The sequence below is a fragment of the Triticum aestivum genome, chromosome 3A, assembly GCF_018294505.1.
Source record: "Triticum aestivum cultivar Chinese Spring chromosome 3A, IWGSC CS RefSeq v2.1, whole genome shotgun sequence".
NCBI lineage: Eukaryota > Viridiplantae > Streptophyta > Magnoliopsida > Poales > Poaceae > Triticum > Triticum aestivum.
In genome coordinates, this window is record NC_057800.1 from 684,779,818 (window position 1) to 684,851,906 (window position 72,089).

The window sequence follows — 72,089 nt, forward strand, 5'->3', positions numbered from 1 at the left end:
CCCACTGCCCGGTGCCAGCCTTTTCTCTAGGGCGCAGTGCTGGCTGTGGCTAGTGCAGCGTGCAGAGTGCAGATGCAAGTCAGAGTGCAGATACAGCTATACAAGTGTACTTGCCTTTTTGAGTTTCGAGGATTCAAAAACCCCAAACCAACTGCAGCTCCGTCACTCAATGCGAGGGCACCAACTCAGAGCCAAGAGCACTTTATGAGCCATTTTTTCACCTGGTGATTTGACTCATCATATACATTCTCCACCATGGAGACATTTTGCCACAGATTGTTCTTTCTTAGAGATGTCGCAGGCACATAATACGCATTGAGGTCACCCGTGCATGCAGCACCCAGCCCAAACGCCAAAAATAGCACGACTTTTGTTAGGTGCTAGTCATATGTAGTCATCAGTATCTGTGTTTATAAAAACAGAACAAAATCAAAGCTTGTCTGATGATCATAACAAGAGACAAGACAGAGGCACCAACTTAAAAGAATCCCCTAACCTTCATGCGCGTCTTCCTATCACCGCACAATATATTCTTTGTCTCATCGTCTCTTCTCAGAAAACACGTTTAGTTGGCCTTCTCTTCTTATAAGCACCCCACCCCACCCCACACCCATCTCCAACCCCAGCTCCTCTTCTCCTCCTAGCTCATTGTTCAAACTTCAAACACATATTTTCTGTCTACTCTCTAGTCTCTACTTCCTCATTGCCCATAAGCTCCTGTGAATGGCGTGCCTGTCCTCCTCGCCGTCCGGCCGGCGCCTGTCGGAGCTGCTGGAGGAGAGGCAGGAGCCCTTCTCCCTCGACCTCCACCTCCTGGAGAAGGGCTGCTCGGGCCGGCTCCTCGATGGCTATGACACCGCCCTGTGCTGGCCAGCCGCAGCCGCCGGCAACGACGCGGCATCCGTGCTCAAGCGACTCACCAGCAAGAAGAAGAAGGCGGCAGCGAGCACCCGTGGTAAGCAGCAACCGGCGGCGGGCTCCGGGCTCCTCCGGCTGCTGCTCTCCAAGATCCTCCACGGCAAGGCGGCCAACCACAACAAGCCCGCCGCCCTGCAGTGCTCCGAGTCCTTCAAGAGGGTCGCGCCGTCGCCGTTGCCCTGCTCCAAGCATCTCGACGCCGTGAAGCTCAGGGCCGACGCAGGGGTCGCCGGCGGCCAGGAGACGGAGTATTCCGACTCCGAGTATGACGACGAGAAGCAGCAGAGCCCCGTCTCCGTTTTGGAGCACCCGTTCGAGAGCTCTCCTGTCCACGGCCAGAGCAGGTTCTCCTACGTGCAAGACTCGCCCAAGAACGCCATGGCCATCGTCCGGGAGCTCCTCATGGAGATGGAGACGGCGTACACGCCTGCGCTGCGCACCCAGTTGTTCGCCAAGTCTGAGGACCTCGTCAATGACGCCAACGATCTTGCCGACCACGACGGCGGCGACGACTACTACTATCGCACGAGCCCTAAGAATTTCCACGAGGAAGACGGGACCACGGCCGCCGGAAGCCCCGCCGCGAGCGCCGCCTACTGGGCGACGCACCGAGCGGAGCTGGCCAGGGTGTCCGAGCTAGTCTCCTCGGAGGTGCCAAGGTCGAGACTGGACGCCGCCAGCGTGCAGCCGGAGCGACGGGACGTCAGCGCCGACATAGAGACCGCTTTGCTCGATGCTTTGGTGCTGGAGCTCGTCATGGATCTCGGTGGCTGCTGATCGATGGCGCCCAATCTGCCAGTGTAGGTGCAGGACCAAGAACAGAGCGGCCACCTCTGCGTTGCTCTGTTTTTCTTGAAGTAGTTGCTCATAGGCCGGGCCCTAGTACTCAGTGCCAAGTGGAGGCTGTAGACTGATAAGCAGAAATTAAATATATTAATTAATTGATTTGTTTTTTGAACACTTAATTGATTTGTTCTTTATGGCTTATAAACAGACCGAACAAGCTCTGTATTTTTTCCCAAACAAATAAGGTCTGTATTTTTTAGATAGACTAGGACGACGCACTTGCATTGCGTTGTAACGGGATATAAATATTTTAGTATCTTAGTTCGTGATTTATCTAGCGTTATCATGTGATTGTGTAAATAAATATTTATCAAATTCTGCTCGTTATTTACTTTATAACTAGATGATGCCCCGCGCGTTGCTGCGGGAAGTTTGAACAAATAATTTGTAAGGAATAAATGCCAACTACATGATATACATGTGAAAGAAAATAAGGTAATAAAGCAGAAGCACCATGTTGTATTATCAATGCATCAAACGGTGTTTCAAAAATTGAGAATAATTCAGTTCATCCAAAAAATGTGGCTCACCCGCAAAAAAAGTGGTTAATAAAAATTGATCTTTTATGTCCATGCTTCAAGTTAGGCTAAAGGTTTCAGTTACATTACATCCTCTCAGCCATTTAGATGCATGTAGATGTTGGTGCAAAATAGATCACTTTTAGATACAACACATTCACAAATCCTAGTATTACATGACAATAAAATGAGTAAGTAACATTTGTTGATATTATGTACACGCATCAATAGATTTTGCCAGTCACTAAATGATACTCCCTCCGTCCAATAATACATATATAATTATGGAACTGAGGGAGTAATCCTGAAGCCTTCGGATGACCAACATTACCAAGTGTATCAGGTTTGTTCTCTCTCTCCAATTTAGTCTCAATACTGCGATATGGAACAAAAAAAAGCAATATACTATCAGTAAGTGTTGGGGAAAGGGGAATCGTCACCTGAAATCAAACAACTTCTACTTATATCTGCTATAACATAACTGTACTACAATAGGTAATATACTTGAGTTACTATCAGTATAAAAATAGCCATTTCATAAACCTGTTTGAACCCCTGTATGATCTAGTTGACGGAATAAGATAGAGGGAATTAACTTGGACAAATCATTGCAGACGTATAACTGGTTAGAGCAAGCAAAAATAGCTACAGCTAGGTGACAAATATTATAAATATTAATAAGGAGAGAAACTTATGTACCTTCTCAAGAATTCCAAATTTGGTTCATAGCAGACTTCTTGCCACACATCATCAGGAAACCTATAAAGCTTGAATCAACAATTTTTAAAATAGAAATGTATAGAATAAGCATCAATTAGTAAATTCTTGAGATCCAAAATCGGAGTACATTCATGTCAGCAGATGCCATGGTCCAAGTTGTAGCATGAGCAGGGAACAGAAACTGTTTTTCAGATTAATTAGAAGTCATCGGAGAGCAAACAACGGTTGTGGGATCAGGCAGGCATGCCATTGATGCCATGCTTGAAGGAGACTGTAAGTGGTGTGTGGTGTCGGCGACAGATGCGGTGATGTTAGCTCTTACACAAAGACCGGTCACAAGAATTCAAATGAACTCTGAATTTGTAGTCAAGGAAACAAATAGTAGACACGAAATGGATCTGACAACATTAGGCAAAGCCTGCACCATTATGCTCTCACGGTTTATTTGATAGTTTTGAACTTCTTTTAAACAAAATTGAGATTATTGAAATTGTACATACTACTGCTGAAAAGAAACTACACAATAATTCAAATGGTCATGCCCTCAAAGTATGCAAAGAGAGGGCATGTGAAACGGTTATAATCTTCTACAGGTGACCTGATGAAAAAGAGATGTTTCATTATCGAATTTGCCATTCATGAAAAAACAAAATTCATATAAGTAAAGCTCACACTAAAGATATCACGTATTAAGCAGGCCAATGATGTTGAAAAGATATCCGTCAGCAACCAAATGTATTGTATTCTGGTGAAATCTCTAACAACAATGACGATCTCTAGAAAGGTACCCCCAAACACACAGCACACAGGGTGCTTGTATAGAATGCAAGTTTACATATCCAATCAAAGAAATATTAATTCAGATTTGAATGAAGCAAACAAAAATGCAGAATTAGCAATGGAGAGGAAGTTCCATCTTGATTTTCGGCCGAAAAAACGGATTTCGGCCGAATTTCGGCCATCTCGGCCTGAGGCGGAAAGTATCTTTAGGCCGAAATTGGTCAAATTTAAGTCAAATTGCAGTCAAAATTTGGTCAAATTTCAGCCGAAATTTTTGAAAATGACCGAATTTCGGCCATCTCGGCCTAGGGCGAAAAAAAGCTCAAACCGAAAATCAAAACACAGGAGGAACTTGGGAAGAATATACCAGTAGGAGACAAAAATCTGCAGAGTATGCATATGCAGTGATCGGGGCGACCAAGATGACTACTTGGTTGTCGTCTAGCACACACCACCTGAGATCATGGGAAGACGAAGTGAAGCACCATCTCGGATATTATTAGGAGAGGGAGCGCCAAACATCAATTACTGAATACCTACAACAAAAGTTATAGATGAGAGAGGTTGTTGTTTCTTCAAAAGTAGCTGTTAAATATAGAAGGCAGAAGGCGTAAAGCAGTGGGTGTGTACGCCTGTACAGTTCGGCTGATCTCTTTTGAATAAGATTTTTTTTCAAGACAGAATACCAAATTCGTACTGAAGAACAGGTACTGAACCTTGCAAATCCATCGCTGATAGAAAGGAGCCAAACTTCCTGCGCAGATGCATGAGGTCAGCTTGCCCAAAACAAAAAAGGCACCATTGCTGCAGTAGAATGCCACTTGCCAGGAAGGGCCACCATTGCCGCAATCAATGTCGTCTCTGAATCAGTCGAGGCGGCACCTGCGGGAGGACGTCGATCTAGCACTCCTGCAAGTCATGGCTATCAATGGAGGCCCTACCCGATGTCACCACTACCCCAGCCCTTCGAGGCCGAAAAGAAAAATGTCCACCGGCTGGAGACCTCCCCGGCGCAACGTACACTCCATGGTTGAGTTGCCGGGAAGAGCGTCCATCCAGGCGAGAGCCCAGCGGATGCGTGGTGGGGAAGTTGAGCGGCAGCGAGAAGGGTTGGCCGCACCACGGGGAGCCTTCCTGGCCTTCTGTCAAGGCACCCGACACACGACGGCAAGGTAAACGCCGAGAGTGGTTGGGGTCGATGTCGGCGCAGTGGCATCCGCCGCGAGGCCCTCTTCTTCCAGGGCGGGGGCACCTACGTCGGGGAAGCCGGAGGCAGGGCTGGGACGACCACCTGTGGATCTCGTTGCAAGGGGGCACGCCCTCGCCATCGCTTACCTTAAGAAATCGCAAGCGCTCCGGAGAGAAATACTACCAGATTGTAAGAGCAACTGAATCGACAGAGTAAGCCCCTGTTTGGTTCATAAATCATAGGACTTTTTCTAGTCCCAACTAAAAAGTCCTAGTCACTAAAAAGTCCCTCCCTGTTTGTTTCCAGAGACTAAAAAGTCCTTAGTCCCTTCCTAGAGGTTATTAAATGACCATGTTGCCCCTAGTATATAGAAAAATAACAATCAAACAAGACCATGGGGTGGCGGGCCAATGAATGCATGGAGGGGCATTATTGGAAAAGTTCCAAAAAGGCCCAAAAAGACTTTCCTTGAGAGTCTTCTTCATTTAGTCCCAAATGTCTAGTTTAGTCCCTAAAAAGTCCCTCCCGTTTGGTAAAAAAGTCTCTAAGAGGGACTTTTTCTAGTCCCTACACAAAAAAGTCCCTGGAAACAAACACCCCCTAACTGTGTAGTGGGATTTGATGGAGATTGGAGAAGACGAAGAGGAAGGGGAATCCGCTGTCGTGGGGAACTGATGAGGCACTCTGTTGGGAAGGATGCGATGGGAATCGCCACAGACAGAGACGTGCGTGGGCAGCCTCTCTCGCAGGTCCTACCCGCATTGACTGAAGCTAACATGGCTGTTTTCTAGTGTGGTTGGTCCCACATGTAATCCTCTAACTAAATGCTGATGTGGCACTGATGATGATGCGGATAGCTTGCATGTCAAGAGAAATAGAATAGTGGGGATGAACTATTTAGGTATTATAGATATGCTGGGAAGTTTGGAAAGTAATTTAAGTTGACATTGGTGCAAGAAGTAAGTAAATTAATGTGATGGAGCGGCCTAAAGGTGTGTCAAATATGGCATCTCTACTATCTAAAAAGAACCTAAGGTTCATTTTCTTGCCAACGGACCGTGTTCTGCGCACCTTCGTACATTCACCTTATCTTTTTTCATCGATTGGCAAGTGATGATTTGATTCAATCATCATAATTACATGACCCAATGGGCGTCACACCTTTCCTTTTAAAAATTGCAATCATCATAATTATATGCCCTAGGCGTCACACCTGTAAGGGCATATTTATCCCTAAGGTGTTTTGGTGATTGATGACAACGCGTTTGCGGACTAATCGTGTGCCTTGAGTATCCCAGACATTTCATCGCTAGGCACAAGACGGTTGGGTGCCCCTCGAAGACAGTTGAAGACGGCGTCTTTTCTATGTTTCTTTTTGGTGCCGTAGTCATCATCGGTAGTGCCGTGCGGTGGCGCAGTAGTACCGCAGGTGCCCACGGTAGTACCGCTCCCCTAGAGCTGCACTACCGCTGCCCACCAGGCTAGTACCGCTCCTTAGCGGTAGTAGGGGCGGATGTAATTTTTTACATCCGCACCTGCCGCGGTAGTACCGCTTTCACTCCGCGGTAGTACCGCGCTATGCTGTCAGGCAGTAGTACAGCCCCTCGGCAGTACTACTGTGTCGGGTTTTTACTTCTTCCGTTTCTTCGCGGAAGTAGGCACGGATGCTTCCTCCCCCCTGGCTAGGGGATTTCTGCCTTGCGGTAGTACAGCATGGAGGCACAGTAGTACCGCGCGCATGGAAGTACCACCCTCAGATCCTGCGCGTCAGATCTGACCTTGCTGTCACTGGGGTTGCGGCAGTACCGCGAGCCTGTACGGTAGTACCGCATGGCCGTGCGGTAGTACCGCTTGGTAGCAAGCGGTAGTACCGCGCAACCCTACGGTAGTACCGCTAGCCTGGCGCGGTAGTACCGCTGGCCGCGGGCTGGTTGGTGGGTAACGGTTGGATCTTTGTCCTACCTATATAAGGAGTCCCCTTCTTCCCTGTTGACTTATCTCTTCCAACCCTAAGCTCCATTTTCGCCCGATCTCACTCCCTAGCCAATTAAACTTGTTGATTTGTTCGGGAGTGGTTGAGAAGGCCTCGATCCACACTTCCACAAAGAGAAATTTGATTTCCCCCACTAATCCCTTGCAGATCTTGTTACTCTTGGATGTTTGAGCATCCTAGACGGTTGAGGTCACCGCGAAGCCATAGTCCATTGTGGTGAAGCTTCGTGGTGTCGTTGGGAGCCTCCAATTGAGTTGTGGAGATTGCCTCAACCTTGTTTGTAAAGGTTCGGTCGCCGCCTCCAAGGGCACCAATAGTGGAATCACGGCATCTCGCATTGTGTGAGGGTGTGAGGAGAATACGGTGGCCCTAGTGGCTTCTTGGGGAGCGTTGTGCCTCCACACCGCTCCAACGGAGACGTACTTCCTCTCAAAGGGAAGGAACTTCGGTAACACATCCTTGTCTCCACCATCTCCACTCTTGGTTATCTCGTGCTTTTACTTGTGCAAGCTTATTTGTATCATATCACTTGCTTGCTTGTGTTCCTATCCTTGTTGCATCATATAGGTTGCTCACCTAGTTACATATCTAGACAACCTACTTTGATGCAAAGTTTAAATTGTTAAAGAAAAGCTAAATATTGTTAGTTGCCTATTCACCCCCCTCTAGTCAACCATATCGATCCTTTCAATTGGTATCTAAGCCTCGTCTCTTTATTAAGGACTTTACCATCCGAAGAGTATGGTTGATACCGTAGACGGTGTGGAGGAACACTCCGGTGCGAATCTGACCTCGTCTACGGGCGATGGGGGAACCTCGGTCTCTCGTGAGGAGTTCAGTGTGGCCTTGGAGACATTGAAAACCTCCATGACGACCGAGGTTGAAAGCATATTTACTAAATTCCTTGAGGGGCTTAAACTATCCACCGCATCATTGAAAGTGGGTGATCCCACCAACAAGGTGACGGATGCTATCTCCGACAAGGGGGAAGCTAGTAGTGAAAAGGCTCCTTCTTCTAGTAGTAAAAATGGCACCGACATCTTTGCTCATGTGGAACCACCACTTGTTTATGGTGGACCGGTTCCTTCCACCCATTTGAATCATGCTGGTCCTCCCCCTAAGATTGTGAAAAATGAGGACTTTGATTCTTGGGTTTACCGCTTTAAACGTCATTTAAATCATGTGAACACTAACCTTTGGAGAATCATTGAAGAAGGTTTCTATCTGCATGATCCAAGCAACTACACTCCTTGAAAAGCCGCGGATAATCAATTCAATGAGAATGCTCTCTTCATCATTCAAGATGCAATTTCACCCGAAGACCTACCTCATCTTCGGCCCTTCGTCTTGGCCAAAGACGCATGGCATTGTGTTGTCTCTCTCTACCGGGGAAGCGCATGCATTCAACGCTCCAACTATGAAGTGGTGCAAGATGAAGCTGATGAGTTTGCAATGAAAGAAGATGAAGAACCTCGTGAGCTTTATCGGAGAGTAACCAAACTCGCGGTCTCACTACGAGATCACGGGAGCAAGGACACGGATGACAATTGGATCAAGCGCAAATTCCTCAAGGTAATGATGCCCTACCACAAGGCCATGTCCTCCGTCATTCGTCAAAGACCGGACTTCCACAGTTTGACCTCAAGCGAAGTGTTGGATGAGTTTGTGGCCATGAACATTTTGGACAAGACCACCGACAATGCGGTGCTTCGTTCTCAAAGGGCAAAGAAGCCCAACCTTGCATTGAAGGCCAAGCTCACCGTTGAAGAAGAAGAGGAAGAAGAGGAGAGCAACCCCGAAGATACAAAGTATGCGTATCATGAACACATGGCACTCGCTTCAAGGCAATTTTGGAGCAAGAAAAACTCGAGGCCAAACTTTAGCAAAAACAACTCAAATGGCACGAAGAGCAAGAAATGTGTAAGTGCTTGCTACAATTGTGGCAACGTGAGTCATTTTGTTGCGGAGTGCCCGTATGAGAAGAGGGAAGGCAATGGTGGCAAGCTCATCCGAAAGGACAAGGCCAAGTCGTTCCCCAACAAGAGCAACTTCACCAAGAAGACTCCTCCCAAGGCATTGGTGGTACAAGAAGAGTACAATGAGGATGATGACGATGATGAAGGTGATGAGTCGGTTGCCATGGCCTCCGTTGCCATTGTGACGACTCCACGGGTGTCTCTCTTCGACTCACCCAATGAGAGCATCACTACCAAGTGCCTCATGGCTAAAGCCACCAACAAGGTAACCCCCAACATCAAAACTACCATCATTAATCATCCTTCTCCGACGGATAGCATTAATAAACTTGAGGGAGCTAATGTGGAGGCAAATGAGTTTGAGGCCTTTATGGGCAAACTTAAGGGAAAATCCAAGAAGCACTTTGTTGCTCTCTTGGAACAACTTGGTGAAGCCAATGACATGATCGAGGCTCACGAAGACACCATCACTAAGATGGAAGGGCATAGTCGTGACTATGCCGATAAGATTTCGGATCTTTCCAATGCTCTTGAGGAAGAGCGTGGTCTTCGTTTGGCTCTTGAGGAGTCACACAACATTGATCATGCTAAGTTAAAGAAAGATTATGATCATGTCCTCATTGTTTCTCATGTGCTAAACTCCGAGAAGGCCGAACTTGAGGTTGATCTTGCTAGACTCAAAGAGGAGTTTGATCTACTTGACAAGGCTCACAAGGTCTTGAAGGGTGCTCATGCTAGCCTCAAAGAGTCTCATGATCAACTTCAAGTAAAGCTAACCAAGGAAAAAGCCACTTTTCCTCGTATGATGTTAATTGATAATGCAAATGCTACTAACCCATGTTGTGAGCATGTGCATCTCGTTGAGGAGAATGCTAAGCTAAAGGGGCAACTTGAGAGAGGTCTTGCGACTTGCATACAAGGCAAGAAGAACCTCAACGACCTATTGATCAACCAAAAGGGAGTTGTGGCCAAGGAAGGGGTTGGGTACGTGCCCGACTCCAAGAACAAGAAGAAGAATGACAAGATCAAACGACCTCCTCCTCTCATGCAAACATTTGTGAAGGAGGGAGAAAGTGCCTCCGAGGAGAAGAAGAACAATGCGAAGGGTGGCATTGTCAAAAAGGGCAATGTCACTCCTCGCATCAAAGCCGGCGACTTTAATCCTTCTTATGTGTTATGCCGTGCTAGTGATGGGCATGTCTATGCCAAATTCGTTGGTTCTCCTCATGAATACATTGAATGGTCTATTTGGGTTCCAAAGACCCTTGTTACTAACATCAAAGGACCCATTACAAAATGGGTACCTAAAACCAAGCATTAATCTCTTGTAGGTGTTTGCTTCCGGTGGGGGATCATGGTTGCTCGATAGCGGAGCTACAAATCATATGACCGGAAGCAAGGACTTGGTGGTGGACGTGCACAAGATTCCATCTATGCCCACCAATGTCGAGTGGGGTGACGCCTCCTCCTCTAAGGTATTGGGACTTGGCAAGGTGGTCATCTCTCATGATCTCACGATCGAGAAGGTCATGCTTGTTGAGTCCCTTGCATACAATTTACTTTCCGTTCGTCAACTTGAAATCATGGGCTTTGCCACTTTCTTTGATATCGATACCGTGGCCCTCTTGTGGAGCAAGACTCTTAAAGTAGCCTTTGTTGGGCATGTCGAGAACGGTCTATATGTGATTAACTTTTCGGAGCGACCCACTAAGACCGCAACATGCCTAATGGCTAAAGTTGATGTGGGATGGCTTTGGCATCATCGTCTAGCCCATGTCAATATGAGATCTTTGCAAAGTTTCCTCAAGGGGGACCATGTCCGTGGACTAACGAATGTTAGTTTTGCTAAAGATTGTGCTTGCAGTGCTTGTATCGAAGGAAAGCTACATGAGAAGGCTCACCCTCCCACGACTATCTTTTACTCAAAGAGGCCTTTGGAGCTCCTTCACATGGATCTCTTTGGGCCTCCATCCTTCGATAGTCTTGAGGGTAGGAAGTATTGCTTGGTGATTGTGGATGACTACTCAAGATACACTTGGGTCTATTTCTTCAAGAGGAAGAGCGAGACCCAACAAACCGTCATTGACTTTGCAAATGAAGCACAACGTCAACACAATGCAAAGATCTTGACAATAAGAAGTGACAACGGCACCGAGTTCAAGAACTACACCTTGGATGAGTTTCTTAGTGATGAGGGGATCAAGCATCAATATTCCGCACCTTACACCCCTCAACAAAATGGTGTTGTGGAGAGGAAGAACCGGACGTTGATGGATGCGGCAAGGACCATGATGGCGGAGTTCAAGTCCCCGTACAACTTTTGGGCCAAAGCCATCAACACCGCGTGTCATGCATCCAATCGGCTCTACCTTCGCAAGGGCTTGAACAAGACTCCATATGAGATACTCACCGGTAACAAGCCCAACCTCAAGTACTTTCGGGTGTTCGCGTCTAAGTGTTTCATTCTCAAGAAAGGTGTTCGGTTGTTTAAATTTGAGGCTAGAGCTTATGAGGGCATATTTGTTGGTTATGCTACAAACTCTCATGCTTACCGTGTCATCATTAAATCCACGGGACTTATTGAGGAGACATGTAACGTGGAGTTTGATGAGAATAACGGCTCCCAAGTGGAGCAAAGTGGCACTTGTGATGTAGGTGATGAAATTCCTCCTCAAGCCATAAGAAAAATGGGTGTTGGCTTTATCCTACCCATTGAGGAACCCCTTGTGGCCGAAGGAGAAGGACAAAGCTCTACTCAAGTGGAGCCATCACCAACCCAAGGCCCACACGCTTCCGAAGAACAACATGAAGGCCCTCATCCTCAAGAACATGACCAAGGGCAAGATCATGCTCAAGACGGTGTTGACACATCAAGTGATGCCCAAGGTCAAGTTCTCTCCTCCGAGCAAGTTCAAGAAGAAGAACAAGCTCAAGACGACGCTCAAGATGATCAAGTGACCACTCCTCGTCTCACCCCCGAGGAGGAATTGGAGCGTCGTGCCGCCAAGATTGCTTCCAAGCTCTCCACCAAGGATCATCTCATGACGAATGTGCTTGGAAGCTTAAGAAAGGGGGTAAGAACTCATAGACAATTAGCAAACTATTGTGAGCATCACGCGTTTGTCTCTTGTGTCGAACCCCACAAGGTCTATGAGGCGCTAGAAGATCCGGATTGGCTCAATGCCATGCATGAAGAACTCAACAACTTCGAGCGCAACAAAGTGTGGAGATTGGTGCCAAGACCGACGGGGAACCACAATGTCATTGGAACCAAGTGGATATTTAAGAACAAGCAAGATGCCCATGGGATTATCATTCGCAACAAGGCTCGTTTGGTAGCACAAGGCTACTCCCAAGTCGAGGGTATCGACTATGGTGAAACCTTTGCTCCTGTTGCTCGCCTTGGATCTATTCGCATGTTGATTGCTTATGCTTCTCATCATAACTTTAAGTTACAACAAATGTATATGAAGAGTGCTTTTCTTAATGGTCCCATTAATGAATTGGTTTATGTCAAGCAACCCCCCGGGTTCGAGGATCCCTACTTTCCTGATCATGTGTATCAACTCGATAAGGCACTCTATGGCCTTAAACAAGCCCCACATGCGTGGTATGACCACCTTACCGAGTTGTTACAAGACCGTGGTTTTGAAGTTGGGCTAATCGACCCCACTCTTTTTACTAAGAAGGTCAAAGGGGAGTTGTTTGTGTGCCAATTATATGTTGATGATATCATCTTTGGTTCCCCTAACAAAGCTTTCAATGAGGAATTTGCCGCTCTCATGACCTCAAAGTTCAAGATGTCTTCCATGGGAGAGTTGAAGTTCTTTCTAGGGTTCGAATTGAAGCAAAGAAGAGAAGGAACCTTCATCAATCAAGCCACATATACTCAAGACATGCTCAAAAGATTCAAGCTAAGTGATGTCAAGCCGGCTTCCACTCCAATGCCCACCAAGTGCCAACTTGACATAGATCCCAATGGTAAAGCAGTGGATCAAAAGGTATATCGCTCCATGATAGGCTCCTTGCTTTACCTTTGTGCATCTAGACCGGATACCATGTTGAGTGTGGGAATTTGTGCACGGTTTCAAGCCGCACCTAAGGAAAGTCACTATGTGGCAGTCAAACGAATCTTTAGATATTTGGCACATACCCCAAACTTTGGCTTATGGTACCCAAGAGGAGCAAACTTCAAGCTTGTAGGGTATTCGGATTCCGATTGGGCGGGAGACAAAGTGGATAGGAAGTCCACTTCCGGAGGGTGCCAATTCCTTGGTTGCTCTTTGGTAAGTTGGTCTTCCAAAAAGCAAAGTTGTGTGTCTCTCTCGTCCACCGAAGCGGAGTATGTGGCGGCCGGTAGTTGTTGTGCACAACTCTTATGGATGAGGCAAACTTTAAAGGATTACGGTGTCATTTGTGACAAAGTGCCTCTTTGGTGTGACAATGAAAGTGCCATCAAGATCTCTCTTAACCCGGTGCAACACTTCAAGACGAAGCATATCGAGATCCGGTATCACTTCATCCGGGATCACATTAGGCGAGGAGAGATCGAGCTCAACTATGTCAACACTCATGATAACCTTGCAGATATTTTCACGAAGCCCTTGGATGAAGCAAGATTTCACGAGTTAAGGCATAAGCTAAATATCATTGATTCGAGCAATGTTGCTTGAACCCTTGCACACCCCACCATACTCAACGTGTTGTCTTGTTTAGATGTAGGCATGGACATAGGGGGAGTGTTGTTCTCTCAATGAACTATCCCTCCTCCCATTATGCATAAATTGATCAAGTTTTTCACATTAGCCATGTTTGATGGTACTTGTGCTTCAAAGACGAGTTTTGGTCATGGACCCAAGGATAATTCTTCGTGGTGCCATACCAATTGACTCAAACATAGGTGGCTACGGCCACCGCCCTCTCTTTGGAGAGGTGGTGTCTCGTGGTTGTTTCGTTTTGTCGTGTGCCTTTTTGCCTTTGTGTGTAGCATGGTCTTGTGGTGTCGTGTTGCCTTGGAGTGTTTGTGCAAAGACCCCATTTTTCATGTGCTTGAAACGTGCATCTTCTTGAGCCCACGGTACTACCGCGGCTTGCCGTGGTACTACCGCTTTGAGAGGCATGGTACTACCGCGCCATAGCGTGGTACTACCTCTCAGGTGCGGTACTTCGGAAGTACCGCGCCGAGTGGTACTACCGCGATGGGGCACGGTACTACCGCGCCGTCGAGGGAGCGTGGGGGTTATGACTCGGGCAGGGGAGTTCCAACTCCCCATACCCATTCACTTGTCTCTCTCCCCACGTCTCTCTCTCTTGCTCAAGAACGGCGCTGGAGGCCCTCGCCGGATCTCCGTCTCCGGCCACTCTCCTCGGATTCCGACCGGTGGGATCGTTCCCCACCACTTCCTCTTGCCATGGACCAAGGTTTTTCCCCAAATCCCTCTTTTTCTTGGTTGTTCTCTCGCTTCTAGGTTTTTGGGGAGATGCTTGTTGTTCTTGAGATTTTAGGCCAAATCTATGCAAGAGTAGGATGTAGGAGAGTCATGTTGCGTAGGAATCATACTTGATATGTTGTCTTGTGGTAGATTTGTCCAACCGTAGTACCGCCGCGGTTTCACGGGCTTTTCTCAGATTTGAACTTGTTCGGATCTGACGCGGTGCGGTACTACCGTGTCTCATGTGCGGTACTACCGCTCGTGCGGTACTACCGCCCATCAAGTGCGGTACTACCACGCTAGCTCGTGCGGTACTACCGCTCATCAGACGTGGTACTGCCGCGCTAGCTGAGGCACTAAGCTCATACTACCGCTCTTAGACCCGGTACTACTGTGACCTTACACGGTACTACGCGTCTAAGAGCGGTACTACTATCTTAGTTCCGCAGCACTTGGCAGTACTATCGTAGGGGTCAAATCTCTCTCTAGGCAATTATCTTGTGTGCTTTCTGCATGTTTCTTTTGCTTTGTTGTGGTCTTTGCATTGATCCCTCTTGTTTGTCATGGGTGTTTTGCGTTTTGTGTCTCAGGTGGTGGCTCTCGCCGTTCCAATCCCAGTCGTGACACTGGCTCCAAGAGTCTGCGCAACCCCCAAGATGAAGCCCCAGAGGGCTCCAATGCCCCCAAGCGCAATGTCAAGACCACTGCCAGCAAGCAAAAGGAACCTGCTAAGGGCATGGACGAGATTTCAGTCTCTGAGTATGTCAAACGCCGGAGGATCAATCCCTATGTGAATCCTCGGGCTATCCTTAGAGGCACCAAGTTGTTCTGGACCAAGCAACAGGCTCTCATCTATCTGGATGTGATCAAGAGCAAGCAGAATACCTTCATGGATGTCAAGTGGATAGACATGCATCACATGCAGAAGGACAAGTTTTGTGACTATTTTGGAGAGGCTCTTGACTTAGTGTAGCAGTTTGCTATTGAGCCGGTGATCTCCTTTCACCTTGACTATGACCCTGAGCTTATCTGTCAGTTCTTTGCCTCAGTGTACTTTCATCCCGGGGATGAGCGGAGGATGACCTGGATGACCAACGGCCGTCAGCTATCTGCTACATGGAAAGAGTTCATGGATCTGCTTCACATTCCTAATGACGGGCTTCACACCCCCGTTGGTGTTCGCCCCCACGCCAACTCTGAGTGTGCCAACAAGAACCTGCTTCATCCTTTCCTTGTTGAGAAGGTGCTCCCCACTGGCAAGTCAACTTGGGTGCTGAACTCCTTTCTGGATATCATGCATCGCATCTTTCGCAACACTCTATTCCCACACATTGGTGACAAGGACAAGGTCCATGACTATCTAGTGGACATGTTGCTCCTGTGTGCAAAGGCACGTTCATCTCAGACTCAGCCACTTGATGTCTCACACATCATGTGGTGTGAGCTTTGGTTTGCGGTGTTCACTCGCAAGGTACCTATCTATGGACCGTACCTGTTTCTGCTGCTCTCCACCACTTGGAAGAAGATGTACCCTGGTGATGAGTTCCTTGCCCCATACTGGATTCGCCATGATTCCATCAGCCTCCACGTCAAGCCCAACTGGGCCAACACCACTACCCGTGCTAAGGCCTCTTCTGCTAGGAGGGCTATTGGTGAGGAGGAGGCTGCTACTAAGAATATTGCTGAGGACCGTGCTGCTAGGTCCACCACACCCTCCTCGGAGCGGTCGTGGGCCAAGAAGTTAAAGGACAAGATGAAGACTCTCTTCTGCATGCAGGCAAAGGGACAGTACAGGGCTCACAGGCAGACAAGGAGAGTCGCTGCCATGACAAGAAGGTTATGAGGCTCTTTGAGAGGATGTGTCTGGCGGGTCTGAGGACGTCATCACGCCTGAGGCTGCCTAGATGTCGAAGCAGGGATACAAGTGGACCAGTTCAGAGGAAGACATCAAGGAGACCATCCCCGCCATTGAGTCTGACGAGGAGCACGAGGAGCAGTGGGACGACTTCTCTGCCTGAGCCACCCCGTGTCTGTAGGTGTCCTCTCTGCCTTTTTGGCGTCTCGATGCCAAAGGGGGAGAGAGTGTAGGGATTTGCGTTGTGTCGTGCTTGGTGTGTTTGTTTGGTTTGCTTGGTGTGCTTGTTTTCTTTGTTGTTTGGACCTCGTTTGCCTCGTTTGCTTTTGTTTGGTTTGTGCCTTCGAGACCTTTCCTACATATGGTGTAAGACATATGCACTCTATCTATCTTAGTTAACTTATGTTTGTGCTATCTTATCTAGTGATAGATATGCCTTGTCTCTATAATATAGGGGGAGCTTTGATCCTAGTATGTGTGCCGTGCAGTCCAAACCACTCATCTAGATAGCACACATCTAGGGGCAGCCCGTCTATATTCTAGAGAGGAGGGGTTTGCGGTTACTTAATATTATTTCCCTTATGCAAATCCCGTATTGTCATCAATCCACCAAAAAGGGGGAGATTGTAAGGGCATATTTATCCCTAAGGTGTTTTGGTGATTGATGACAACGCATTTGCGGACTAATCGTGTGCCTTGAGTATCCCAAACATTTCATCGCTAGGCACAAGACGGTTGGGTTCCCCTCGAAGACAGTTGAAGACGGCGTCTTTTCTACATTTCTTTTTGGTGGATTTGAGTCGTAGGAAAGCCGTACTATTAAGAGGGGGTCCATGTTGGAAAGGTTTGGGTGGAATCATCACGTACACGTCTCCTTCTTGTCCCCTCCTTTTTCCCTTGGAGCTTCTTCCTCTTTCTCACCTCCCTGGTTTTGGCTGCTGAGTTGGGTCGCGGTAGTCCTGCTCCCAGGAAAGCGGTAGTATCGTAGGCATCAGCGGTAGTACCGTGCAGTGACGCGATAGTACCGCAGGTGCCCATGGTAGTACCGCTCCCCTGGAGCTGCACTACTGCTGCCCACCAGGCTAGTACCGCTCCTTAGCGGTAGTAGGGGCGGATGTAATTTTTTACATCCGCACCTACCGCGGTAGTACCGCTTTCACTCTGCGGTAGTACCACGCTATGCTGTCAGGCAGTAGTACCGCCCCTCGGCAGTACTACTGTGTCGGGTTTTTGCTTCTTCCGTTTCTTTGCGGAAATAGGCACGGATGTTTCCTCCCCCCTGGCTAGGGGATTTCTGCCTTGCGGTAGTACCGCATGGAGACGCGATAGTACCGCGTGCACGGAAGTAACGCCCTCAGATCCTGCGCGTCAGACCTGACCTTGCTGTCGCTGGGGTTGCGGCAGTACCGCGAGCCTGTACGGTAATACCGCATGGCCGTGCGGTAGTACCGCTTGGTAGCAAGCAGTAGTACCGCGCAGCCCTGCGGTAGTACCGCTGGCCTGGCGCGGTAGTACCGCTGGCCGCGGGCTGGTTGGTGGGTAACGGTTGGATCTTTGTCCTACCTATATAAGGAGTCCCCTTCTTCCCCGTTGACTTATCTCTTCCAACCCTAAGCTCCATTATTGCTCTAAGCTCCATTTTCGCCCGATCTCACTCCCTAGCCAATCAAACTTGTTGATTTGTTCGGGAGTGGTTGAGAAGGCCTCGATCCACACTTCCACCAAGAGAAATTTGATTCCCCCACTAATCCCTTGCGGATCTTATTACTCTTGGGTGTTTGAGCATCCTAGACGGTTGAGGTCACCACGAAGCCATAGTCCATTGTGGTGAAGCTTCGTGGTGTCGTTGGGAGCCTCCAATTGAGTTGTGGAGATTGCCCCAACCTTGTTTGTAAAGGTTCGGTTGCTGCCTCCAAGGGCACCAATAGTGGAATCACGGCATCTCGCATTGTGTGAGGGCGTGAGGAGAATACGGTGGCCCTAATGGCTTCTTGGGGAGCATTGTGCCTCCACACCGCTCCAACGGAGACGTACTTCCTCTCAAAGGGAAGGAACTTCGGGAACACATCCTCGTCTCCACCGTCTCCACTCTTGGTTATCTCGTGCCTTTACTTGTGCAAGCTTATTTGTATCATATCACTTGCTTTCTTGTGTTCCTATCCTTGTTGCATCATATAGGTTGCTCACCTAGTTGCATATCTAGACAACCTACTTTGATGCAAAGTTTAAATTGTTAAAGAAAAGCTAAAAATTGTTAGTTGCCTATTCACCCCCCCCCTCTAGTCAACCATATCGATCCTTTCAACACCTTCCCTCAAAAAATCGCAATCGGCATGATTACAAGATTTGGCTCCCGTGGCAATGCACAGGCATATACCTAATTATAAAAAACAGTTGGATGAAAAAAAATAGATGGAGAAACATGGTGGGGTGGAAACTAGTTGACGAAGAGTTCGGCCTAGCACAAAAAAGAACACTATTTATTTTTGAAGTACTAGAGATTTAAGTAGTAGAGATAGAAGGCGCAAACAACGCCAAACTTTAAAATAATAAATCCAACTGACCAAAGTGCATATACAACAATACCAATAGCAACAGATAGAACATTACAACCCCTCTCAAACAAAGATAGAACAAAGCAGGGGCGGACCTACGTGAAGAGCCGTGGGGGCAGCTGCCCCTACTTGATTTTTTTCCATCGAGGTATAGTACTACCATGTGATTCATTAGTGCCCACACAAAGGTTAATTATTATTATTGAGTGAAAGTAAAAGAGACAAACGAAGAGTCCAAATGATTCACTAGATCTATTGCAATGTGGGAGACCCACTTATATACATGATGAAGGGGTGTGTTGGGGAGACATCTCTTCCCCAACAGACACCTCCCGGGAGGCATCCCTCCCATACAATTGATCACATGATTTTATTTCTCAACACTGCCCCTTGATCAATTCATCATATGTATATTGAAAACTGAAAACTCCTCCAAAAACCTTGTGAGAAAAATTAAGGAGAAACCTTATAATAACATGCCATCGGAAACTCCTTTAAAATACAGTGGAAAAATATAAGGAGAAACCAATATGGCATATATCCGCACTTGTATTTATATTGTCTCGTTAGAAACCTTATATGAGAAACCTTAAGAAAAACTCATAAAGGAAAAAAATAGTACAATATCAATGATCAGAAGATCATCGAGGAGTTATAACTTGGGATTTTACTCCCCCTGGACATTGCAAACCTCAAGGCAGTCTCATACCAATTCCACAAACTTAATCATGTAATATAATCATTGGTAGAGATAAATGAATATCACAATATTTTGTTTGCAAATTACCCTCTTACATTTCTGTAATTCATGAGTATAAATATAACCCGTAAGCAATACAAATGACATTATCTTGGTAGATAATGACAGGTGATTCCTATGAATCTCCGCATGAACTCATATGTGGCCAATCATTTTGCAAAGCCATACACATCTTGTGATGCTTCAAATAATTACTGTAGAATGATCACTGGAAGGGCCCATTTAGAGTCTATTTTGAAGATTTTCTTCTGAATACTTTTCCAGTAAATCCAGTCTTTGATATGCCACTATTGGAAGAAGAAGAAGAAGAAGGCAGCGAGCACCCGTGCTAAGCAGAAACCGGCGGCAGGCTCCGAGCTCCTCCCGTTGCTGCTCTCCACTAAACACTTTAGCTATATGTTGTTGCCTGAATTTTAAATTTGGGTAAATCAATTTTCGGACTGTTGATTCTTTTGTCAAGATTCATGTTGTCTTTTTGAAATTTTTACTTACCTCGGTTTGCTTTATATTGGGCTTGAAGCCTGTTACTGTATGCCTGTTTTATTCTTATGCACTTTGGCTTTTGTTTTCTTTCATATAATGTTTCTGTTTGCCTTTCTTTGGTATAATTTTTTTCTTTTCTTTCATCTTAAGGGGCAATATCAATGTCATTAATTCATTATTTATTAGAAAACTTCATTATTATGATTTTACTTTATTTTTTGTTTCATATTATTTCTTCTTTAAGGGTAATATCAATGTCACTAACTCATTCCTTCTTAAGAATTTTTTTTGTGAAAATTCCTCTATTATATGCTTATTCTTACATCTTACATATTATAAAAGTGCAATTTTTGTGTATGTTATGCATAAATTTTGTCATTACTTGTTTTTCATTTTCTTTCTTCCTACGGGGTAATACCAATGCCACTAATTCATTCTTCCTCAGGAAACTTCATTATTTAAAAAAATCATTTTTCTTTCTTTCTTCTTTAAGGGTAATATCAATGACATATTTCATTCATTCTTCACATAAATTCTACTATTACATGCTTATCCTTGCATATTATAAAACTCTTAATTTATATGTAAATTGTGTGCAAATGTGTTAATTTTTTATTTTCTTCCTTTTTAAAGACTAAGGAAGGGAGGGGCCTCTGCTCTGCTCTACAAAAGCCAAAAAGAAAGCCAAAACTGCTACAGAGGCAGGGAGCGTGTGGTCTATGTGTGTTGTTGCTGCTCACGTATGTCCAGTTGGACGGTTTCAGTCTTTCAGACCAGAGTGAGGAACTCACTATGTGTTGAATCAGTGCCTTGTTGGATAGTACAACTTCACTTACGGACAAGACTGGAAGAGGGAGACTGTTGGGTTTTGTCGACATGATTGATCACATAAGAAATCATGGACACACGCGATCAAAAAGTTTTAATCAATTGTATCGTGTCCTCGTTTGTTTCTCAATTTCTGCTGTTTTTACAACAACACAACTATAATGCTTGTATACATAGTTTAGAATGTAGATTCACTCATTTTGCTCTGTATGTAGTCCCCTGTTGAAATCACCAAAAAGACTTATATTTGGGAACGGATGACATGACTCAAACCACTGGGTTGGCGACATTGGCCCCAACCTTTCGCCCCAAGCACTGCATGAGTTCTTAAAGTTATGGCCCTTAATCTCCGGAAGACAGCTTGCGAATAACGTCGAGGACGTGGTGACATGGTCTTGGGAGAAGGACGGACAGTTTTCGGCTAGATCTGCCTATGCCGCAGGATTCATGGGGCGTGTGATCTCCCCATCAGCGGCGTTCACCTGGAAGTCGAATGCGCCTTTGCGTTGCCCTTTTTTCGCTTGGCTTGCCCTCAAGAATAAATGCTGGACATCGGACCGGTTGGCCCGCCGTGGACTACCTCACCGGGACTCTTGCCCACTTTGCAACCAACATGACGAAACAATTCAGCCCCTCCTAGTTGGCTGTTTATTTGCTAAGCAGGTTTGGCATTGGATGGGGCACATCACGGGCCCCAGGATGGAGAAGGCCTTGGTGATTGGTGTCTTCATCAGGATCGTTGCGCTGCCCATCGGAAGTCCACTCGCGCTAAATGCCTACTTGGGATGTGGTGTATTTGGAAGCATCGAAATGCCATCGTGTTTAATGGGGCTGTCCCATCACTCATCGCGGTCTTACTTAGGATTAGATAGGAGGGTGCTCTGTGGGTTAGGGTTGGCCTCATGAAAGGCAAGTCAGTAGGTTTCGAAGTAGACGATGTGGGCCGGATTGTGAGTAGTGACTAGGTAGCGTGGTGGTGTCGGAGAATCCCGGCATGTAATTATATGTTGTAACTATAGATTTGGAAGTCTTCTCTCTTTCTTCTTTAATGAATGATACGCACACTTGTGCGTATTCGAGAAAAAAACCACCGACCTGGACTCCTATTTTACATTCTTAAGAAGTTGCTCCCCACTACAAAGCATTCTCTCAACATGCACTAGTCCACATCAGCATGCACGCCATGTCATCAGTTCCGTTACTAGCTGGTCTTCCGTTTGGGCCGCAGGCAACACTCTTCTTCTGTTTGGGCTGAAGCACAATGATCCCATCCATTTTATTTTCTGACATCTCTGTTCCAGGCAGGTGTCCGGTCTCCTCCTCATCTTCTCCGTAACAGCGCCTCCACTTCTCCATGACAATTACTCCCCACTTATATTAATTCCTCTCTCCCTTTTCATCTTCTCCATCAAATCCCATTGGAACGGATGGGTTTCCTTCGCTGCCTCCTCACGCATGAATAACCGATGCGGTGTATCTCCTCTTTTAAGTAGATCTCTAGAACAATAACCTCCTCGGCCAAGACCCTCCCAACTATAGAATTCCATTGCCGCAAGCTCAGATTCTCGAGGAGCGCAGCCAATTCAGTTGTTGGCCTTCTCCAGCGGCCTCGGACGCTCTAGCGCGACCACCCTGCCGCGGCCCACAATCTGGATAAAGAGCACGGGTTCCAGCGGCAGGAGCTCGGGAAGGAGAAGCTCCCTGGGACGGTGGTGTTGCACGGGCGCCGCATGTTCCTCTGCTACGAGGTCCTGAGGAGTGGCCATCCCACATATACTCCACCAAGTCCGAAAGCCTTCCCCACCTCCTCGCTACTGCCATCAATGCCCGCAAGCCCAACTGGAAGAAAAGGGTGAACATCTCTTCTCCTCCTTCCTCTCCCTCAATTTGTTTTTTGATTGGCTTGATTTTGTGTTGTCAATTAGGATTCACACACTTCTCCCATGGTAGTCTTATTTGTTTATTTAGACAACAGGCACCAAGTTCCCAGGTTTTACTTAGGTATATACAGTGTAGGATAAAGCCACCAGTGCATACAGAAAGTTCCAGCAACGAAAGCACTTGGGCGAAAAAAGTTCAGCATGACAGGCATTACAAAGAAGCTGCATCAGCAAAGATAAACATGAAAGCATAGCCAGCAAACAAAAGGCTTCCAACGCCACACAACTCAGGAAGATGCTACATCCCTATTGTCGTGGAATTGTCACAGCAGATGTCCTCTCGCAAGGACTTGATCGTGGAGCCATCGCAACTAGGAAGCTTAAAGGGGTTAATCGGGACAAAGGACATGTGAGGTTTCTACTAGTTCAGCCCCTTACGGTGAAGGAAGGCCTACGTCTAGTTAGGTTGGTATTGCTTGAGGTTTCGATGGCCAGGGAGCGAGATACGCTATGCCCGGTTCTCGATTGGTTGTTTCTTACCCTAAGCCCCCAGCGGGTCGTTCCCTTATATACACGGGTCGACGCCCTACAGCTTACAGAGTCCTGGACGGCTCATAAACAGTGTCCGGCTCGGTGACTAGTTACTTCTACCTTACAATACAAGTCACGCCCTCATGGCGGTTTATCACCATGGGCTATAAATCGCCTGTGGGCCTTTAGACCCTTTACTGAACCGCCATCTTCACGTCTTGGTCTTGGGCTTCAGATGGGCTTCTTTTTGTACAACCCGGCCCCTCCTGGGCAGCTTACGTAAAGAGTTATATCCCCAACATTAGGCCCCAGATTGATTTGAACCGGTTCATGTCAATCTTTAAAAACCTTATGAACTGGCCTTCAGTCTTCTGTTTTGTGCGGAAACTTTAACCCGCCGTGACGTCATCATCTGGATCCGGGTTAAATCTCCATGACGTCATCTTCAATAAAACTCATATTTTATTCTGTCATATCCTCCAACGGATCTTTGCCTTTACTGACCATCCCGAGAATCGAGGCGTCGGGGCCGCTGGATAATGATGCTTTGGTCTCCTCGTTTCTCGTGCTGTCTTGGTCGGCCCCTCCTTATAAATAGATGTGACCTAGGCCTTCTCCATTTCCTTCATTCGTCTTCCTCCTCGCGCTTCCTTCTTTGCTGCTCAAGCTCCGCCGCCGCCGTCGAACCCCTCGTCTTCACCAACTCAGGCCGCTGCATCACCCTGATTCCGACCAGAAAACGACGGCGACCCTCCGCAGCTCTTCCGCATCTGTGAGTTCCTCTTTTCCCCTTTTCCAGATCTGCATTGAAACTATCTCGAGTTCGTCGGCGTTCATCACCGCCCGACGCAGACCTCCATTAGATTTCTCCTCCAATGCCTTGTTTAGATTATAAAAACAACTTAGAACTGCTGCGACAAATGTTTATGCTTATCCTGTATGAGAACAGATCTCATTTCCCTTGTTTTTGGAATCCCTCCGCGAGTATATGAACTTCTCTGTACTGTTTTTAGGTCTAGAAATGTTTTCTTTCTCAGAACTTCGTTTGATCCAAAATAATGATTGTAACTTGTGAAACCTGTTTGTTCCACATTTAGCCAAAAAAACTGCATCTGTTGACTCTACTTCAGCCATAACAATTCATGTGACCGGTTTAGTTGTCAGCACCGCTTGCTTATGGCGACTTAAGAAAACCTTAATCATCTTTAGTACCTGTAGTTGTTAAACATTATTACATAGTTACCTGTATGTCATTAGGCCCCTACTTAAGCCGCCATCTCAGATAACTCAATAATGCTTATTCTCTGGGTTATAATAAACCGAAAAATTTCCTTTATCTTGTTGTAGGCTTCAATTTACCCAATGGCACCCAAAGCTGTTAAACCTCCGATTACCTGCAACTAGGTCCCATCCATTGTTACAGAGAGCAAACTGTCCGAGTTTGTAAAGTCTGGCCATCTGCCCAAGAAAGACGTCATGTCTTATCGTGCTCTTGACCCGTCTGAAGAGAAACCTCAACCCAAGGAAGGGGAGGTGATCATTTTCACCGATCACATGAGCCGGGGATTTGCTCCTCCCGGTTCAAAATTCTTTAGAGATGTTTTGCACTTCTTTGACTTAAGACCTCAAGACATCGGGCCCAACTCCGTGTCAAATATCTGCAACTTTCAAGTTTTCTGTGAGGTCTACCTTGGAGAAGAACCCAACCTACTTCTGTTCAGGGAATTGTTCTATTTGAACCGGTAGAATGAACGGGCCAACGGGCCCAGTCTGGAGCTTGGTGGCATATCAATTCAAAGGCGGAGAGACTGCCTGTTCCCTTATGCTGAATTGCCGAGTCATCCAAAGGACTGGAACCAGACATGGTTCTACTGCCAAGATACTTCTCCGGCTGTATCAATCAAGTACAAAGCAGCCGTGACCTGGAAATTGACATGGTGATGCAGATAAAGCAAAAATCTGAGGTATGACTTATGCTAGCTTACTCTCAATCATACTTACTGTACTAGCCCCCAAGTCTATTGCTTATGAATAAATATGCTGTAGACTTAGAAAAATTGTTAGAGCTGCTTGCCCGGCTTAAAGAAAAATATTTGAACCGGATGTAACACAATACCGTTAACTTGCGATATACATTAGCCCCCAAGTGCCAAAAATCTTTGCTTGCAAGGTATTTGGGACTTAATATCCAGGACTGGCTTAATAATTTAGAAAGCTCCGGTATACATTAGCCCCCAAGTGTCAAGTATCTTTGCTTGCAAAGTGCTTGGGACTTAATATTATTTACCGTAATTTTGACCACTATCCGGTGCAATGCAGGCCACCATAAATAAATTTGAATTGGAGATTGCTGACTTGAAGAATCGCCTGGCAGCCCAGGAAAGTGAAATTGAAAAGGCCAACTCCAAAGTTGAATTCAGCGTCTCTGAACAAGAGAAGCTGAAGCAAAATTTTGAATCGGAGAAGAAAATTTGGGCTGATGAAAAGGCCGCACTGGTGACCCACGCCGAGACAGCAGAGGCATCGCTTGCGGAAGCAATAGCCGAACTGTCCGACTTAAAGCGCCAGATATCTCGAATGGTCTCAGCAATCTTTGGTGAGTGACTTACTCAAACCTTAAACACTGCAAAACTCCTTGAATGACCATTTCAGTTGTCTCCTCTGACTCACCTTATGCTTAATAACTTAGGCCCCAGGAGCACAAATCTCAAGCAGAACATGGTGATCAAGCTGAAGGCGGTTTATACTCTGGTGGAACAACTCTACACCGGGTCACAATGTGCTCTGGCCGTTGTGGCTTTATCAAATGATGTTCCCTATCTCCTGCAAGATGCGCTGAAGCGGCTTGCTGTGCTACCTCAGCGAATCCAAGAGTTAAGACGAGCATCTGCAAGAGCCGGAGCTATAGCCGCATTGAGCCGGGCCAAGGCGTGGCTTCCAGAACTAGACCCCGCTGATATTGCTCTTGGGTATCCAAGTTTAAAGGAAGATGGCACCGTGTTTAATGATAAGGATTTCACCGCCTGTGTGAAGGATATACGTCCGGTGGCTACTCTTATTGGGAATGATACTGACCTCACCAAGTGTCAGCCGGGTTATGACAAGGAGAATCGGAGAATACCCACGCCGCATTATGACGATGTCAGCTTGATCCCTCCAACCCGTAAGCACACCTTTGCTCCTGAAGTCGACCCAACCGGTTTAATAGATGATGAAGCTGAGTTTGAGGCCTTGAGTGGCATTGACTGGGCCTCATCATCCTTCCAGGACAAAGCAGCCGGCGGAGAGACGGAGAAGGATAACCCGGAGGCTTCAAATCAACCCCAAGAGTAGCTTGTCCGGCGCCACCTGCTTATGTCATTGTAGAAAACAATGCCGCATCATTCAGACTCGGGGAGTCTTGTAACAGAGTAAAAGATACCTTGAGTTTTGCTATGCCTTTGCGCATGCTTATGGCCCTTAATACTTGCATAAGCCGCTGCCACTATTCTCTTTGTAGTTTGTATGAATCTGCTATGTCCTTTGCAAAAATACCTTGCATTACCCTGTGATGATTACAGCTGCTTTTCCGGCTTATATAAACCAACCCCCGAGGGTAAGTTTAACTCCTGAAAATTGGCACATACAAGTTCACCTGGTACTTAACAACCTGATGTAACCAATATTAATCCTAGAAGATTGTAATGTATTGTATTTTCAAGAGGGTCACAAGATATGCAATGTTGACACTTGTAAAATATGATGAACAAAATTCAAGGGTCTCTGATTCGAATACGATCAGTGAACCGTTCCAAAGGGGTTGAGCTAAGATTCAGATATGATCTGTTAGCCCCCAGTGGCTGTGGCGATGCCGATCAAGTGGGTATCGACAGCTATGTTCTCTTTGGTTCGAATACGACCTATGTTTGAACAGGAAGCCCCCAAGTGACCATAAAAGTTGTTTAATGACGCTGATTCGAATACGATCCATGTCAGACCCAAAAGGGGTTAAGCTATGATTCAAATATGATCAAGAAGCCCCCAAGTGGGTTTGGCAGTATGCCGATCAAGTGGGTATCGACAGCTATGTTCTCTTTGGTTCGAATACGACCTATGTTTGAACAGGAAGCCCCCAAGTGATCACGGCTAGATTCAGATATGATCATAAACCAGACCAAAGGAAAGCCGAATTCAGATATCATCCGCCTTTCCTAGGTTATCTCCACCACCTAACAAAGAAAACACATAAACCTTTTTGGGAGTGGCAAAAAAGGACAGAGGTCCTGCTTTATTGATTTATGTAATATACATAGTATAAGTCTATACACATTAGAGCCGATGGCTCAAGTATAATAAGGCTGAAGATGAGCGATATTCCACGGCCGACGGGTCTCCTCCTTTGACTTACGTGAGTCTTTGTGTTCCCGAACGTCGATAAGGTAGTATGACCCGTTGTTGAGATTCTTGCTGATCACAAAGGGTCCTTCCCAAGGAGGGGATAGCTTGTGCATGTCATATTGATCCTGGATGAGTCGGAGCACTAAGTCGCCTTCCTGAAAGGTTCTGGACTTAACCCGGCGGCTGTGGTAGCGGCGCAGGTCTTGCTGGTAAATCGCCGAGCGGGCTATTGCCAAGTCTCGCTCTTCATCCAACAGGTCAAGTGCATCTTGCCGAGCTTTTTCATTGTCTTCCTCAAGATAAGCCGCCACACGGGGTGAATCATGACGGATGTCACTTGGCAGAACCGCTTCTGCTCCATACACCATAAAGAAAGGCGTGTAACCCGTAGATCTGTTAGGTGTAGTATTGATGCTCCAGAGTACAGAAGGTAACTCCTCCACCCAACAACCCGGCGTCCGCTATAAGGGGACCAAGAGTCGGGGCTTGATACCCTTCAAGATTTCTTGATTAGCTTGTTCCGCTTAACCATTTGATTGAGGGTGAGCTACAGCTGAAATGTCAAGCCAGATATGCTCTCTTGACAGAACTCTTCCATAGCTCCTTTGGAAAGGTTAGTACCATTATCAGTTATGATGCTGTGTGGAAAACCAAAGTGAAAAATCACCTTTTTCATAAACTGGACTGCTGTGGCTGCATCACACTTACTGACTGGCTCCGCCTCCACCCACTTTGTAAACTTGTCAACCGCCACCAAGAGGTGAGTCTTTTTATCCTTAGACCTTTTGAAAGGCCCGACCATATCAAGCCCCCAGACTGCAAATGGCCAGGTAATTGGAATCATCCTCAATTCTTGAGCTGGTACATGGGCTCGTCGTGAGAATTTCTGACATCCATCACATTTACTGACTAGGTCTTCCGCATCAGCATGAGCCATCAGCCAATAAAACCCATGACGGAAAGCTTTGGCCACAAGAGATTTTGAGCCGGCGTGATGACCACAATCGCCTTCATGAATCTCACGAAGGATCTCCTGACCCTCTGTAGGTGACACGCAACGTTGAATCGCTCCAGTGACGCTGTAATGATGTAACTCGCCATTGACAATTGTCATGGATTTGGACCGCCGGACGATTTGTCTTGCCAAGGTCTCATCTTCAGGCAATTCTCCCTGGGTCATGTAAGCCAAATAAGGCACTGTCCAATCCGGGATAACATGGAGAGCCGCCACCAGCTGTGCCTCCGGGTCTGGTATTGCCAGATCTTCCTCTGTAGGTAACTTAACAGAAGGATTATGCAAAATATCAAGAAAGGTGTTAGGCGGCACCGGCTTACGCTGAGACCCCAGCCGGCTTAAGGCATCAGCCGCCTCATTCTTCCTTCGATCAATGTGTTCCACTACGTAACCCTTGAAATGTCCAGCCACAGCATCGACTTCACGATGGTAAGCCGCCATGAGGGGATCTTTAGAGTCCCACTTGCCTGACACCTGTTGAGCCACAAGGTCTGAGTCTCCTAAGCATCTTACCCGACTCAAGTTCATCTCTTTGGCCATCCGGAGACCATGGAGCAGGGCCTCATACTCAGTTGCATTGTTAGTGCAAGGAAACATAAGCCGGAGCACATAACAAAATTTGTCACCTCGAGGGGAAGTTAACACAACTCCAACCCCCGAGCCTTCCAACTGTCTGGACCCATCAAAGTGAATAATCCAATAAGTGTTATTGGGCTTCTCCTCAGGTGCCTGTAGCTCTGTCCAGTCGTTGATGAAATCCACCAAAGCTTGAGACTTAATGGCAGTGCGCGGTACGTACTTCAGACCATGAGGCCCGAGCTCGATGGCCCATTTGGCGACTCGTCCTGTAGCCTCTCTGTTCTGAATAATGTCTCCCAAGGGGGCAGAACTTACCACAGTGATAGGGTGACCTTGGAAGTATTGCTTCAGCTTCCGGCTTGCCATGAATACCCCGTAAACAAGTTTCTGCCAATGAGGATATCTTTGTTTTGACTCGATGAGTACCTGATACGTCTCCAACGTATCTATAATTTTTGATTGCTCCATGCTATATTATCTACTATTTAATGTTTATGGGCTTTATTATACACTTTTATATCATTTTTGGGACTAACCTATTAACCCAGAGCCCAGTGCCAGTTTCTGTTTTTACCCTGTTTTAGGGCTTCGAAGAAAAGGAAAATCAAACGTAGTCCAATTGACCTGAAACTTCATGGAACTCATTTTTGGAAGGAAAGAAGCCCAAAAGACTTGGAGTGCACGTCGGGGGATCTGCGAGGAAGTCACGAGGCAGGGGGGCGCGCCCACCCCCCTGGGCGCGCCCTCCACCGTCGTGAGCCCCTCGTGCCCCCCTGACGTACTTCTTCTGCCTATATATCTCCATATACCCTAAGAACATCCGAGAGCACAATAGATCGGGAGTTCCGCCGCCAGAAGCCTCCGTAGCCACCGAAAACCAATCTAGACCCATTCCGGCACCCTGCCGGAGGGGGAAATCCTTAACCGATGGCCATCTTCATCATCCCGGTGCTCTCCATGATGAGGAGGGAGTAGTTCTCCCTCGGGGCTGAGGGTATGTACCAGTAGCTATGTGTTTGATCTCTTTCTCGTGTTCTTGAGATGATACGATCTTGATGTATCGCGAGTTTGCTATTATATTTGGATCCTATGATGTTTTCTCCCCCCTCTACTCTCTTGTAATGAATTGAGTTTCCCCTTTGAAGTTATCTTATCGAATTGAGTCTTTAAAGATTTGAGAACACTTGATGTATGTCTTGCCGTAGATATCTGTGGTGACAATGGGATATCACGTGATTCACTTGATGTATGTTTTGGTGACCAAATTGCGGGTTCCGCCCATGAACCTATGCATAGGGGTTGGCACACGTTTTCGTCGCGATTCTCCGGTAGAACTTTGGGGCACTCTTTGAGGTCCTTTGTGTTGGTTGAATAGATGAATCTGAGATTGTGTGATGCATATCGTATAATCATGCCCACGGATACTTGAGGTGACATTGGAGTATCTAGGTGACATTAGGGTTTTGGTTTATTTGTATCTTAAGGTGTTATTCTAGTACGAACTCTAGGGCTGTTTGTGACACTTATAGGAATAGCCCAACGGATTGATTGGAAAGAATAACTTTGAGGTGGTTTCGTACCCTACCATAATCTCTTCGTTCGTTCTCCGCTATTAGTGACTTTGGAGTGACTCTTTGTTGCATGTTGAGGGATAGTTTTATGATCCAATTATGTTAGTATTGTTGAGAGGACTTACACTAGTGAAAGTATGAACCCTAGGCCTTATTTCCTATCATTGCAATACCGTTTACGCTCACTTTTATCATTCGTTACCTTGCTGTTATTATAATTTCAGATTACAAATACCTTTATCTACTATCCATATACCACTTGTATCACCATCTCTTCGCCAAACTAGTGCACCTATACAATTTACCATTGTATTGGGTGTGTTGGGGACACAAGAGACTCTTTGTTATTTGGTTGCAGGGTTGCTTGAGAGAGACCATCTTCATCCTACGCCTCCTACGGATTGATAAACCTTAGGTCATCCACTTGAGGGAAATTTGCTACTGTCCTACAAACCTCTGCACTTGGAGGCCCAACAACGTCTACAAGAAGAAGGTTGTGTAGTAGCCATCAAGCTCTTTTCTGGCGCCGTTGTCGGGGAGGTGAGTGCTTGAAGTTATATCTTTAGATCTTGCAATCGAGTCTTTTAGTTTCTTGTTTTATCACTAGTTTAGTTTGTAAAAGAAAACTATAAAAAATGGAATTGAGTTTGTCTCATACGCTTCATCTTTTTAATATCTTTCGTGAGTATGATGGAAAGGATAATTGTGCTCAAGTGCTAGAAGAAGAGATCTCTAAAATGTTTGGCACTAAATATTTGAATGATGAGCATGATTGCAACGTTGTTAGTACGAATTCTTTGAATATCCATGATGCTAATGATGATTGCACTAGTTATGATGAAAATGCCTCCTATAAACATGTCAATTTTTGTGGAGTAGACTGGGTTTGCAAGTACACACCAAATAGGGAAGATAGATATTTCAAGAGGCATAAGTACTTAGAAACCAAATTGTTGCAAGAAGAGCTAGATGAATGTGCTAAAAATTTATCTTTTCTTAGCCCTACTTGTGAACTTTGCAATGAACGTGATCATATTAGTACCCAATGCAAATTGTTTCATGAGCGTATCGTGTCCAAAAATTGTGATGACTTGATTTCCCTTGCACATCATAATGAACTTAGTTTTCTCTTGGGTTATGAAGAAATTAAACGTAGAACTAAGGATATTCCAAAATTTGCCCTTGATAAAGTTCTTCATTTTGATCTAGAGGAAATTTATATGTATTGCGCGGTGAATTGCATTGAAAATCCTTATATTGCCAATTACATAAAGAAAAGAAAACAAATAGAAGATGAAGAGAATGCTAACGAAAGGGAAGAGACTTCCCAATATTCTCCTATTATTTCTTATGATGAATCAGGTAACGAAGAGGAGCCCTCTACTCAACCAGTCTCATGAATAAGGAGCTCCAAAAAGAGGATTGAACCCACACATGATGTGGTGAAGAAGAAGAAAAGAAAAAGGAAGAGAGGTAAAAAGGTATCTCTCCCAAATAAAGTTGCTCCTATTATTGTTGTGCCTCATGAAAATGATACACTTGATGATGATCTCGTTATGCCTATTGCTTGTTGTGATGATTATGATTGGGAAGATAATGACACTTCTTATGATCTTGAAAATCTTTTTGGCACTTGCTTGGAAGAATATTATAATTGCTATACTATTGGTGCTATCTATACTATTAATGATGAGAGTGAGTATGCTTATGATATGAAAAGGCCTAAGCTGGGGGAAGCTATGTTTGATGAGGATGACATATTTGAGAATATATTTGCTGCAATTAATGTTTGTCCCAAGCTTGGGGATGCTATGTTTAATAATGATGATATTTTTAGCCTCTCAAGTTTTGATATGCAAAGTTGCTATGATGATAGCATGCCTTCTACTTACGATGATTATATTGATGAAAGTGGGTTTGGAAGAGTCTCAACTTTAGGAAGTAATGATCCCACTATTTTGGAGTATGTTGAATCTTATAATATTTATGAAAGTGGATTTGGAGAGGTCATGACTTTATTTAGTGATGTATCCACTATCTTGGAAGAGGTTTCAATCGATTATGATGAGAACAAAGTTGCTACTTATGATGATTATTGTGATAAAACTTATGCTATAAAGAGTAGTGATGATTATATTTATAAAACTTGTCATGATTATGAGTACCCTTTCTCTGAACATTACTCCTTTAACGTGGAAACAATTTATAGTATTCAAGTCTCTTATGATACTCCCACTATTCCGAATGAGAAGAATTTTGCTTATGTGGAGAGTAGTAAATTTTCTATGCAAGTAGATCATGAAAAGAATTATTTAGGTGCTGGTTATATTGTTGAATTCATTCATGATTCTACTGAAAATTATTATGAGGGAGGAATATATGCTTGTAGGAATTGCAATAATATCAAATTTCCTCTCTATGTGCTTAAAATCTTGAAGTTATGCTTGTTTTGCCTTCCTATGCTAGTTGATTATTGTTCCCATAAGTTGCTTTCTCACAAAATCCCTATGCATAGGAAGTGGGTTAGACTTAAATGTGCTAGTCATATTCTTCATGATGCTCTCTTTATGTTTCAATTCTTATCTTTTATGTGAGCATCATTGACATCATCATGCCTAGCTAGGGGCGTTAAACGATAGCGCTTGTTGGGAGGCAACCCAACTTTATTTTTGTTCCTTACTTTTTGCTACTGTTTAGTAATAAATAATTCATCTAGTCTCTGTTTAGATGTAGTTTTATGTTTTAAATTAGTGTTTGTGCCAAATAGAACCGTTGGGAAGACTTGGGGAAAGTCTTGTTGATCATGCTGTAAAAAACAGAAACTTGAGCGCTCACGAGAATTGCTGCTAGTTTTTATTGGAGAGTGATATTTAGTTAATTCTTTTTGGAGATGATTAATATATAAATTACTCAGGTCCAGCAATTTATTTGAGAATTTTATGAGTTCCAGAAGTATACGTTTGATCCAGATTACTACAGACTGTTCTGTTCTTGACAGATTCTGTTTTTCGTGTGTTGTTTGCTTATTTTGATGAATCTATGGCTAGTAAAATAGTTTATAAACCATAGAGAAGTTAGAATACAGTATGTATAACACAAATATAAATAAATAATGAGTTCATTACAGTACATTTAAGTGGTGATTTATTTTCTTATACTAATGGAGCTTACGAGTTTTCTGTTAAGTTTTGTGTTGTGAAGTTTTCAAGTTTTGGGTAAGGATTCGATGGAATATGGAATAAGGAGTGGAAAGAGCCTAAGCTTGGGGTTGCCCAAGGCAACCCAAGGTAATATTCAAGGATAGCCAAGAGCCTAAGCTTGGGGATGCCCCGGAAGGCATCCCCTCTTTCGTCCTCGTTCATCGGTAGCTTTACTTGGAGCTATATTTTTATTTACCACATGATATGTGTTTTGCTTGGAGCGTCAATTTATTTTGTTAGGGTTTGCTTGCTGTTATTTAGAACAATGTTTTGCATCTTTTATTTCAATAAAAGTGGCATTGATAGCCTTCACTATGCCTATGTTACAAGTATACATGTCGCTGTTTGAAAACAGAAAGTTTACCGCTGTTGCAATAATTCCCTAGAAAAGTCAGAATGTGATAAAATGTTGAAACCTTTTGCATATTAAGATCTGATAAATTTACTACAGTGGGAATTTTCTTTCATAATTTTTGGAGCTAGGGAAGTATGGATGTTGCAGCATTCTTTACAGACTATCCTGTTTAGGCAGATTGTTGTTATGTTTGCATTGTTTGCATATGTTTGCTTCTTTAATGATTCTATTTGAGGATAGGTGTCGGTGTCAAAACCGGCGGATCTCGGGTAGGGGGTCCCGAACTATGCGTCTAGGCTGGATGGTAACAGGAGGCAGGGAACACAATGTTTTACCCAGGTTCGGGCCCTCTTGATGGAGGTAAAACCCTACGTCCTGCTTGATGAATATTGATGATATGGGTAGTACAAGAGTAGATCTACCACGAGATCAAGGAGGCTAAACCCTAGAAGCTAGCCTATGGTATGATTGTTGTCTATGGAGTTGATGAAGTTGTCCTACGGACTAAAACCCTCCGGTTTATATAGACACCGGATAGGGTTAGGGTTACATAGAGTCGGTTACAATGGTAGGAGATCTTGAATATCCGCATCGCCAAGCTTGCCTTCAACGCCAAGGAAAGTCCCATCCGGACACGGGACGTAGTCTTCAATCTTGTATCTTCATAATCCAGGAGTCCGGATGAAGGTATAGTCCGGCTACCCGAACACCCCCTAATCCAGGACTCCCTCAGTAGCCCCTGAACTAGGCTTCAATGACGACGAGTCCGGCGCGCAAATTGTCTTCGGCATTGCAAGGCGGGTTCCTCCTCCAAGTCCTTCATAGAAGATTGTAAACACCAAGAGTAGTGTCCGGCTCTGTAAAATAAGCTTCCACATATTGCCATAGAGAGAATAATATTAACACAAATCAAATCTGCTGACGTATTCTGCAGTGCGCCATCACACCACAACCAAGCCCTTTACTCGAATCGTTTTTACTTTTCCTCCTCAGCATGTTTTGCGAGGCGGTTTCCTTGGCACATCTTGTCAAAGCAGAGATCGTGTACCCTTTTTACGGGATTCTCATCAATACGGACGTGGGTAACCCAACCGTGCCATTTATCACGGCGCTCGGGAGGCAAGTGAGTTTTATTAGGTAGGTGGGGACGCATAACCGCATCCGCCTATATAAGGGGATAAGGATCTACCCTTTTTACCTACGCCTTCTTCCTCCCTTGCCTATCCATCCCTCGCGCACCCGAGCTCCAGCGCCCAAGCCCGCACATCCCACCTCAACCTTCTCCAGCAACGTCCGGAGCGGGAGGCAAATGGATGGTCTCCTCCGCTACGGAGGGTAAAGTAAAAAAGCTAAGGAAGGCCGGATACCTGTCCAAGGACATCGCGCACCGGCTTCCCGAAGAGGGGCAGCTTATCCCCACCCCAAGGCCCCATGAGAGGGTTGTGTTTCTCCACCACTTCCTCCGCGGACTAGGTTTTCCACTCCACCCATTTGTCCGGGGGCTCATGTTCTACTAAGGCCTGGATTTCCATGATCTGGCTCCAAACTTCATCCTCAACATCTCGGTGTTTATCGTCGTGTGCGAGGCCTTTCTCCGCGTCCGCCCCCATTTCGGCCTCTGGCTCAAGACCTTCAACGTCAAGCCCAAGGTGGTGCGCGGCAGCCAGGCGGAGTGCGGAGGCGCTATGGCGGGCAAGATGGCCAACGTCCTATGGTTCAAGGGCTCTTTCGTGGAGACTAAAGGGATGGCAAGCCGGGTGGTTTTATATCACCGAGCCACGCGATCCAGAATGGACCGCAGCCCCTGAGTTCTGATTCGGACCCCCCACGCGGCTTATGTCCTGGAAAGAGATGGGCCTGTCGTGGGGTGATGAAAAAGAGGTGACCGGATTGCAAACATGCATCCAGTCCCTGGTGAACAAGCCAGTCCGGCTTGTTAATATAATCCAGGTTATGCTCGTCCGTCGGATCCTCCCGTGCCAACAACGGGATTTTAATTTGTGGGAGTTCGACCCGGCGCAGCACCAAACTCTCAACAGGCTCTTCGACACGACGTATGAAGATGCCTGGAGGGTGCTATTCAAGGGCGCCGAGGCTCCCGCATCCACTTCCGAGGACCGCGGATACAGCTTGTAGCGTCACGCTAGCAAGGTATGCCATCTACACCCTTCACAGGATGTTAAGCCTTTTTTCATAGTTTGACACTATGCGGGATCTAAACTCCCTTTCCTCTGATAGGCTTGGCGGGTGATAGCCGAGCCGATTAACTGTCCGGCTCCGCTGCCCGAAGATCCAGCCCCAGCTTTACTGGTGAAGCTGCTGGCCCCGGCGCCTTATGTGGTGCCGGAGAAGAAGGTCAAGAAGAAGAAGACCACGGGGACTCGAAAGAGTGCCCGCAACGTGGTGGTGTCGGACTCGTCATCTGACGAGTCCGAGGCGCCCTCCTCCCGCGAGAACGAGGAAGAGGAAGAAGAAGACTCTCCCTCTCCAGTGGAGGGAGGAGAGAAGAGGAAGGTCGCCCCAATGGGGGAGGCCGAGGGGTCTAGAAAAAGGAAGACCCCTCCGCCGGACTACGCCCCTGACGCCGAAGAGGGCGAAGAGGAATGGCCGGACAGGGCCAAGCGTCCGGCGAAATCGTAAGTGTTCAGATACTAGAGTAACTCATGATATTCCTTTTGTTGCACAGCTTCCCCTAATGTCGAATATAATCATGCAGCTCGCCCCGGGCCGCACTCAACGAGTCGTCGAGCGGCTCCCTGGATTCATCGGACGTGAACTCTGTTCCGCCTGCTGTCTCCCCCCGCACTGCGGATGACGCCGAAGTGGCGTCGCACTGAGCTCCGGGGCAGGAGGAGGTGGTCCTGGAGGAGCCGCAAGGCGACCTCCCGAACCCCAGGAGTGAAGGGGACAAGACCCCCCAGGGCTCCAAGTCCGGCCTCAAGCCGGACACCGTGCCGGAATCTTCAACAATTCTGGACCGCGGCAGGCGAACTCCTTCCAAGAGGAGCAAGCCTTCTGAGCCTGCAGCCTCCGTCCAACCGGAGGCGCCGGACAATCTGCTGGAGGTGCTTGAAGGTGCCTCCATCAATGAGGAACACCATACTATTATGAGTGCGGTGATCCGGAAGGTTCAGTCCGTCAAGAGCGGGCTGAATGAAGCTTGCGCTGGCCTCCTAACAGGCTTCGAGGTAAGTAAAAATATGTAAAAATATTACCGCATAGACAGTAGCCCCTGATGCTCTGTTTGGCGTTCGGAAAGAAAAGCCGAATAGAGGATCTATGAAATTTCGTAGGAGTCTGATAAAGAAGTCAATATGCGTATGCAGGCTTCGCTGCTAGCCACCGCCACACTGACTGCGGAGGTGGATACCCTAAAACAGGGACTCGAGCGGTCCGAGCAAGAGCTCGGCCGTGCCAAGCAGCAGCTCGAGGAGAAAGAACGTAAGAAATACCTTATAAAAAGGTGCCTATAGAGAGGCGTGATTGCAAAAAATAACAGGATTGTGCTGCTTATTGTAGGGGCCATGACTGAGGTGGCGACCCTCAAGCAGGCGCTGTCCAAGGCCGAAAAGAAAACGGCCGTGGAGCGCACCGAGTGAGAGAAACTTGGGTCTCAGGTCGGCGAGGTGCAGCAAGAGCTTCAGGTTCTCATGAAGAAACATGAGAGTTTGGAGCTTGAGTCAAAGACCCAAGCATCCGAGCTCATGACGGCCCTTGAGACTGCCAAGTCTGCCAAGGCCGAAGCCCAGAAGGCTCTCCGAGAGTTGGAGGATATGAAGAAGATAGCAGCGGGTAAGACATTCTTTATGCAAAGCAGAAACATAAAAGTAAACTACTTGTTACTTACCCAAATCCGGAGTTCTCCACGGGCCTTCGCAGATCTTCCCCGCAGCGTGTCCGATGCCGCCGCATTCTACCGAGCTGAAGAGGGCAGCTCGACGGAGAAGGTATTCTGGTCTCAGTATGCTGAGGCCGGACACCCTGTGCCCTTGAGCGACCAGCTGAAACAGCTGCTCGAACTCCACAAGGCGGTCGAACAGGCCATGAAGGGCTTCATAGTTCGGCTGTGGCCCGGAGAGGCCTTGCCTGGGAGCTACTTCGGGCTGGTGCGGCGGCTGGTGGAGGCCTGTCCAAGGATCGAGGTCATTAAGCGCTCCGCCTGCATCGAAGGTGCCCGTAGGGCCCTTGCCCGTGTAAAGGTGCACTGGGGTAAGCTGGACGGTGAGTAGCTTGTGACGGACGGGCCGCCGCCGGGGAAGGAGCATCGCAAGCCGGAGAACTACTATAAGGATGTTCTTGCGGGTGCCCGCCTTGTGGCAGATGAGTGCACCAAGGATGTAATTTTTGAATGAATTCGCTCGTGTTTATCCTGTGCGCTGAAAACTTGTTCATATGCGCTAAGCAATGCTTATTGAATTTAAAATATTATTTTCTATGCGGCCGTTTATCAAAAATTGAGAGATGGCCAGTCGTCGGCTTCTGCCCCCATGCCACTAGTGCTGGGGTGTTCGGTGATAATCCTGGGCGGTCTTTTTCCCATGGTTGGGTCCTTCGAGGGAGGCGCTCAGCACGACGAACCAGGCAATCGGACTATAATGCTTGAACACTCTCACTTAGCCATAGAACTTTATAATTTTAAATTTCGGCGAAGCCCCTAGTTCGGAGGATCGAGTTCGGGGCGCTATCCACGCCTTGGCTGGGGTTATCCAGCTCCTCGCTCGAAGCGGCATAAGCCTTTAGGGACTCGAAAAACCTCTCGAACAGCGACCGGTCTCTCACCTCATCATGACAGTCAGTTTTAGCTTTCTCCACTGAGGTGCTTAACCCAACTCAACCGGGGCACAATCGCAGTGGTTCTCCTAGTGCTACCTTAGCCGATATAGCGGAACGTAAGGCACCAAAACATAGGAGCCGGGCAAACCCAACTATTGACCCAAATCATGATTCGGAGCCGATGCATATAGTGCTATAAGCTCGGGGTGCCGCACTTGTGAAAGTGTACGGACTTCTCACGTCATATTAATGGGTACTAAAGCCCCTGGCGTATTTTGCCGTACCACAGTGTACGGGTGCAACATGTCATAAACATATATATGAAAAGATGATAATGCAAAAAATAGGCAGAAAGCTATGCATTGTTTATAAAGAGGCTATTTATCAAAGCCGAACGATACAAGTGGTGCGATAAGCAAAAAGATATTGGACTATTTAGTATGTCCTGACCAGGGGCATGCCGCGGAGTTGTATTCAAAGCAGGTATACCGCTCATAACAGAGACCACCTGGGAGTTCCATAATGCGGCATGGCTTGTCTTCCTCCTGGATCTTGCGTCGTTTGTGCGGCAGTCGAATTGCCGAACAGGTCGTCCGAAGTATGGAGTCCTGAAAGTAAGAAAAAGTTGAAAAAAGAATCCGGCAGCCCCTAGTACATTTTAAGACGTATTTTGGGCATGCCGTTATTGTGCCCCTTCCCCTGTGCCCATGGTATTTCAAGGGCGTAGTTATGTACGCGAGGTACTAGTTTCGCTAGGTCGCGAAGGCTGGGGTTGGGGCCGCATTGCTACGCTTGCTTGGAGTGTGCCAGGCGGTCTTGCTGTAGGTTACTCCGGGCACGCTTGGTAGTGTCTGGCTTTTTAATGGCCGGACTGGAGAATTGCCGAAGAAGGCTACTTTGTACCTCCGCTGCGAGGGCCGCCGTATGCTCCTCCGTACGGAGGGAGCGTTCGGTGTTTCCGTTGACCGTGATTACTCCTCGAGGGCCTGGCATCTTGAGTTTGAGATATGCGTAGTGCGGCACCGCATTGAATTTTGCGAATGCGGTTCGTCCGAGCAGGGCGTGGTAGCCACTGCGAAACGGGACTATATCGAAGATTAACTCTTTGCTTCGGAAATTATCCGGGGATCCGAAGACCACGTCAAGTGTTACTGAGCCTGTACAGTTGGCTTCTACACTTGGTATGACGCCTTTAAAGGTCGTTCTTGTGGGTTTGATCCTTGAGGGGTCTATGCCCATTTTCCGCACTGTGTCCTGATAAAGCAGGTTCAGGCTACCGCCGCCGTCCATGAGGACTATTGTGAGGTGAAATCCGTCGATGATTGGGTCAAGAATCAATGTGGCGAAGCCGCCATGACGGATGCTAGTGGGATGGTCCCTCCGGTCAAAAGTGATCGGGCAGGAGGACCATGGGTTGAACTTTGGGGCGACTGGCTCCATCGCGTATACGTCCCGTAGTGCACGCTTCCGCTCCCGCTTGGGAATGTGGGTTGCGTATATCATGTTCACCGTCCGCACTTGTGGGGGAAAGCCCTTCTGTCCATTGTTGTTCGGTGGCTTGGGCTCCTCGTCATCGCTGTGCAGCCCCTTGTTGTTTTCGGCTCTTAACTTGCCTGCCTGCTTGAACACCCAACAATCCCTGTTAGTGTGATTGGCTGGCTTTTCGGGGGTGCCATGTATCTGGCACAAGCGATCGAGTATTCGGTCCAAACTGGACGGGCCCTGAGTATTCTTTTTGAATGGCTTTTTCCGCTGACCGGATTTATAGCCTCTGAATCCGGCATTGACTGCCGTGTCTTCATTGCTGTCGCTGTTAACGCGGCGTTTTTGTTTGTTCCAACGTGTCCTGCCACTTTTGTCCTTGGTGTCCGAATTACCAGGGTTCTTTGATAAGTTGTTACTGCGAGCTAGCCAGCTGTCTTCACCCGCGCAAAAGCGGGTCATGAGTATCGTGAGGGCTACCATTGATTTCGGCTTTTCCTGTCCCAGGTGCCGGGCAAGCCACTCGTCGCGGATGTTATGCTTGAAGGCTGCTAGGGCCTCTGCATCCGGACAATCAACTATTTGGTTTTTCTTTGTTAGGAACCGTGTCCAGAATTGTCTGGCCGATTCCTCTGGCTGCTGAATTATGTGGCTTAAGTCATCGGCATCCGGTGGTCGCACGTAAGTGCCCTGAAAGTTGTCGAGGAATGCGGCTTCCAGGTCCTCCCAAGAGCCAATTGAGTCTCCTGTTAAGACAATGCCGGGCCGGTCCTTTAAGTTTGAGCGGGAGGTATTTGATGGCGTGTAGATCATCGCCGCGTGCCATGTGGATGTGAAGGAGATAATCCTCGATCCATACCGCCGGATCTGTTGTGCCATCGTATGATTCGATGTTTACGGGTTTGAAACGCTCTGGGATTTTATGCTCCATTACTTCATTCGTGAAGCATAGCGGGTGTGCGGCGCCTCTGTACTGGGCTATATCACGACGTAGCTCGGAAGAGCTATGTCTGTTGTGTTTGGCCCGGCCGGATTTGTTGTATCCGGAGTAAGGATCATCGTCACGTGTCGTAGGGCGCCTGCGCAATCCGTAGATCGATCTTGTTTGTCTTGCCTTGTCCTCCAGTACGTCTCGCAGGTCTGGCGCATTTTTCCCGTGCCTTAGTTGAGTGGCGTCGGGGCATGGCTTGGGTGGAGGGTCGAGAGACCTCTCTGTCGCGGCCGCGAGGTGGCCGGTCTGCCATGTCATGCGCTGGTGATGTAGGTGCTTCCTCCTCTGATCGTGGTAGCAGCCTGCGCTTTGGGTAACTCTTGGAGGGGCGTTCGAGTTCATACTCTTCGGCCGCAAGGACTTCAGTCCATCTGTCAGCTAGCAAATCTTGGGCAGCTCTAAGCTGCTGCTGCTTTTTCTTGAGGCTGCTTGCCGTGGCTAAAAGCCTGCGTCTAAAACGCTCTTGTTCGGCGGGGTTTGATGGTATGACGAATTCGTCGTCATCGAGGCTTGCCTCGTCTTCGGAGGGAGGCATATAGTTATCATCCTCAACCTCTTAGTCTGCCGCTCTCTCATGAGGGCTAGCTTCTCCATCTTCCTGTGCCGAATCTTGCTGAGGTGGGTGTTCTTCGGCACTATCCGGGGTAGTATTATCTCCCGTGCCGGAATCACTGTTTTTGCTTTGGCGGGATTTAGAGCGGTGCCGCTGACGCGGGCGCTTTGGCTGTTTCTTGGGGGTGTCCTCCCCCACTATTCCATCGCCATCTCCATCTTTTAGAGTATCCACCATATATATGTCATATGACGAGGTGGCCTTCCAGCGCCCTATAGGTGCTGGTTCCTGTTCGCCTCCTACATCGTCGTCCATACCGTCGATGTCTTCGGAGCCGAAGTCAAGCATGTAGGTTAAATCGTCGACAGTGGCTACAAAGTGGGTGGTGGGTGGGCTTTGAATTTCTTCGTCGTCCGTATCCCATCCTCACTGACCGTAATCCGGCCAGGGCTCTCCTGATAAAGAGAGAGACTTAAGAGAATTCAGGATGACGCCAAAAGGCGAGTGCTGAAAGATGTCTGCGGCGGTGAACTCCATTATCGGCGCCCAATCGGATTCGATCGGCAGGGGCGCGGGGGGTTCGGAGTCCGGGAAGGAGTCCGGACCCTCGGAGTCACGGATCATGCAGAGTGCGGGGCTAGCGTTCAGCTCGATCGCCTTTAAGATCGCAGCCCCCGAGGTGGTGTCCAACCACTCATCCTCCATTGGTGCAATAGGCTCCGAGTTAGAGGTCGGGACCGATGCGTGTGCGGCCTCCAGGACACTACCCGGAGGCAGAGCTAGATCATGCCCCTCGAGATAGTGCGGCGCGCTTGGCCATGGCTCGAACCCATCGAAGATCAAGTCTCCACGGATGTCAGCCGTGTAGTTTAAGCTTCCAAACCTGACTTGATGGCCAGGGGCGTAGCTCTCGATCTTCTCCAAGTGGCCAAGAGAATTGGCCCGCAGAGCAAAGCCGCTGAAGACGAAGATCTGTCCGGGGAGAAAAGTCTTGTTGATGATCAAAGGAGCCATCGGACCTAACGGCGACGACACAGAGGAACTCTCAATGAAAGCACCAATGTCGGTGTCAAAACCGGCGGATCTCGGGTAGGGGGTCCCGAACTGTGCGTCTAGGCCGGATGGTAACAGGAGGCAGGGAACACGATGTTTTACCCAGGTTTGGGCCCTCTTGATGGAGGTAAAACCCTACGTCCTGCTTGATTAATATTGATGATATGGGTAGTACAAGAGTAGATCTACCACGAGATCAAGGAGGCTAAACCCTAGAAGCTAGCCTATGGTATGATTGTTGTCTATGGAGTTGATGAAGTTGTCCTACGGACTAAAACCCTCCGGTTTATATAGACACCGGATAGGGTTAGGGTTACATAGAGTCGGTTACAACGGTAGGAGATCTTGAATATCCGCATCGCCAAGCTTGCCTTCCACGCCAAGGAAAGTCCCATCCGGACACGGGACGTAGTCTTCAATCTTGTATCTTCATAATCCAGGAGTCCGGCTGAAGGTATAGTCCGGCTACCCGAACACCCCCTAATCCAGGACTCCCTCAATAGGACTATTAAATATGCATAGGAATTTAGTATGCAATATTGAATCATAATTTTAGTTATTTGCCACAGTAGAGTATGATAAGGTTTTTGCAATAGTTTATACTAACCTATCTCACGAGTCCTTGTTGAGTTTTGTGTGGATGAAGCTTTTGAGATTTAGGGAGACCGTGATATTAGAGGAATTAAGGAGACACAAAAGCTCAAGCTTGGGGATGCCCAAGGCATCCCAAGATGATATTTCAAGAAGTCTCAAGCATCTAAGCTTGGGGATGCCCCGGTTGGCATCCCACCTTTCTTCTTCAACAATTATCGGTTAGTTTCGGTTGATCCTAAGTTTTTGCTTCTTCACATGATGTTTGCTATTATTAGATGTCAATTTATTTTGTTTTACTTGCTGTTGAATAAATTATCAAGATCTGAAATTATTAAATGTTAGAGAGTCTTCACATAGTTGCATAATTATTCGACTACTCATTGATCTTCACTTATATCTTTCGGAGTAGTTTGTCATTTTCTCTAGTGCTTCACTTAGATTATTTTGAGAGTCTTAAATAGCATGGTAATTTGCTTAAAATCCTAATATGCTAGGTATTCAAGAATAATAAAATTCTCTTATGAGTGTGTTGAATACTATGATAAGTTTGATACTTGATAATTGTTTTGAGATATGGAGGTAATAATATCTAAGTCATGCTAGTTGATTAGTTGTGAAATTGAGAAATACTTGTGTTGAAGTTTGTGATTCCCGTAGCATGCACGTATGGTGAACCGTTATGTGATGAAGTCGGAGCATGATTTATTTATTGATTGTCTTCCTTATGAGTGGCGGTCGGGGACGAGCGATGGTCTTTTCCTACCAATCTATCCCCCTAGGAGCATGCGTGTAATACTTTGCTTTGATAACTAATAGATTTTTGCAATAAGTATGTGAGTTCTTTATGACTAATGTTGAGTCCATGGATTACACGCACTCTCACCCTTCCACCCTTGCAAGCCTCTCTAGTACCGCGCACCTTTCGCCGGTACCATAAAACCACAATTTACCTTCCTCAAAACAGCCACCATACCTACCAATTATGGAAATTCCATAGCCATTCCGAGATATATTGCCATGCAACTTTCCACCGTTCCGTTTATTATGACAAGCTCCATCATTGTCATATTGCTTAGCATGATCATGTAGTTGACATTGTATTTGTGGCAAAGCCACCGTTCATAATTCTTTCATACATGTCCCTCATGCATCATTGCACATCCTGGTACACCGCCGGAGGCATTCATATAGAGTCATATCTTGTTCTAAGTATCGAATTGTAATTCTTGAGTTGTAAGAAAATAAAAGTGTGATGATCATCATTATTAGAGCATTTTCCTAGTGAGGAAAGGATGATGAAGACTATGATTCCCCCACAAGTCGGGATGAGACTCCAGACGAAAATAAATAAATAAAAGAGGCCAAAGAAGCCCAAAGAAAAAAAGAGAAAAGAGGCCATAAAAAAAAGAGAAGGCCCAAATAAAAAATATAAAAAAATGAGAGAAAAAGAGAGAAGGGACAATGCTACTATCCTTTTACCACACTTGTGCTCCAAAGTAGCACCATGATCTTCACGATAGAGAGTCTCCTATGTTGTCACTTTCATATACTAGTGGGAATCTTTCATTATAGAACTTGGCTTGTATATTCCAATGATGGGCTTCCTCAAAATGCCCTAGGTCTTCGTGAGCAAGCGAGTTGGATGCACACCCACTAGTTTCTTTTGTTGAGCTTTCATATACTTATAGCTCTAGTGCATCCGTTGCATGGCAATCCCTACACACTCACATTGATATCTATTGATGGGCATCTCCATAGCCCATTGATACGCCTAGTTGATGTGAGATTATCTTCTCCTTTTTGTGTTCTCCACAACCACCATTCTATTCCACCTATAGTGCTATGTCCATGGCTGACGCTCATGTATTGCGTGAAGATTGAAAAAGTTTGAGAACATCAAAAGTATGAAACAATTGCTTGGCTTGTCATTGGGGTTGTGCATGATTTAAATATTTTGTGTGGTGAAGATGGAGCATAGCCAGACTATATGATTTTGTAGGGATAGCTTTCTTTGGCCATGTTATTCCGAGAAGACATAATTTCTTAGTTAGTATGCTTGAAGTATTATTATTTCTATGTCAATATGAACTTTTGTATTGAATCTTATGGATCTTAATATTCATACCACAACTAAGAAGAATCACATTGAAATTATGCCAAGTAGCACCCCGCATCAAAAATTCTGTTTTTATCATTTACCTACTCGAGGACGAGCATGAATTAAGCTTGGGGATGCTGATACGTCTCCAACGTATCTATAATTTTTGATTGCTCCATGCTATATTACCTACTGTTTTGAATGTTTATGGGCTTTATTATACACTTTTATATCATTTTTGGGACTAACCTATTAACCCAGAGCCCAGTGCCAGTTTCTGTTTTTACCCTATTTAGGGTTTCAAAGAAAAGGAAAATCAAACGGAGTCCAATTGACCTGAAACTTCACGGAACTCATTTTTGGAAGGAAAGAAGCCCAAAAGACTTGGAGTGCACGTCGGGGGATCTGCGAGGAAGTCACGAGGCAGGGGGGCGCGCCCACCCCCCTGGGCGCGCCCTCCACCGTCGTGAGCCCCTCGTGCCCCCCTGACGTACTTCTTCTGCCTATATATCTCCATATACCCTAAAAACATCCGAGAGCACAATAGATCGGGAGTTCCGCCGCCAGAAGCCTCCGTAGCCACCGAAAACCAATCTAGACCCATTCCGGCACCCTGCCGGAGGGGGAAATCCTTCTCCGGTGGCCATCTTCATCATCCCGGTGCTCTCCATGACAAGGAGGGGAGTAGTTCTCCCTCGGGGCTGAGGGTATGTACCAGTAGCTATGTGTTTGATCTCTCTCTTGTGTTCTTGAGATGATACGATCTTGATGTATCGTGAGCTTTGCTATTATATTTGGATCCTATGATGTTTTCTCCCCCCTCTACTCTCTTGTAATGAATTGAGTTTCCCCTTTGAAGTTATCTTATCGGATTGAGTCTTTAAAGATTTGAGAACACTTGATGTATGTCTTGCCGTAGATATCTGTGGTGACAATGGGATATCACGTGATTCACTTGATGTATGTTTTGGTGACCAACTTGCGGGTTCCGCCCATGAACCTATGCATAGGGGTTGACACACGTTTTCGTCGTGATTCTCCGGTAGAACTTTGGGGCACTCTTTGAGGTCCTTTGTGTTGGTTGAATAGATGAATCTGAGATTGTGTGATGCATATCGTATAATCATGCCCACGGATACTTGAGGTGACATTGGAGTATCTAGGTGACATTAGGGTTTTGGTTGATTTGTATCTTAAGGTGTTATTCTAGTACGAACTCTAGGGCTGTTTGTGACACTCATAGGAATAGCCCAACGGATTGATTGGAAAGAATAACTTTGAGGTGGTTTCGTACCCTACCATAATCTCTTCGTTCGTTCTCCGCTATTAGTGACTTTGGAGTGACTCTTTGTTGCATGTTGAGGGATAGTTTTATGATCCAATTATGTTAGTATTGTTGAGAGGACTTACACTAGTGAAAGTATGAACCCTTGGCCTTATTTCCTATCATTGCAATACCGTTTATGCTCACTTTTATCATTCGTTACCTTGATGTTTTTATAATTTCAGATTACAAATACCTTTATCTACTATCCATATACCACTTGTATCACCATCTCTTCGCCGAACTAGTGCACCTATACAATTTACCATTGTATTGGGTGTGTTGGGGACACAAGAGACTCTTTGTTATTTGGTTGCAGGGTTGCTTGAGAGAGACCATCTTCATCCTACGCCTCCTACGGATTGATAAACCTTATGTCATCCACTTGAGGGAAATTTGCTACTGTCCTACAAACCTCTGCACTTGGAGGCCCAACAATGTCTACAAGAAGAAGGTTGTGTAGTAGACATCAGTACCTCACTGACATAATAAACCGGATGTTCCTTACCGGCCTCCTTGCGTTCTACCACAATTGCCACACTAACGGCTCGTGAATTAGCAGCCACATATAACAGCAAAGGCTCTTTGTCAATGGGAGCCGCAAGAACTGGTGGCTCAGATAACTGCCTCTTCAAATCCTCAAAAGCAGCATTAGCAGCATCACTCCAGACAAAGGTGTCTGCCTTCTTCATCAATTGGTACAGCGGTAGGGCCTTCTCACCTAGCCGGCTTATAAACCGGCTTAAAGCGGCAACACGACCCGCCAATCGCTGAACATCATTAATACATGCCGGTTTAGCCAAAGAAGTGATTGCCTTAATCTTCTCCGGATTAGTCTCGATGCCCCTGTTTGAGACCAAGAATCCCAAAAGCTTGCCTGCAGGCACACCAAATACACACTTCTCCGGGTTAAGCATCATTTTGTAGACCCGGAGATTGTCAAAGGTCTCTCTGAGATCAGATATCAAGGTTTCCGCCTCTCTAGATTTCACCACTATATCATCCACATAAGCATGAACATTGCGCCCAATCTGATTGTGGAGACAATTCTGTACACACCGTTGATAAGTTGCCTGGGCACTCTTGAGCCCAAAAGGCATAGACACATAGCAGAAGGCTCCAAACGGGGTGATGAAAGCCGTCTTTTCCTGGTCCTTAACTGCCATCTTGATCTGATGATAACCAGAATAAGCGTCCAAAAAGCTCAAACGTGCACAACCTGCCGTAGCATCAATGATTTGATCAATATGGGGGAGAGCAAAAGGATCAGCCGGACAAGCCTTATTTAAATCCGTGTAATCCACACACATCCGCCAGGCGCCGTTTTTCTTGAGTACGAGCACCGGGTTAGCCAACCACTCCGGGTGAAAAACTTCGACAATAAACCCAGCCGCCAAGAGCCGGGCGACCTCTTCTCCTATAGCTTTTCGTCGCTCTTCATTGAATCGTCGCAGAAACTGCCTGACCGGCTTATACTTTGGATCAATATTAAGAGTGTGCTCAGCGAGTCCTCTCGGTACACCCGGCATGTCATAAGGTTTCCATGCAAAGATGTCCCGGTTCTCATGGATGAACTCGATGAGAGCGCTTTCCTATTTAGGATCCAAGTTGGCACTAATGCTGAATTGCTTAGATGAATTGCCCGGAGTAAAATCAACAAGCTTAGTCTCTGCAGCCGATTTAAACTTCATGACCGGGTCATGCTCCGTAGTCGGCTTCTTGAGAGAAGTCATATCTGCCGGGTCAACGTTCTCTTGATAAAATTTGAGCTCCTCTGCTGCACAGACAGACTCGGCGTAAGTCGCATCGCCTTCTTCACACTCCAGGGCCACCTTTTGGCTTCCATGCACAGTGATAGCACCATTGTAACCCGACATCTTGAGCTGTAGATAAACATAGCACGGCCGTGCCATGAACTTGGCATAGGCTGGCCGTCCGAACAAAGCGTGATATGGACTCTTGATTTTGACCACTTCAAAAGTTAATTTTTCCGCCCTAGAATCATGCTCGTCTCCGAAGGCCACCTCTATCTCAATCTTACCCACAGGATACGCCGACTTACCGGGCACCACTCCATGGAAGACGATGTTGGAAGTCTTTAAATTCTTGTCAGTTAAGCCCATGCGCCGAAAGGTCTCGTAATAGAGGATGTTGATGCTGCTACCTCCATCCATGAGCACCTTAGTAAATTTATAACCACCAACCTGCGGTGCCACCACTAGGGCCAGTTGACCCAGATTATCAACCCGGGGAGGGTGATCCTCCCTGCTCCAGACAATAGGCTGTTCCGACCAACTCAGGTAACGCGGGACTGCCGGTTCAACAGAATTCACAACCCTCTTATGAACTTTCTGATCCCGTTTACACAAACTTGTGGTGAACACGTGATACTGCCCACTGTTTAACTATTTTGGATGGCTCTGATAACCCGACTGCTGCTGCTGACCTCCCTGACCAGACTGCTGTTGATTATAACCACCCTGGTTTCCCTGAAAACCGGATCCTGAACCACCGCCCGGGCCATGAAAGCCGCCGGCTCCTGAGCCGCCGCCTGGGCCTTGATTGCCATCAAATGTATTAGAATTCTTGAAAGCTATCATGATTGCGCAATCCTTCCATAAATGAGTCGCTGGTCGTTTCCGGGTGCCGTGTTTCGGGCAGGGCTCATTGAGTAGTTGCTCAAGAGACGGACCTGACCCACCAAATCGGGGTGGCTTCCCTTTGCGCTTCTGGTTATTACCCTGTGCATTGGCCACAAATTCCGGGTTATCGTACGTCTTACGCTTATTGCCTCCTTGAATCGCCAGGTTATGATGCTGACCCTTTCCATTACCGTTCTTCTTTCCCTTCCCTGTCTTTTCCTCATCAGACGCGGGATCCTTGGTACTATCAGAATCGGCATACTTGACTAAAGCCGCCATCAACGTCCCCATATCGTTGCAATCACGCTTAAGGCGCCCCAGCTTCTGTCTCAGAGGCTCAAAGCGGCAATTCTTCTCCAGCATGAGAACTGTTGAGCCGGCATCCATCTTGTCAGATGAATGTATTATATCCTTGACCCGGCGCACCCAATGAGTCGTAGATTCACCTTCTTCCTCTTTACAATTTGTCAGATCCACAATTGACATAGACTGCTTGCAAGTATCCTTGAAGTTCTGGATGAAACGGGCCTTTAACTCTGCCCATGAACTAATGGAATTGGGTGGCAAACCCTTTAACCAAGAACGGGCCGTGCCGTCCAACATCATGGTGAAATATTTAGCCATCGCTTCATCACTCACCTCCAGCAGCTCCATAGCCATCTCGTAACTTTCAATCCATGCCCCAGGCTGTAAATCGGCCGTATAATTCGGCACCTTCCGAGGTCCCTTGAAATCCTTGGGCAGACGTACATTGCGTAGAGCCGGTACCAGACAAGGGACTCCTTCGGTTCTAGTAGCCACTCCTGCCTCAACGGAAGCCGTCGGGTAAGCCGGTGAGTTCTGTTGGGCTGCTAGCTGAGCCGCTAGCTGAGCCGCCCGCTCGTCCTCCTGACGTATCCGATCCTGAACCGGGTTATACCCGCCGGGCTGGTTCCGACGCTGAGCGTTACTTGACAAGGCCTCTGACTCCATGTGTCTGCTGTAACTCGGGCTCCGGTTTTGACGAGGTGGAGCTAACCGGGGTGGAGGAGTCGAGTGAATCCTATCCCGGCTGTAGGAGTAGGTTTCTTGCTGGGCCAGGGCTATTTGGACAAGTTCTCTGATCTTCCGGGTTTCCACCGCTGTCGGATCATCCCCATCTACTGGGAGAGCCGCCAAACGTGCTGACGCTGTGATTAAATTCTCCATGGGGTTGGAGAAGTGACCCTGTGGTATTGGTACGTAATTGGGCGGTGCCATATTGCCGTGAGGAGGTGCCATCCCCTTGAGGCTGGACTGGACCTCCCGCTCCGGATGTAATAAGCTGATTCGCACCTGGCGGGTTACTTGGGCCGGTCCCGGGTGTAGCAAAGAGATTTCGAGGATCATAATTCTGAGGTAAACGGGACTGAGTTTTCTGATGTCTCCTCCTCATTACCTCATTAGACGCGTTTAAGCTCAACGTGAGCTGCAAGGCCTCTGCCTGGAGTTGCTGCGCCTGTACGTCCAAAGCCGCCCGCTCTGTTGCTAATCTAGCGTCTTCAGCTGCTAAGGTTTCCTTGGCCCGGGCGATCTCGTCGCGAACCTGTGCCACCTCTGCCTCATGTTCAGATTGGTTCGCAGGGATGACTGTCACCGTTAACAAAGCCGTAAGCTTATCCATGAGATCCATCAGCACCTGAGCCGGTGAACGCACAGGGCCTCCTGCCCTGGCTGCTCCTAACCCGGACGTTATCGCCGCTGAGGCCGTAGAATTTTGGCCGGGTTGAGTACCAGCCATGAAGACTCCTGCCCAGTTTGGCGACTCTGAGGGGTCCGGAATAGTGCTGCCATCGGAACAGCCCCCAAGCACACCATCTTGAACCTGATACAGCGAATCTATTGAACCGGCGGACGAATCACCGTTAGAGAGGACGGCCGGCTCACCATCACCTTCAGATCCTTCAGGAAGTTCACCTCCGTGGATGCAACCCACAAAGGCACGCTTCAAGGGGACCCGATATCCGTCTCGACGAGGTCGGTGCAGCTGTCCGACTCAGAGCCCGGCTCACCAATCCGGCCGATGAAGACGTGAATTCCGCCGAAGGGGACCCGATATCCGTATTCAATTGAGCCGGCGTCGGGGCCCCAGCCTTCGTCGTCGATGTAGATCTTGTCGCGACGACTCTTGGTCATCCGGCCAACTGCGTATCCCTTGAGCCCTTCGAAGCTGCCCTTCAAGAACTCAAATCCACCATGCGCTGGCCCCATGGTGGGCGCCAACTGTCGTGGAATTGTCACGGCAGATGTCCTCTCGCAAGGACTTGATCATGGAGCCATCGCAACTAGGAAGCTTAAAGGGGTTAATCGGGACAAAGGACACGTGAGGTTTATACTAGTTCAGCCCCTTATGGTGGAGGAAGGCCTACGTCTAGTTAGGTTGGTATTGCTTGAGGTTTCGATGGCCAGGGAGCGAGATACGCTATGCCCGGTTCTCGATTGGTTGTTTCTTACCCTAAGCCGCCAGCGGGTCGTTCCCTTATATACACGGGTCGACGCCCTACAGCTTACAGAGTCCCGGCCGGCTCATAAACAGTGTCCGGCTCGATGACTAGTTACTTCTACCTTACAATACAAGTCACGCCCTCATGGCGGTTTATCACCATGGGCTATAAATCGCCTGTGGGCCTTTAGACCCTTTACTGAACCGCCATCTTCACGTCTTGGTCTTGGGCTTCAGATGGGCTTCTTTTTGTACAACCCGGCCCCTCCTGGGCGGCTTACGTAAATAGTTATATCCCCAACACCTATAGTCCTATCCATGTCTTGGCAGAGCTCAAGTTATATAATTGTTTGTTAGAGGTTTAAACTTGACATGATCAGGTTACTGCACGTCGTATTACATCTACATATATAGCATTATTTACTTAGTTTGATATGGCTGTAAATCTTTCCATGTAAACAAAAGAGGGAAAATTAAACTGGTAACTACGGAGATATGCCTTAGTACCTTTGTATTCCGATCAATAAAATTTGTTTAGTCATCCAATAAGTTACTAAGTTGCTGTTTTGAATTGGTTGCAAAACTGAACATATTGTGTATGCTGGATTGGAATTATATACATGCCATTTTTTGTAGTTTGCTCTTGCAATCAGTAGTAGCAACCTATTTCACAATCCCCTCTCTATACCAGGTTCTCCCAGATTTCTCCATTCCCAATCTTCATATACCATATATTTGTTTGGATTATTGATTCAAATTATTATCTTCCTTGATATGTCCATATTACTTAGAAATTCATCAACAAATCCCGCAGCAACAAGCGGGGCATCCTCTAGTTTTCTAATCTTCACGGACACGTACTAAGAAAGCTAACCATAAATCCAAATTGATCTCAACTGGTACTACCACTCCTACGTACGCTGGTACATGAAACTCGTGCCATGCATGCAAGCCAACTCGTAACACGCATCAACTAATTAGAACGAGCATATGTTTAGATTACTGTGGCAGAGACTACCAGCATCCATGCGGCACGCTGCATGCACACTTTAGCCAGTTGTAAAAAAAAATTACTGACCTACTAGTAAATTATAAATTCAGGCGCCTGGCCTCTAGTCACCCCATAGTTTTTGTGCCTCTTTTTTTTTCTGTTGTGATTTCTGGATGCGGCACCTTAATTAGCGGTGAGGTGTGTATTTTGTGGCAGAAATATAAGAGCAATAAGACAAGTGCAGGAAGGTGACATGAAGGTGACTTGGGAGACCAGGGCATTAAACAACACCGCCGACGCTGCAGAGGCTGACAAAGGAGTGCCTCTGAGGTGGCAGCGGCCATAGGTATCCAAGGAAAAGGAGGTTGATCTTCAATTTCAGTAACCTTGTTTTGCCTTGGTAATTTGATTTGGCTGTCTCTGGAAATGTTTTGATAAGTAAATGTTCAAGGCCAGGAGTGTAAAAAAAATGTACATGGCCAGTCTGATACTCCCTCCGTAAAGAATATAAGATCGTCTAGATCACTATCAGTGTAGTACTATACATTTCTCTCCCGCAATCGGATGGTCTCTATAGCTACAGCGAAAATGTTTCCGACAAATGCAGAAAAGTTAATTTTATGAAACTAAAATGTTATTGTCTCGAACTTCGAGATGATGTGATAGAAGCACATAACCCCATCCAGAATTATCTTTTGTACTCAAGCTGAATCCCCCTAAGACTCAATCTATCTGATAGTTGTCCAATTAATTAATTAAAAACCAGGTGAAAACCTCATAGTCTGTTGATCAACACACGGTGAAAGTTATGACTATGATGTTCTGTGATTTGTCAAAGACATAATTCTATTTGAGGATTTCGCTGTGTGCCTGATCAACGGACTACGAGGCTTTCCTTGGGTGAAATTATGTTTCTCTGGTAAACGCTAAATAAATCCTAAAATTTATTTAGATACGTAAACCACAGACAAGATTTGATAAAACATTTATTTATATAATCACATAATATGCACAGGAAAATCACCGGCTAATGTATTACTACCTCCGTCATAAAAGAAGTGTCACTGATTTAGTACAAATTTTGTACCGATTTAGCACTAAATCAGCGGCAATTATTTTGGAACATAGTGAGTAAAATATTTAGACTCCGTTGCAATTAGTAACTAGAGCATCTGCAGTAAGGATGTACTAATTTGAAGTCTCAAACGTCTGCCCCTGCTTTTTGTGCCATACAACCACAAGTCCACAACCCCTACTTTCAACCTCTCATATTTGTAGACATTTTATCAAACACGTTGGATCCGTCGTCGCCGGCCGGACGAAGCACGCTTGCATGAACACCCATTCCAATACACACGCGCTGCACCCACACGGCTGCCTGGCGAGACATGCTGCCCGGACGGAGCACGCATGCAGCGGCAGCACCCACTGCCGGGCCAGAGCAAGCAGGCAAGAACGCATGCATAGCAGCGGCACCGGCAGCTAGCTTGCCTAGCACTCACGGCTAGCTACCACGCCACGGCAAGCACGCCAGCAAGTGTCCGGCTGCGGCTAGCACGCAAGCTAGCGACCCGTCCGCACGCTCGCATGCGGCTACGAACGGCCTGCACGCAAGCACGGCGGCCCGCACGGACGGCTGCGTGAGCACGCGAGCGCGGCTGCCGGCGGCCACGATGCAGCGCGAGCATCCTCGGGCAGCTCGTGGTGAGCCCGTGCCGACGGTGCCGCGGGCGCGCGAGCTCCGACCTGGGAGCAGCCTTGGGCGTGAGTTCGGGCGTGCGGGCGCGCGGATGCACGTACGGATGCCACGGGCGCGAGCAGCCTCAGCCAGCTCGTGCAAGCTGCGCGCGAGATCCGGCCTGGGAGTGGCCGTCGGCGCGAGGCGGGCCGCGGGCGCTTGATCTCGGCGACGGGGGCGACGGCAGGGGGCAGGTGTGGATGCCCGGCTTCGGCCATGGGTGTGAGGAGAGAGATGAAAGGAAAAGTGTGGATGACTGGGTGCGTGCGCTAGCTAGTTTTTTTTTTTTTTTTGAGGGGACGTGCGCTAGCTAGCTGAGGTGGCAGGAGTGCCCGGGCGTGACCACTGACCGTCAGCCTCGTATTGCCCAGATTTGAGATGGGTTTGAGACACGCCGGTCAGATATTTAGGGATAAAATAGGATCCGGTTGGATCATTCTGTTTAGACCGGCACTGACCGGACAGATGTTTCGGACGTTTAAGGAGAAAAGTAGGGATCCGGCTATAAACGTTGTCATGTTTTAAAATAAAAAAAATACAAAGCCTGTTTTAGCTGCTTAGAGCATCTTTAGCAGACCCCTTAAAATCACGACCTGTATAAGTGTTTTACGAGATGATGAAAACGCGTTATAAGGTCGATTTTAGCTGCGGCCGGACAACACCCGTATAATCAACCCGTAAAAAAGAGTATTCTCTAAATATACCATCTTCTTTCTCACGCCCTTCCCATCTCGACCTCCATCCCCTCAGCATGTGCGCATCCTGCCTCCGCGGCCATCTCCTCGTGCTCGCCACCGAGCGTGACCGAGCCGGGGCCAGCAGCAGTGCCGATTGCAGTAGCAGACGGCCGGGGCGCGCAGGCAGACACCAAGGCAGCCAGGGCAGCGCGGGCGGTGGCCGAACTCCTCCGTTCGCTAGCTAGCAGCTCAATCGATGCGCGTCTAGCTAGCTAGCTAGGTAGCTCATCTGTCGAGAGAGCCGCAGGCCGGCACGACGGACGGCCGGCGAGCATGGCGAACAGCTGGCGAGCGCGGCAGTCGGGGCGGGCGCCGGTGGCCGAGGACGGGCGGACGGGAGCAAGCCATGAAGTTTCCGATGGCAGCTGAATTCCCGTCAACGGGCTTTCACGTATACATGGCCCGTTCGGGTCGGCTTTAAAATCCTTATTTTCACAGGTTTGACAGGGATGTTTTCCGCGCCCTTTAAAAAAATTTACGGCTCCGACGCATTTGCGGGGTCTGATGGGGTAGCATTTTTTATATGGACCCATATTTTGACGGTTATTTTATGTATCGAGGCATTACATGGGGTCTGCTAGAGATGCCCATATCTATACTACTATATAGTGTATCAGTTTTGAGATGGATCCAGAGCTTCAATCATAACCGTTGGTCTCCAAAATCCAAGGGCTAAGATCAGCCGGATTCGCCATGAACAGTAGACTGGTGTTGCCTCTGCTGTGTTCTAGAATATTCACGTGGCCCTTCCAGGAAAAAAAGGCCCATATGTGATGCCTCATGGGCTATATTTTACTGCTTGAGCGCATGACGACTTGACCCCAGATAAGAAGGTTTGGGAGGAGAATGGGAAGAAAAAAATAATAGAGTAACATACAGTTTTTTAAGGAACCACCAGTGTTTTATATGTTAATGTAGACTTTTTTTGTATGAATATTAAAAACAATTGTGGGTGGAATTCCATTTATCAAAATCACTCCATTATATTTTTTCGAGTCACACTTCAAAATCACTCCATTCTTTTAAGATGTGCATTGCACATGCATACATACTACTACTAACCATAAAGGACAAATCAATTTTCTCAAAGAAAGAACAAATCAATTAATTAATATATTTTATTTTTGTCGACAGCCTCCACTTGGCAAGGGCCCGTCCTATGAGCAACTACTCAACAAAAACAGAGCAACGCAACACAGAGGTGGCCGCTCTGTTCTTGGTCCTGCACCTACACTGGCGGATTGGGCGTCATCGATTAGCAACCACCGAGATCCATGACGAGCTCCAGCACCAAGGCATCGAGCAGGGCGCTCTCTATGTCGGCGCCGACGTCCCGTCGCTCCGGCTGCACGCTGGCGGCGTCCAGTCTCGACCTTGGCACCTCCGAGGAGACTAGCTCGGACACCCTGGCCAGCTCCGCTCGGTGCGTCGCCCAGTAGGCGGCGCTGGTGGCAGGGCTGCCGGCGGCCGCGGTCCCGTCTTCCTCTTGGAAGTTCTTAGGGCTCGTGCGATAGTAGTAGTCGTCGCCGCCGTCGTGGTCGGCAAGATCGTTGGCGTCATTGACGAGGCCCTCAGACTTGGCGAACAACTGGGTGCACAGCGCAGGCGTGTAAGCCGTCTCCATCTCCATGAGGAGCTCCCGGACGACGGCCATGGCGTTCTTGGGCGAGTCTTGTACGTAGGAGAACCTGCTCTGGCCGTGGACAGGAGAGCTCTCGAACGGGTGCTCCAAAACGGAGACCGGGCTGTGCTGCTTCTCGTCGTCGTATTCGGAGTCGGAATACTCCGTCTCCTGGCCGCTGACGACCCCTGCGTCGGCCCTGAGCTTCACGGCGTCGAGATGCTTGGAGCAGGGCAACGGCGACGGCGCGACCCTCTTGAATGACTCGGAGCACTGCAGGGCGGCGGGCTTCTGGTTGGCCACCTTGCCCTGGAGGATCTTGGAGATCAGCAGCCGCAGGAGCCCGGAGCCCGCCGGCGGCTGCTGCTGCCGCTTCGTACCACGGGTGCTCGCTGCAGCCTTCTTCTTCTTGCTGGTGAGTCGCTTGAGCACGGACGCCGCGTCGTTGCCGGCGGCTGCGGCTGGCCAGCACAGGGCGGTGTCATAGCCATCGAGGAGCCAGCCCGAGCAGCCCTTCTCCAGGAGGTGGAGGTCAAGGAAGAAGGGCTCCTGCCTCTCCTCCAGCAGCTCCGACAGGCGCCGGCCGGACGGCGAGGAGGACAGGCACGCCATTAGCGTCGCAAGAGGACGAACACAGACGCAGGAGCTTATGGGCAATGAGGAAGGAGAGTAGAGACAGAAAATATGTGTTTGAACTTTGAAGAATGAGCTAGGAGGAGAAGAGGAGGTGGGGTTGGAGATGGGTGTGTGGAGTGCTTATAAGAAGAGAAGGCCAACTAAACGTGTTTTTATGAGAAGAGACGATGAGACAAAGAATATATTGTGCGGTGATAGGAAGACACGCATGAAGGTTAGGGGATTCTTTTAAGTTGGTGCCTCTGTCTTGTCTCTTGTTATGATCATCAGACAAAGTTCGATTTTGTTCTGTTTTGTTAATATACAGATGACCACGTACATAAGACTAGCACCTTAACAAAAGTCGTGCTATTTTTGGCGTTTGGGCTGGGTGTTGCATGCATGGGTGACCTCAATGCGTATTATGTGCCTGTGACATCTCTAAGAAGAACAATCTGTGACAAAATGTGTCCATGGTTGGAGAGATGAGAATGTATATGATGGGTCAAATCACCAGGTGAAAAAAATGGAGCTCCTGGCTTTTGAGTTGGTGTGTGTTTGTGGCAAGGGCAGTGTTCAATGTACTTTCGCATTGAATGAAGGAACTGCAGTTGCTTTGGGTGTTTTGAATCATCAGAACTGAAAAGGGCAAGTGCTGCGAATTCGGCAGTGGTACCTCCGTCCTGGTTATGTCTGTGTTCATAGTCCATGCGATGATGTACCTAATTTATGTTGATGATCTATATAATTTATTTATGTTCATGTTGCATGTACAGTATAGATATAGGATACCGCATACGAGGAGGGCGGATGTGGAGGAGACAAGTTAAGGAGCAAAGTGCCCGGTGACCTGCGTTTGAGGGCCGAATTTGATGGCCCTGCCTGTAGATTCTCTTATGATTGTGATAGCTGTAAAGCATCGTGCAGCATGAACTCACATTTGACTCAATCTGTGAGACAAGTAGACAACACAGCATAAAATCTGCAAGGCTACGCGCCACATATGGTAATATTGTACACACACACGGACACACTGTTGGTCCAAGTGGATCCATCAGCTTGGTCTTCAACAAGCCAACGACAGCGAGGCGAGGAAGCAGACAACCGTGCGAGTCCGGAGGTGCGGCCAGCCAGCGCCGCAGCCGCTTCCCCAGGGGACAAACCAACAGGACAATCAGCCGTATTCCACTGTCATCAACCACTTAAGCCACACCACCATTAAGTATCGCCTGATTAGCTGTAGCCATTAATCATGGAACCGTGGTCAAGGTCTGGGAGAGGGACGCACGCCAGGATACAAACAAGAGTAGTAGTATACTCAGGGTCTTTGATATCCTTCCTGTCAGTGCCAGATGGAGGTGTATAGTAGACTGATAAGCATGCAGTAATTGAGAAATAAAATATGGTAATTATTTTTTTCTTTATGGCGTGTATACAGACAGAACACGCTCTCCAATTTTCTAGATTTGGTTCAGGCTTTCCGGTGATGTTAGTTCAGTGAGAAACGACTTTTCTATCAACTATGAAGGTACTTGTGATGATTTTGTCAATCTCAACATAATGTGCCGGCTCAGTCTTTCGTAAGTGTTGATAGGATAGAATGCGCGTGCATGCATATATGGAAAGTGTATGTGCGCATATATATCCATCGCATGTACTATGTGAAAAAACAGTATGAGCACAGCCTTCGGCGCCTTGACCATTATTTCTTCAGTTTAGGCCAACGTTCAGGCTATACTCGTTTTTGTAGTCGTTGTGATGTGGGCCTATCGTCTATGCAACTGTCCCGGTGTTAGGAATAGCCCATGTATAATTTCTGAAATCTCAAAGAAGCCCATGTATAAATGATGGTGATGCTAAAAGTTTAGTCACATGATGTTACTAGAGAAAGTATTTGTCCTCTTTAGATAGTGGATTCTCTACACCACACTAGATGATGTGTTGAGAAGAGAAACAGGAGGGGCAACATGCGCTTTACTCGCCTCGCCTGTTTGGATGGGGGCCACGCGTGCATGCGACATGCGCATGAATGATCCGCCGAAATTCGATCTATGCCCTTGCATGGGCGTAGCTTCCTTTTGTCATTTTATTTTTTATGACTTAGCAGACAAGTTGATTGTTTTTTGTGCGGTAAGTATACGACTTGGAAACCAAGTGGGTTTGAGATCGTGATCGCAACATGATACGTCTCTGATACTTCTGTATATAATGCCTACCGGCCACAGCCAAAAACTGAAGGAAATATGCCCTAGATGCAATAATAAAGTTGTTATTAATATTTCCTTATATCATGATAAATGTTTATTATTCATACTAGAATCGTATTAGCCGAAAACTTAGTACATGTGTGAATACATAGACAAACAGAGTGTCCCTAGTATGCATCTACTTGACTAGCTGGTTAATCAAAGATGGTTAAGTTTCCTAGCCATGGACATGTGTTATCATTTGATGAACGAGATCACATCATTAGAGAATGATTTGATGGACTAGACACATCCGTTAGCTTAGCACTATGATCGTTTAATTTATTGCTATTGCTTTCTTCATCACTTATACATGTTTCTATGACTATGAGATTATGCAACTCCCGAATACCGGAGGAACACTTAATGTGCTATCAAACGTCACAACGTAACTGGGTGATTATAAAGATGCTCTACAAGTGTCTCCGATGGTGTTTGTTGAGTTGGCATAGATCGAGATTATGATTTGTCACTCCAATTGTCGGAGAGGTATCTCTAGGCCCTCTCGATAATGCACATCACTATAAGCCTTGCAAGCAATGTAACTAATGAGTTAGTTACGGGAGGATGCATTACAGAACGAGTAAAGAGACTTGCCGGTAACGAGATTGAACTAGGTATGATGATACCGACGATCAAATCTCGGGCAAGTAACATACCGATAACAAAGGGAACAACGTATGTTGTTATGCGGTTTGACCGATAAAGATCTTCGTAGAATATGTAGGAACCAATATGAGCATCCAGGTTCCGCTTTGGTTATTGACTGGAGATGAGTCTCAGCCATGTCCACATAGTTCTCAAACCCGTAGGGTCCGCACGCTTAACGTTCGATGACGATATGTATTGTGAGTTATGTGATTTGACGTACCGAAGTTTGTTCGGAGTCCCGGATGTGATCACGGACATGACGAGGAGTCTCGAAATGGTCTATACATAAAGATTGATATATTGGAACGTTATGTTTGGACACCGGAAAGGTTTCGGGTACGTTGGGGCATTTTCCGGAGAACTGGGGGGTTACCGGAACCCCCCGGGGGGTTAATGGGCCTTCATGGGCCCTACTGAAAGAGAGGAGGAGGAGGCCAAGTGGAGGCGCGCGCCCCCCAAGCCCAATCCGAATTGGGGGGGGGGGGGGGCTTTCCTTCTCCCCTCTTCCTCTTTCCATCCCCTCCTAGTTGGACTAGGAAAGCGGGGAACCTACTCCTAGTAGGAGTAGGATCCACCTCCCCCCCCTTGGGGCGCGCCCCTTGAGGCCGGCCGACCCCCTCCTCCTCTCCTTTATATACGGGGAGGGGGGCACCCCATAGACACACAAGTTGATTTCTTAGCCGTGTGCGGTGCCCCCTCCATAGATTTCCACCTCGGTCATATTGTCGTGGTGCTTAGGCGAAGCCCTGTGTCGGTAACTTCATCATCATCGTCACCATGCCGTCGTGCTGACGAAACTCTCCCTCGGCCTCAGCTGAATCTAGAGTTCGAGGGACGTCACCGAGCTGAATGTGTGCAGATCGCGGAGGTGTCGTGCGTTCATACTTGATCAGTTGGATCGCGAAGACGTTCAACTACATCAACCGCATTACTTAACGCTTCCGCTTTCGGTCTACGAGCGTACACAGACACACTCTCCCCGCTCATTGCTATGCATCTCCTAGATAGATCTTGCGTGATCGTAGGTAAAATTTTATGAAATACTGTGTTCCCCAACAGTGGGATCCGAGCCAGGTCTATGCGTAGATGTTATATGCACGAGTAGAACACAAAGAGTTGTGGGCGATAATAGTCATCTGCTTACCAGCGTGTCATACTTTGATTCGGCGGTATTGTTGGATGAAGCGGTCCAGACCGAAATTACATGACCGCCGTGCTTTGCACACATGTGTTTAGTAGGTGTCTATTTCTCCAACTTTAGTTGAATCGAGTGTGACTACGCCCGGTCCTTATTGAAGGTTAAAACAACACACTTGACAAAAAATCGTTGTGGTTTTAATGCGTAGGTAAGAATGGTTCTTGCTAGAAGCCCATAGCAGCCACGTAAAACTTGCAACAACAAAGTAGAGGATGTCTAACTTATTTTTGCAGGGCTTGCTATGATGTGATATGGTCAAGACGTGATGATATATAAATTGTTCTATGAGATGATCATGTTTTGTAACAGTTATCGGCAACTGGCAGGAGCCATATGGTTGTCTCTTTATTGTATTAAATGCAATCGCCATGTAATTGCTTTACTTTATCACTAAGCTGTAGTGATAGTCGTAGAAGCAATAGTTGGCGAGACGACAACGATGCTTCGGTGGAGATCAAGGTGTCAAGCCATGACGGTGCTTTTGAGATGGAGATCAAAGGCACAAGATGATGATGGCCATATCATATCACTTATATTGATTGCATGTGATGTTTATCCTTTATGCATCTTATTTTGCTTAGTACGGCGGTAGCATTATAAGATGATCTCTCACTAAATTTCAAGACACAAGTGTTCTCCCTGAGTATGCACCGTTGCTATAGTTCGTCGTGCCGAGACACCACGTGATGATCGGGTTTGATAAGCTCTACGTTCACATACAACGGGTGCAAGCCAGTTTTGCACACGTAGAATACTTGGGTTAAACTTCAAGAGCCTAGCATATGCAGATATGGCCTTAGAACACTGAGACCGAAAGGTCGAGCGTGAATCATATAGTAGATATGATCAACATAGTGATGTTCACCATTGAAAACTACTCCATCTCACGTGATGATCGGACATGGTTTAGTTGATTTGGATCATGTGATCATTTAGATGACTAGAGGGATGTCTATCTAAGTGGGAGTTCTTAAGTAATATGATTAATTGAACTTTAATTTATCATGAACTTAGTCATGATAGTATTTGCATATCTATGTTGTAGATCAATTGCTCGCAAATAGCTTCCCCGCTTTATTTATGATATGTTCCTAGAGAAAACTAAGTTGAAAATTGATAGTAGCAATGATGCGGACTAGGTCCGTGATCTGAGGATTATCCTCATTGCTGCACAGAAGAATTATGTCCTTGATGCACCGCTAGGTGACAGAACTATTGCAGGAGCAAATGCAGACGTTATGAACGTTTGACAAGCTCGGTATGATGACTACTTGATAGTTTTAGTGCACCATGCTTTATGGCTTAGAAGCGGGACTTCAAAATGTTTTAAAACGTCATGGAGAATATGAGATGTTCCAAGAGTTGAAATTGGTATTTCAGACTCATGCCCGAGTCGAGAGGTATGAGACCTCTGACAAGTACTTTGCCTATAAGATGGAGGAGAATAGCTCAACTAGTGAGCATGTGCTCAGAATGTCTGAGTACTACAATCGCTTGAATCAAGTGGGAGTTAATCTTCCAGATAAGATAGTGATTGACAGAGTTCTCTAGACACTATCACCAAGTTACTGGAACTTCGTGATGAACTATAATATGCAAGGGATGACGAAAACGATTCCCGAGCTCTTCGTGATGCTGAAATAAATGAAGGTAGAAATCCAGAAAATCATCAAATGTTGATGGTTCACAAGACCACTAGTTTCAAGTAAAAGGGCAAGGGAAAGAAAGGGAACTTCAAGAAGAATGACAAGCAAGTTGCCACTCCCATGAAGAAGCACAAAGCTAGACCCAAGCCTGAAACTGAGTGCTTCTACTGCGAAGGAAATGGTCACTAGAAGCGGAACCGACCCAAATACTTGGCGGATAAGGATGACAAAGTGAACAAAAGTATATATATATGATATACATGTTATTGATGTGTACTTTACTAGTGTTCATAGTAGCCCCTGGGTATTTGATACTGGTTCAGTTGCTATGATTAGTAACTCGAAACATGAGTTACAAAATGAACAAAGACTAGTTGAGGGCAAGGTGACGATGAGTGTTGGAAGTGATTCCAAGGTTGATAAGATCAACATCGCACACTCCCTTTACCTTCGGGATTAGTATTGAACCTAAAATAATGTTATTTGGTGTTTGCGTTGAGCATAATATGATTGGATCATGTTTATTGCAATACGGTTATTAATTTAAGTCAAAGAATAATTGTTATTCTGTTTACATGAATAATACCTTCTGAGGTCATACACCCAAGGTGAATGGTTTATTGAATATCGATCGTAGTGATACACATATTCATAATATTGATGCCAAAAGATGCAAAGTTGATAATGATAGTGCAACATATTTGTGGAATTGTCGTTTAGGTCATATTGGTGTGAAGTGCAAGAAGAAACTCCATGCTGATGGGCTTTTGGAATCACTTGATGCTTGCGAAGCATGCCCCATGGGTGAGATGACTAAGACTCCATTCTCCGGAACAATGGAGCGAGCAACTGACTTATTGGAATAATACATACTGATGTATGCGATCCGATGAGTGTTGAGGCTCGCGGCAGGTATTGTTATTTTCTGACCTTCAGAGATGATTTGAGCAGATATGGGTATATCTACTTAATGAAACACAAGTCTGAAACATTTGAAAAGTTCAAAGAATTTCAGAGTGAAGTAGAGAATCATCGTAACAAGAAAATAAAGTTTCTACGATCTGATCGTAGAGGCGAATATTTGAGTTATGAGTTTGGCTTTCAATTAAAACAATGTGGAATAGTTTCACAAACTCATGCCACGTGGAACACCATAGCATAATGGTGTGTCCGAACATCGTAACTGTATTTTATTAGATATGGTGCGATTTATGATGTCTCTTACCGATTTACCACTATCATTTTGTGGTTATGCATTAGAGACAGCTGCATTCACGTTAAATATGGCACCATCTAAATCTGTTGAGATGACACCATATGAACTGTGGTTTAGCAAGAAACCTAAGATGTCGTTTCTTAAAGTTTGGGGCTATGATGCTTATGTGAAAAAGCTTCAACCTGATAAGCTCGAACCCAAATCGGAGAAATGTGTCTTCATAGGATACCCAAAGGAAACTGTTGGGTACACCTTCTATCACAGATCCGAAGGCAAGATTTTCATTGCTAAGAATGGATCCTTTCTAGAGAATGAGTTTCTCTCGAAATAAGTGAGTGGAGGGGAGTAGAACTTGATGAGGTAATTGTACCTTCTCTCGAATTGGAAAGTAGTTCATCAGAGAAATCTGTTCCCGTGATGCCTACACCAACTAGAGAGGAAGTTAATGATGATGATCATGAAACTTCGGATCAAGTTACTACAGAACTTCATAGGTCAACCAGAGCACGATCCGCACCAGAGTGGTACGGTAATCTTGTACTGGAAGTCATGTTACTAGACCATGATGAACTTACGAACTACTCCCTCCGTTCCGAATTAGTTGTCGCAGGTATGGATGTATCTAGATGTATTTTAGTTCTAGATACATTCATTTCTGCGACGAGTAATTTGGAACGGAGGGAGTATGAGGAAGCGATGATGAGCCCAGATTCTGCAAAATGGCTTGAGGACATGAAATCTGAGATGGGATCCATGTATGAGAACATAGTATGGACTTTGGTGGACTTGTCCAATGATAGGCAAGCCATAGAGAATAAATGGATCTTCAAGAGGAAGACGAATGCTGATAGTAGTGTTACTATCTACAAAGCTCGAATTGTCGAAAAACATTTTTTGACAAGTTCAAGGTGTTGACTACAATGAGATTTTCTCATTTGTAGCGATGCAACTAGAAGGTTTTGTCAACCCTAAATGTGCTAAAAAATGTGCAAGCTCCAGCGATCCATCTATGGACTGGTGCAAGCATATCGGAGTTGGAATATACACTTTGATAAGTTGATCAAAGCATATAGTTTTATACAGACTTTTAGTGAAGCCTGTATTTACAAGAAAGTGAGTGGGAGCGCTACAACCTTTCTGATAAGTATATGTGAATGACATATTGTTGATCGGAAATGATGTAGAATTGTCTGGAAATCATAAAGGAGTGTTTGAAAGGAGTTTTTCAAAGAAAGACCTCGGTGAAGTTGCTTACATATTGGGCATCATGATCTATAGAGATAGATCAAGACGCTTGATAAGATTTTTCAACGACTACATACCTTGACAAGATTTTTGAAGTAGTTCAAAATGGAACTGTCAAAGAATGAGTTCTTACCTGTATTGCAAGATGTAAAGTTGAGTAAGACTCAAAACACAACCACGGCAAAAAATAGAAAGAGAATGAAAGTCATTCCCTATGCCTCAGCCATAGGTTCCATAAAGTATGCTATGTTGTGTACCAAACCTATTGTGTACCTTGCCATGAGATTGGCAAGGGGGTACGATATTGATCCAGGAGTCGATCACTTGATAGCGGTCAAAATTATCCTTAGAAGACTAAGGAGATATTTCTCGGTTATGGAGGTGATAAAGAGTCCATCGTAAAGAGTTACGCCGATCCAAGCTTTTACACCGATCCGGATGACTCTGAGTCTCAGTCTGGATACATATTGAAAGTGGGAGCAATTAGCTAGAGTAGCTCCATGCAGAGCATTGTAGACATAGAAAATTTGCGAAACACATACGGCTATGAATGTGATAGACCCATTGACTAAGCTTCTCTCACAAGCAAAACATGATCACACCTTAGTACTCTTTGGGTGTTAATCACATAACGATGTCAACTAGATTATTTACTCTAGTAAAACCCTTTGGGTATTAGTCACATGGCGATGTGAACTAATCACATGGTGAAGTGAACTAGTGGTGTTAAATCACATGGCAATGTGAACTAGATTATTGACTCTAGTGCAAGTGGGAGACTGAAGGAAATATGCCCTAGAGGCAATAATAAAGTTGTTATTAATATTTCCTAATATCATGATAAATTTTTATTATTCATGCTAGAATTGTATTAACCGGAAACTTAGTACATGTGTGAATACATAGACAAACAGAGTGTCCCTAGTATGCCTCTACTTGACTAGCTCATTAATGAAAGATGGTTAAGTTTCCTAGCCATGGGCATGTGTTGTCATTTGATGAACGAGATCACATCATTAGAGAATGATGTGATGGACTAGACCCATCCGTTAGCTTAGCACTATGATCGTTTAGTTTATTGCTATTGATTTCTTCATGACTTGTACATGTTCCTATGACTAGGAGATTATGCAACTCCCAAATACCGGAGGAACACTTAGTGTGCTATCAAACGTCACAACGTAACTGGGTGATTATAAAGTTGCTCTATAGGTGTCTCTGATGGTGTTTGTTGAGTTGGCATAGATCGAGATTAGGATTTGTCACTCCGATTGTCGGAGAGGTATCTCTGGGCCCTCTCGATAATGCACATCACTATAAGCCTTGCAATCAATGTAACTAATGAGTTAGTTGCGGGACGATGCATTACAAAACGAGTAAAGAGACTTGCCGGTAACGAGATTGAACTAGGTATGATGATACCGATGATCGAATCTCGAGCAAGTAACATACTGATGACAAAGGGAACAACGTATGTTGTTATGCGGTTTGACCGATAAAGATCTTCATAGAATATGTAGGAACCAATATGAGCATCCAGGTTCCACTATTGGTTATTGACTGGAGATGAGTCTCGGCCATGTCTACATAGTTCTCGAACCCGTAGGGTTCACACGCTTAACGTTCGATGACGATATGTATTATGAGTTATGTGATTTGATGTACCGAAGGTTGTTTGGAGTCTCGGATGTGATCACGGACATGACGAGGAGTCACGAAATGGACGAGACATAAAGATTGATATATTGGAAGGTTATGTTTGGACACCGGAAAGGTTTCGGATAGGTTCGGGCATTTTTCGGAGTACCGGGGGGTTACCAGAACCCCCCGGGGGGTTAATGGGCCTTCATGGGGCCTAGTGGAAGAGAGGAGGAGGCATCCAAGTGGAGGCATGCTCCCCCTCAAGCCCAATCCGGATTGGGGGGGGGGGGGTTCCTTCTCTCCCTCTTCCTCTTTCCTTCCCCTCCTAGTTTGACTAGGAAAGGGGGGAACCTACTCCTAGTAGGAGTAGGATTCCCCCATTGGGGCGCACCCCCCCCCTTGGGGCGCACCCCTTGAGGCCGGCCGACCCCCTCCTCCCCTCCTTTATATACGGGGGAGGGGGCACCGCACACAAGTTGATTTCTTAGCCGTGTGCGGTGCCCCCCTCCACAAATTTCCACCTCAGTCATATTGTCCTAGTGCCTAGGCAAAGCCCTGCGTCGCTAACTTCATCATCACCGTCACCACGCTGTCGTGCTAACGAAACTCTCCATCGGCCTCAGCTGGATCTAGAGTTCGAGGGACGTCACTGAGCCGAACGTGTGCAGATCATGGAGGTGTCGTGCGTTCGGTACTTAATCGGTTGGATCGCGAAGATGTTCGACTACATCAACGCGTTACTTAACGCTTCCGCTTTCGGTCTACGAGGGTACGTGGACACACTCTCCCCGCTCATTGCTATGCATCTCCTAGATAGATCTTGCGTGATCGTAGGTAAAATTTTATGAAATACTGCGTTCCCCAACAAAAACACATCGAAAAACACCTAGGGTTTGCGTCATCTCGCAACTTACGCTGCCATCGTAGTCTACTTCATCCCAAACGCCGGCGTGCATCGACGTGCCGGAGAGCATTTCTCCAAAAACATTTGTCCTTGTGATCCTACACCGCGAGAGGACAAATTAGGTTTTTGGGAAGCGCTCTGCACGACTGCTCAAGTTCGTCATCACGGGCCATCTTCCGTCCACGCCAGGCAACGCTACTCATCGTCGTCTCCAGCGCCGCCAGTGATACGTCTCCATCGTATCTACTTTTCCAAACACTTTTGCCCTTGTTTTGGACTCTAACTTACATGATTTGAATGGAACTAACCCGGACTGACGCTGTTTTCAGCAGAATTGCCATGGTGTTATTTATGTGCAGAAACAAAAGTTCTCGGAATGACCTGAAACTTCACGGAACGTCTTTTTGGAAATAATAAAAAATCATTGCAAAAGATGAAGACCAGAGGGCCCACACCCTAGCCATGAGGGTGGGGGCGCGCCTGCCCCCCTGGGCGCGCCCCTACCTCGTGGGCCCCCTGGAGCTCCTCCGACCTCAACTCCAACTCTATATATTTGCTTTCGGGGAGAAAAAAATAAAGAAGAAGGATTCATCGCATTTTACGATACGAAGCCGCCGCCAAGCCCTAAAACCTCTCGGGAGGGCTGATCTGGAGTCCGTTCGGGGCTCCGGAGAGGGGAATCTGTCACCATCGTCATCATCAACCATCCTCCATCACCAATTTCATGATGCTCACCACCGTGCGTGAGTAATTCCATCGTAGGCTTGCTGGACGGTGATGGGTTGGATGATATTTATCATGTAATCGAGTTAGTTTTGTTAGGGTTTGATCCCTAGTATCCACTATGTTCTGAGATTGATGTTGCTATGACTTTGCTATGCTTAATGCTTGTCACTAGGGCCCGAGTGCCATGATTTCAGATATGAACCTATTATGTTTTCATGAATATATGTGAGTTCTTGATCCTATCTTGCAAGTCTATAGTCACCTACTATGTGTTATGATCCGGCAACCCCGAAGTGACAATAATCGGGACCACTCCCGGTGATGACCGTAGTTTGAGGAGTTCATGTATTCACTATGTGTTAATGCTTTGGTCCGGTACTCTATTAAAAGGAGGCCTTAATATCCCTTAGTTTCCGCTAGGACCCCGCTGCCACAGGAGGGTAGGACAAAATATGTCATGCAAGTTCTTTTCCATAAGCACGTATGACTATATTCGGAATACATGCCTACATTACATTGATGAACTGGAGCTAGTTCCGTGTCACCCTAGGTTATGACTGTTACACGATGAACCACATCCGCCATAATTCTCTATCACCGATCCATTACCTACGAGCTTTCCATATATTGCTCTTCGCTTATTTACTTTTCCGTTGCTATTGTTACAATCACTACAAAATACCAAAAACATTACTTTTGCTACCATTACTTTTGCTACCGTTACCACTACTATCATATTACTTTGCTACTAAATACTTTGCTGCAGATATTAAGTTTCCAGGTGTGGTTCAATTGCCAACTCAGCTGCTAATACTTGAGAATATTCTTTGGCTCCCCTTGCGTCGAATCAATAAATTTGGGTTGAATACTCTACCCTCAAAAACTATTGCGATCCCCTATACTTGTGGGTTATCAAGACTATTTTCTGGCACCGTTGCCGGGGAGCATTCCTCTATTCTTTGAGTCACTTGGGATTTATATCTGCTTATCATTATGAAGAACTTGAGAGATCCAAAAACCAAGATTTATCCCTCAACTACGAGGGGAGGTAAGGAACTGCCATCTAGCTCTGCACTTCTCTGCTATGGTTTAATTCTCTTGATCCTGGTTGTGTGCGTAGTCCCCAGGATATGATTTATTACTTCTCTGCTAAATATTTCCCTGCTCATAAGAAACAAACTGCTTTAAGGGATATATGTAATTTTGTGCAAATTGAAGAAGAGAGTCTCCCACAAGCTTGGGGGGGCTTCTCCAATTACTTAATGCTTTTCCTGATCACCCTCTTAAGAAAAATGAAATACTTGATATGTTTTATAATGGACTAACCGATGCTTCCAGAGATTACCTGGATAGTTGTGTTGGTTTTGTTTTCAGGGAAAGAACACCGGATGAAGCTGAAATTCTATTGAATAATATGTTGACTAATGAAACTAATTGGACACTTCCTGAGCCAACTCCTGAGCCTATTCCTAAACCAACTCCAAAGAAGAGAGGTGTTCTATTTCTCAGTCCTGAAGATATGCAACAGGTAAAGAAATCCATGAAAGAGAAGGGTATTAAAGCTGGAGATGTTAAGAATTTACCTTTTATTAAAGAAATACATGGCCTTAATTTACCGCCTGTCGAAGAAATGCATAATTTTAATCCATCTCCTATTGAAGAAACACATGGTCTTAATAACCCGACACAGGTAGTAAAGGTAAATTCTCTCTATAGATATGATAAAGCTGAAATCCCGTTTACAAATTTTGCTAGCCCATGCTTAGATGAGTTTGATAAATTTATGGTTAAGCAAGAAGACTTCAATGCTTATTTTGGTAGAGAATTAAAATGCAGTGCTGGTATGCTTGAACACTTGGGTGATTATATGGCTAATGTTAAGGGTGAACTTAAACTTATTAGTAAACATGCTTCTATGGTTACCACTCAAGTAGAACAAGTACTTAAAGCTCAAAATGATTTGCTCAATGAACTGAATAGTAAGAATAATGATAATGCTGTTAGAGTTATGACTAGAGGTGGTAAAATGACTCAGGAACCTTTGTATCCTGAACGCCATCCTAAGAGAATTGAGCAAGATTCTCAGAGAAATAATATAGATGCACCTAGTCCTTCTAAAAGGAAGAAAAAGAAGAATGATAGGACTTTGCATGCTTCTAGTGAACCTATTACTGAAACACCTAAGAATCCAAATGATATTTCTATTTCTGATGCTGAAACACAATCTGGTAATGAACCTGAAACTAGTGATAATGTTCATGTTGATGCTCAACCTATCAATGATAATGATATAGAAATAGAACCCACTGTTGATCTTGATAACCCACAATCAAAGAATCAACGTTATGATAAGAGAGACTTTGTTGCTAGGAAACACGGTAAAGAAAGAGAACCATGGGTTCAAAAACCCATGCCTTTTCCTCCCAAACCATCCAAGAAAAAGGATGATGAGGATTTTGAGCGCTTTGCTAAAATGATTAGACCTATCTTTTTGCGTATGAGATTAACTGATATGCTTAAAATGAATCCTTATGCTAAGTACATGAAAGAAATTTTTACTAATAAAAGAAAGATACCGGAAG